Consider the following 71,907-nt stretch of genomic DNA (forward strand, 5'->3'; position numbering starts at 1 on the left):
GAGCCTGAGACAACTTCTAGCAGAAAGCTGGGTCTGGAGTCCTCAAGGAGCCACGCTGGAACACATTGAAGATTACATCGCCACCCTGTGGCTACAGGAAGCCTTTTCTAACCTTTACCCCTTCTCAGACCATTCATTTTTATCATCCTCTTACTCACCTTTGGGCCTTGTTTGTTTAATCTTTTCCAGAGATTCCTCCAAGACTGAATCCGAGCCTTTTCCTGAGACCAAGTCAAGACTGTTGTTTTGCTTGAGACCCTGACGGCTAAAATAAAAAATCAACACTACAGGCCTTAGACTTACTTCCTCCCGTACCACCAACCCCTGACCCTCATTTATCAGCACGAAGAAGCCCTGAACATTAAGGGCACCCACCTCTCTTTCTCTTTTTGTATATATTCCTTAGGGTCTGGAATGAAGGAAAGTTGCACGGCTGGAGGTAGCCTGGAGTTAAAACTCCCCTCCGCGTCCTTCCCACCATTCTATGCAAAACAAAGAACTCTCTCACCGGAAGAAAAACATGGACATTAGGTTGATTACACCCAGCTCCCAGCCGGTCCAGCCTCTGGCCCATCTCCAAAATTCCTTGCCCCAGCTGTTGAAGAGATAACTACTCTGAACAACCTTGGAGAAGAACAGGCCCCCTTAAGACAGTAACTTTCCACATACATGCCTATACATCTTTACTCTTTTCTTAGGTTAGTGCAGCAGCTGGCTAACCTGACTGCTGCCCCTTCTCGCCTCACTAAAGGTGATCTGTTCCTGTAAAGTGCCGGTCTCATTCTTTTTCTGAACCTCACCTTCTCTAACTCCCTTACCTTACAAGCAGTAAGTCTATTTCTCTTTCTTATCATTTATGTGCTCACTGGAGCATCACTTTTAATTTCCTACAAGAACTTTCCCTTTGCATTCATAACTTCAGTAACTGGTGTAAGAGGCCTAGCTTTCAGCCTGCCTCAAATTCTGATGCACCTTCCTCACTCAGCGTAACCATTTCTAGATGTTGATTTGAGCTGAGAGACTCTTCCTTTCACTTGAACACTTAGAGGCAAATTGTAAGTTTATCAACCGGCCTAATTTTCAATATTATTATGTCTCAGGGAAAGAGAGGCCTGAGGAGGACAGGAAGCAAGGCAGTTTGAACACATACATTTATCATCTAAGTTTGCCAACCTAGAGTCATGGATTAGTAGTAACATCAAAGATCACTGATCATAGATCAAGATAACAAGTATAATAATAATGAAAAAGTGAGAAATATTGCAAAAATTACTGTAATGAGTCACAGAGACAGGCAGTGAGCAAATGCTATTGGAAAAATGAATGGTGCCAACAGATCTGCGGAATGCCCGGTTGCCCACGAACTGTCAATTTGGTTTTTTTTGTAAAAACCCACAGTACAGAAGCAGACTCATAGACACAGAAAACAAACTTAATCGTTACCAAAGTAGGAGGTGTTAATTTGGAGTATGGAATTATCAGATGTACATTACCATATATAAAATAGATAAACAACAAGCACCTACTATATAGCACAGGGAACTATGTTCAATATCTTGTAATAAAGTATAATGGAAAAAAATTGAAAAAAAGAAAAAAAAACTCATGATATCTGTAAAGCACAATAAAGCAAGGCACAAGTAAAATGAGCGAAGTCTGTACTAGGAGCTGGGGGAGGGCAGATGTGGCTCGCAACATTTCTTCAGACAATAGTTTCAGAGGTGAGCAGCTACACTCAGGGAAAAAGGAGAGAAACTCATGACCAGCATGGACAGAAGCCAGGCACATGGTGACAGCTTTCGCTGGTTGGTTGAGCAAGGAGCAGGAGGGGATGTGAAACTTGTTGCAAAAGAAGCTGAAATGTCTTATGGCTCAGTCCATCTACAGTCTACCATGCCTACCTCAGATGCATTGAGAAACCACAGCCAAAGGACTCAGAGGTTTCTGTAGTAGATCCTTCCTGCTGTGGTACAGCTTCTTGGGGAGATTTCACCAAGACAAACTTCCGTAGGAAACCACAGATGAGGCAATGACTGGCATCCGGGCTCTACTGCCCCATACTGGATCTATAATGCTGATGAAGACGACATACTGCCAAGAGAGAAATTGACCCCCAAAATTCTAGATACATTCTTGAGATCAGCTCCACTGCCCTGAAAAATTTCCCTAGCCTTTATCTTAAGAGTGAGTAAAAACGGAAGTTATAGAGGTATAGATGGACTTCAAGATGTGCTATCCCCAAACATGGCACCTTGGTGTATAGAATACTCTAAGCGGAAAGACTCTGAGAAAACAGCTGAAACAGTGCGTTCCCTCCAACCTTCCCCCCTGCCCTTCTTCCCTGAAGCAGGTCATTGAACCCTCAGGTGAGTGGTTCCCTGGCTATACCCAGACTAAAAGAGCATCCTTACTTATCTCAGAAAACAAAGGGACCCTAAGAAACAGTTTGTGCTAAGTCTCTCCCAGTTACTAAACTTACTCTCTGACTTATCATATTCCTCCACAACCATCCAGTCTTCCTCTAACCCAGCACAGAACTCCTCAGGTCAAACTGTTGCTTCGTGTCTTCATTCCCTTATCAAGGCTCCCACATCATGTAAAACTTATGTGTATGCTTTTCTTCTGTTAATCTTTCTCTGTCAGCTTAAATTTCCCATTCAGCCAGGGACCCTAAGAAGTCAAGAAAACCTTTTTGCTCCCCCACTATAAATAAAAAGGGTAGCACATGCCCTGAATCAAAGTGGACATCTTTAAAAGTTGCTACTGCTCTAGTCTTCCCTTCAGGGATCACACACCATATTGAGAGTCCCTTGGACTGCAAGGAACTCAAACTAGTCAATGTTTAAACAGATCAACCCTAAATACTCATTGGGAAGACTGATGCTGAAGCTGAAGCTCCAATACTTTGGCAACCTGATGCGAAGAGCTGACTCATTGGAGAAGACCCTGATGCTGGGAAAGACTGAAGAAAAAAGGAGAAGGGGGCAGCAGAGCATGAGATGAATAGATAGCACCACTGACTCAATGAACATGAATTTGAGCAAAGCCTGGGCGATAGTGAAGGACAGAGGAGCCTGGCATGCTGCAGTCCATGGGGTCACAAAGAGTTGGATACAACTTAGTGACAGAACAACTGCACTAGTAATACCTCAGCTAGCCAATGGGCACAACTAGAAAGCCACATGGCCATGGCTGCAGAATCAAGGCATCCTCAAATTTGAAAGAGATGGCATCAGTCACAAGGAACGTGCTGCCCGATACAGAGCTCTGGGCATACTGAAAACATGAGATCCTTTGGTTGAGGCCCAAGCAGCTGCTGCGTTGTTCAAAACTAAACATAACGGTAAAGACTTGCCTTCTGGCATGGAGCCACACTCTCACTCTACACGCTGTCCCTTCCTTCCCTTGTATTCTGCAATTGGCCATTTTGAAGCAGTTATTGGGTTGGAGTGGGGCTTCCTGTTCCCAAGAGGGACCAAAGGCCATACACCCCCCTCTGAGTATTCTGGAGAACTTTGGTGAAGGGAGAGACTTGGACTTTTAAGGATCTGTTGGCGACATGCACCTCGACCGTTCTATCTGATCTCGAGGGGTGAGAGAGCACCCAGATCCAACTGATGGGGGTTAGGCCTGGAGAAGGGAAAAGGACCATAAAGTCGCCCTGTTAAGTCAATTCAATGTACACCTGACCCCTGAACAACATGGTTCTGAGCTGTATGGGTCCAATCATGCATACATTTTTTTCAAAATATCTACTGAAAACATTCTTTGGAGTTTTAACAACTTATTTGAAAAATTTGCAGATGAATCGTGTAACCTAGAAATATTGAAAAATTAAGAAAATAGCGGGTACATCCTGAATTCATAAAGTATGTGTAGATAACAGTCTCTTTTGGCATTTACTACCATAAAATATACACAAATCTATTATAAAAAGTTAAAATTTATCAAAACTTCAAGCACACGTTTATAATCCATGGCGCGGTTCACAGTCAAGAGAAATGTAAGCAATGGAAAAAGTCAGGAATACATTCTAACTGCATAAATTGAACCGTAGTCCATACCTACTACTGTAATCATTTCATAGCCAGCTCCTTTTGCACCTGCCATGAGCTCAAGACATGCAGGTATCCACTTAAACACCATGTGATAGTAATCATCTCTGTGTGAGCAGTTTGTTTTTCCAAAAAATTGTGTGTTGAAGTAATAAGCCATCTCCTGTGGTTCTCAAGTAGTTTTCATCATGCTTAGTGCAATATTGTAAACCTTGAATGACACCATGAACCAGACCAAACCACTAGTGATGCTGGAAGTGCTCCCAAGAAGCAGAGAAAAGCCACAGCATTACAACAAAAAATTGAACTGCTTGATATTTGCTATAGGTTGAGGTCTGCAGCTGTGGTTTCCCACCATTTCAAGACAAATGAACCCATCGTAAGGCCTATTGCTTTTGAAAAAAGCAAATTGGTGAAGCTGCCATTGCAGCTATACCAACAGGCCTGAAAACCTTGCACTTTTTGTGAAACGCTGTATCTAATTTTGAAAATGCAGCTGTAATGTAGATGCAGGATTGCTCTGAGAAAGGCATACCAAAAGCCTCTATATGATTCAAGGAAAAGCCAAGTCTTTCAACAACAACCTAAAGCAAAGGAAGGTGAAGAATCTGAAGCTGGGGAATGCAATGTCAGCAAAGAAAGGTCTGATAATTTTAAGAAAGAAGTTTGTTTGGCTTTTAAAATGTCAAGATGAGAGGAGAAGCAGCTTGCACCCACTAGGGGGCAGCAGATGCGTTCCAGATACCAGGCAGAAAAACCGCTGAGGAGAGGGATATCTGCCTGAAGAGGTTTTGAATACAGATAAAAGTGCCCTATTCTGCCGGAACCATGTGGAAAAAGACATTTACGAGTAAGTAAGAGAAGCAAGCACCGAGATTGAAGGCAGGGACGTCAGGACTGACTGACGGACGCTCCGTCGTGTCCGACTCTTTGCTTCCCCGTGGACTTTATAGTCCGTGGAATTCTCCAGGCCAGAATATCGGAGTGGGTAGACTTTCACTTCTCCAGGGGATCTTCCCCACCCGAGGATCATACCCACGTATCTTGCTCGTCTCCTGCCCTGGCGGTCGAATTCTTTACCACTAGCGCCCAGGTAATGGATATAACATACAAAATATGTGTTAATCAACTGTTTATGTTAACCGTAAGGCTTCCAGTCAACAGTAGACTATTAGTAGTTAAGTTTTGGAAGAGTCTAAAGTTATACTTGGATTCTTGCCTCAGAGGGGGGTTGGTGCCCCTAACCCCTACGTTGTTCAAGGGTCAACAGAACTGTCATTGTTGCTTCCATGACCCAATACATCACCGGGACAGTGTTTTGCATGCTTGTTCTAGGAATGCTGGATAAAGACCAAAGGGAATTCTCTGGTTCAGGGGCTGCCACGTGTAGAGAGATGACAGCAGAGTGTGCAGTGCATTCCCCAACCCATCTCCCTATCCTCTCCCAGGTGTCCGAAGAGAAACAGCAGAGAATCCCTGGAGGACAAAGAGAAGTTACGGCCTTGATTAAGACTAAGATGCGGCAGGTAGATTAGGACAGTAAAGCATCAATACAATGGCCCAGTCTGGCCAGTGGGAAAAACCAGCGCGGGGTGCAGGCTCACTGTGGATTACCGCCAGCGGAATGTATGTTGCTCCGGTGGCCCTGGCCATTTGAGACTTTGTGGCTGTAAACAAATGTACAGCACAGACTGATGGCACTGGGAGTGCTGTGTCACCGCCTAGGCCTTCTTTTCTGTCCCACTGGACTTGGAAGACACTCCTCCATGGGTCTCTTGCGCTCCTACACATCTTGCTGAGTGTGACAGGAAAGCAAGGCCCCGAGTGCTCTTTCCCTGGCATTTCTCAGGTTTGTGCTTACAGCAAATGACTCCAAGGCTGGTTTCCAGGCTTCTCTTAGGGAGCAGGTTGCCCAGGCTCAGGGTCCTTTCCTGTAAGGCAACTCAGTGCACAGGCAGGCATTTGTCAAGGATGATCTGCGTCACCTCTGCGGGAACTCAGGCTTAGGAAACTCACAGCCTTTTAAAACTCACAGCCGTTTTTAAAAAACGGAATCTTCCCTGTTGCTAGAAGAGAAAGAGACCTTTTCCTCCTTCCCTTTTCTTAGAACATTTCCTTGAGAAAACTGGTATTTATAAACCCTTCCTCTGCCCCTTGGGTACATATGTAAATCTGAAAAGGGTTCATAAGCCTTCTGTCAGCAAAACAACCCGGGAATAATTTTCTTTTGGGCCTAGGAGCCATCTCCTTGAACTATAAACACCAAAGCAGACAGTGCTCTGTCTCTCTGTCATCCTGGCACCTTAGCCTCAGGCCCTGGCTCTAAGCTGGAACACAGTTCAGTTCAGTTCAGTCCCTCAGTCCTGTCTGACTCCTTGTAACCCCATGGGCTGCACCACGCCAGGCTTCCCTGTCCATCACCAACTCCCAGGGCTTGCTCTAACTCATGTCTGTCGAGTCAGTGATGCCATGCAACCATCTCATCCTCTGTGTCCCTTTCGCCTACAGCCTTCAAACTTTCCCAGCAACAGGGTCTTTTCTAATGAGTCAGTTATTCACATCAGGTGGCCAAAGTATTGAAGCTTCAGCTGCAGCATCAGTCCTTCCAATGAATATTCAGGACTCATTTCCTTTAGGATTGACAGGTTGGATATCCTGGCAGTCCAAGGGACTCGCAAGAGTCTTCTCCAGCACCAAAATTCAAAAGCATCAATTCTCTGCCTCTCAGCTCTCTTTATGGTCCAACTCTCACATCCATACATGACTACTGGAAAAACCATAGCTTTGACTAGACGGACCTTTGTGGGCAAAGTAATGTCTCTGATTTTTATCACACTCTCTTGGATTGTCATAGCTTTTCTTTCAAGGAGCAAGCATCTTTGCATTTTGTGGCTGCAGTCACAATCTGCAGTGATTCTGGAGCCCAAGAAAATAAAGTCTCTCACTGTTTCCACTGTTTCCCCATCTATTTGCCATGAAGTGATGGGACAGGATGCCATCATCTTTGTTTTTTGAATGTTGAGTTTTAAGCCAGCTTTTTCACTCTCCTTTTCCACTTTCATCATGAGGCTCTTTAGTTTCTCTTTGGTTTCTGCCTTAAGGGTGGTGTAATTTGCTCATGTGAAGTTATTGATATTTCTCCCGACAATCTTGATTCCAGTTTGTGCTTCATGCAGCCAGGCATTTCCCATGAGGTACTCTGCATAGAAGTTAAATAAGCAGGGTGACAATATACAGGCTTGACGTATCCTTTCTCAATTTCGAACCAGTCTGTTCCTCCATGTCCAGTTCTAACTGTTGCTTCTTGACCTGCATACAGGCTTCTCAGGAGGCAGCTTAGGTGGTGTGGTATTCCCATCTCGTGAAGAATTTTCCATAGTTTGTTGAGATCCACAGAGTCGACGGCTTTAGCATAGTCAATAAGGCAGAAATGCATGTTTTTCTGGAATCCTCTTGCTTGTTTTATGATCCAACGGATGTTGGCAATTTGATCTCTGGTTCCTCTGCCTTTTCTAAAAGCAGCTTGAACATCTGGAAATTCTCGGCTCACGTACTGTTGAAGCCTAGCTTGGAGAATTTGGAGCATTAATTTGCTAGTGTTTGAGATGAGTACAATTGTGTGGTAGTTTGAGCATTCTTTGCCATTGCCTTTCTTTGGGATTGGAATGAAAACTGACCTTTGCCAGTCCTCTGGCCACTGCTGAGTTTTCCAGATTTGCTGGCATTTGAGCGCAGCACTTTCACAGCATCATCTTTTAGGATTTGAAATAGCTCAGCTGGAATTCCATCACCTCCACTAACTTTGTTCATAATGGTGCTTCCTAAGACCCACTTGACTTCAGGATATCTGACTTCAGGATATCTTGACTTCCAGGATATCTGACTCTAGGTGAGTGATCACACCATCGTGGTTATCTGGGTCATTAACATCTGTTTTGTGTAGTTCTTCTGTGTACTCTTGCCACCCCTTCTTAATATCTTCTGCTTCTGTTAGGTCCATGCCATTCCTGTCTTTATTGTGCGCAATTTTGCATGAAATGTACCCTTGGTATCTCTAATGTTCTTGAAGGCATCTCTAGTCTTTCCCTTTCTATTGTTTCCCTCTGTTTCTTTGCATTGATCACTTAGGAAGGCTTGCTTATCTTTCCTTGATACCTGCTTGTCATAAGAGACAGGAGAAGTCTGACTCTGCCTTCGGATAAAGACAATTAACTGGCACAGATGCCACTACCATGACCAGCTGAGCTTAGGATGAACTACAAGAGAATGTAGAGAAAATGGTGGTCTCAGGTCCTCTTGCAGGACCACTAGTTGTCGTTCTTCTTAAGAACATTCAGGTACTGGACTGTGTATGCTCAGTTAAGCAAAAGGTTGATTTCTTGCTACCTTTGCAGTCTGATTAGCAGATTGCGCATGATGCCAAGCACAGTCTGGTTTAATACTCAGTAATGAAATCATTCTGTCTCTATTCTCCATTTGTGGAGAAGATCTCCTGCGTTTTCAGGAGACTGTATTTTTAATTTTCCCAGTTTGCTGATGAGGCTGGGATGGCCTGAAATTTCCCGAACTGAGCAGACCAGTGAAGATGAATTATAAAATGCCTCCCCCTTAGCTCTTTGCTCTTTTCCAATACTACCTGCATGGATCTCACTGTCCAAATTCTAGATTTTTTTTTGAGTAAGCATGCATAATACAGGACCTAAAAATCCATCAGGGTCACCATCAGCTTTAATGGTGGGAAAGATGGGAAGCCCAGATGTTGCCTGCAGATCTCTCTTGAATGGCCACTAGAGCTCTAGATGACATTTGGAAGGGAATCCATTTGAAAGGAAAATGCAGGCTTATGTTGGCCTGAGGATGCTTCCATTAATTTGGATGAATTAACACATGCGGTGGTTTTTAGAAGAACCTCTTGCCCAGGTTTCCCTGGTGGCTCAGACGGTAAAGAATCTGCTAGCAATGCAGGATACCTGGGTTCAATCCCTGGGTCAGGAAGATCCCCTGGAGAAGGGAATGGCAACCCACTCCAGTATTCTTGCCTGGAGAATCCCACGGACAGAGGAGCCTGGCAGGCTACTGTCCATGGTGTTGCAAAGAGGTGGACACGACTGATCGACTAACACTTGCACTTTCATCCCCAGCAAAGGAATTACTTGTGTTTACAGGATGAGTATCATCCTAGGAAGAAGGTTAAACATTATTTGGGAAGATGTAGGAAAATGGAAGAGGAAATGGGAGAATTAAAGTCACTTTCTCTTTCTGCAAATCCTCCTCCTCCTTTCTCTGCTGTCTCCCCTCATTTTGGTCCCTTTCCATAGCATCTCTTTATCTTCACACCTCGATCAGACTTCTAGTGAAGGCAAAACTATGATCTTCAAGATGGGCAGTTAAATAGATTTCCCTGCAAAGAAGGCCAAGGAGACAGTAATGAATTATCGGCCCTATGTGAGGTGTGTGAGTCTCATGCCCCAGCTCTGACTCCATTTCGGGCTTAGCCTAGATCTCGGCCTTCAAGAGTATTTTCTTATCTACAAACTATATAGCTAGAAAAGCAGAGATGAGAAAGCAATACTGTTAAGGAGTAAGTGGGAACTTTAATAAAAGATGGTGTCCCCACCCCACCTCCCATGGTGGCTACAGGATGGGGATTTGTCACTTGGAAGACCAGCAAAAATGGTGCTAGGCTGAAAAATACAATATGGGAAAGGAAACCCAAGAGTCATCTAATTCTACATTTTTCCTGACTCAATGACAAGACAGTTAGCCTTCCCTAACCACTTTGCCAATGAAACTGATGCCATTAAGTGGCTACCCAGACTTGAAACAGTACAAATCTACATGCTGTTCAACTTCCCTACATTATTCACTGAGGGATTCTTTTTGTGGGCCCAGGAAAGACCCACAGAAGTTTGCACAAGTACCTGGCAGTGTGTTTTCAATTTACAGCCCCAAACATTGGGATGTGCCCTGGTAGCTGCACAGAATTCTGCAAGCAGCAGGCTGTGGTTGGTTGATGGAGCAGGCATGTCAGGACCGAAAAGCAACCCAGCATATCAGGGGGAAAGGTGGCCAAAAGACTCAGACTATATGCCACCTCCCACAACCATGGAAGAACTAATGACTTGAGGGACCCACTGAGAGGCCTGCAGATAGCCATACTTGAAGTCCTTCTACGAAAAGTGAGCTGGGAGAAATCACCCCACAACTTACCGGCCTGGATCCAGAGGCAGTTCAAAATCACCCACTAGTCCTAGCAACGTTTGCTTCAACCTAGAACAGACAATTGCATAAAACTTAGCAGCAGCTGCTCAATTTGGGGGCATGCTAGAGAAAAAGGAAGGAGAAAAGAAGCAGTTAAACATCACTGTGTTAGCCACTTGGTTACAGCTATTTTCTAAGGGAAGAACCCCTACTCTGGACAACACGTGAAGGGAGCCAAGTTAGGTGGGAAAACTGTATGTCATTATTACATTATGCCAAGACACTGGATGAGGGACTGGAGAAAGAGACTCCTGAGAATGCAGAACCTGCCGGAACAAGGGAATCAGGAAAGCCCAGGACGAAACCCTCAGCCAGGGAATACTAGGGAAAAGTCTCAAAGTCAACTGATTGAGGGAACCTTGGAGGTGGAACCCAGTGAACTACAGGTTTCAATAACTTTCCCTGAGGCTAATCTATGCTTGCCTTTTCTGGTAAATATTCATGCTGCAGAAGACTCTTGAGAGTCCCTTGGTCTACAAGGAGATCAAACCAGTGAATCCTGAAGGAAATCATCCCTGAATATTCATTGGAAGGACTGATGATGAAGCTGAAGCTTCCAAGGCATGATGTGGACAGGAGCAGGAGCAGGGTGGGCAAGATCAAGGGCAGGATGTGGGTGGGCTCAGAGGCAAAAGTGGGTGAATTGGGGGGCAGGGTTTGTGTGAGGAGCCACCAGGGAAGCCCACTTGGGTGGGATTGGGAGAAAGTGTGGCCTGGGTTCAGGGTGAAACCACCCTCCTCTTCATCTTTAGCACCTCACTTTCAATCTCTCCCCAGAGCCACAAGGCTCTTCTAAGATGTTTACAACCCACAGAGTAAGAGGTCCCAAGCCCTCAGTGGACCCCAAGGTGAGACTTTTCCTTCTCTATTTCATGACCTTCCATTTCTCCCCTTCTCCCTACCTGACCACCTTCTTCTTCTGGTTCTCCATGCTTGAAGTGCCTCCTATTCCTTCTTCCCTCTGCCTGACTGCTTTCATACCTACTGACCAATCTCGATGGGTCCCCTCCTCTCTTCCTGACCTCCCCTACACTCCCCCGCCCTACTGCTCAGGCATCTTCTAGTCTCACTTTTCTCTCTGCCTGGTTGCTGTTTCTTTATTGATAAGCTCCTTGCCTGACCACACCCCTCCAAACATTTCTCTTTCTGCCTGTCTCTCTCTTTCTGCCTGTCTAGCCTCCATTCCTCTCCTGCTCAGTAAAACCATCTCCTGTTCCTCCTGTCTCCTTGCGTGCCCAGCTACTTTCTTTTCCTAGCCCCTGCCCGACATTCCACCCCAACCATCCCTGAAAAGCCACCCTCAATTCTTCTCTTTTGAATTTCGGACTTCCCTTCATTTATGTTTTTGTTCTTGCTGCCTCACTTGTCCAGTCACCTTCTCCCTGCTTCTCATCTCCAAAATCCCTTCTTCTTTGCTTGATCAGCCCTCATCCCTCCACACTCCTGACCCCATTCCTCACCTCCTCTGTGTTTTACCAACCTCCATTCATCTACTGTGGTCCAGCTAGTAAAGAATCCGCCTGAAATGCGGAAGACCCGGGTTCAATCCCTGGTTTGGGAAGATCCCCTGGAGAAGACAAAGGCTACCCACTGCAGTATTCTGGCCTAGAGAATTCCATGGGTCCATGGGGTCGCAAAGAGTTGGACATGACTGGGCGGCTGTCACTCACATTCATCTACTTCTCCCTGTCAGACTTCCCCTCCATCCTTCCTCTCCTTCCTGTTTGATCTCTTTCTACTCTTCCATCCATCCTACCCATCACACCCTTTCCTACATCCCAGCTTAGCTTCTTCCTCCATCCTCCGTGCTTGATCATACCCGCTTTGCCCCCTTCTTCTTTACCTAGTAATCACTGAATTCCTCTCTTCCTTCCTGCTAGGTCACTTCCCGGCCCTCTCCTTCTGCCCGACTGCCCTCCAATCCCCCTCTTCCTCTCATTTACCTGCCTGATCACCCTCCATAGCCACCCCCCTCCATACCTCATCATTATTCTTTCTGCCCTCAGGCTCCAGATGATCAGGTGTGTGGTTGTCCACTAGTGCACAATGTCTTTGAGGTCACTGATGATTTCTGTCATCTCCCCAAATGCCTTTGCAACCTCCACTATTGCTGGGAGAAGCTGAGGCGTGCCGAGGTGGACCTAGAGCATGTTTGTGTGGTAGGTTACGAGGCTGAGTGTGGCTGAGGGGCAGCATGGGATCCTAGAAGCCCCTTCTTACACTTACCCCCCGCAGTTGCACGAGCTGGTTGAGCAGGAACACAAGGAGCGCACAGCCATGATGAATCGGACAGGGTTGCCGGCCCTGATGCTTCACCAAGCAATCCAGCATGATCCACTCACCACTGACCTTCACTCCAGAATAGACAGCTGAGCTCTGCTCAACTGAGGTCCTATGCCCGATACCTGGCCCAAGGGAGACACTACAAATTTCTCACACACCTGTTCCTATAACCATGTCTTTCTCAGGGCATCTCAAAGTTTCTCTGTGCTTCTCTGTTCCCCATTTAGTATCCTGTCTCTACGCCTCCTTAAGGTGGACTGGTCTTTAAAATTTCCCCATTTCAGTCCTTTCTCTTATCCCCCGTCTCTCTCTTTCCTGAATCTGGGCGGGGCCAAAGGGTCTGCCCTGTGCTCATCTCCCACTGGCCAGAGTTTTGTTTAGAAACTTGAGATTAGCAAGACATTTTAATATCTCCTGGTGGCCCCTAATCCAGTCTCTGTGCCCACAAACTCAATTCCACACCTCCGATGGTGGTGGGTCACAGTGCAGCTTTACTTGGGTGGCAGGCTCATTTGGAGTTGGCTGAGAAGTGCTGCACACTCAGCTCAGTTTGTCCTTTTCTGTCAAGGGAGAGGTGAGGCTACAAAGTGGGCACCAGTGACCCTGAGTCCCCCATCCCAGGCCATCAGTTCTGTCATTGTCACCTGATCAGTGCACTTTGACCAACTTCTGTATAATTCTTGGCATTCCCCAGGCCAGAGGTGCTGGAAAAATGTTGCAATGGAGGGAAAAGGTGATGATTCCGCTTTGGGACACTGAGGAGAGTTCAAGGTGTCAATGCGATCGTGCCCTTGCCCCTGCCCATCTTGTTCCACCCCTCACCATACCATGAGATCCCAGCCCTTCTGTCAGCCTTGGCCCCTGTCAGTAGAGTCCTGGTCTATGCACACCCCCACTCCCAGACCTCTGATCCTGTCTTGTTCTCCTCTTCCCACTACCCTGCTCTGGGTCTACTCTTTCCAGCTGACTCTGTCTACCTAATGCCTGTAGGGTTGCCAGAAGAGGATTGGGACCTCTGCCACATCTGCCTTTGCCAGGCCCTGCCAGGCCAGTGGAGGTGTGTCCAGTAACGCTGCCTGTGGGGACTGGTATGCCTCCAATGAGAGACTTCAACTACTCTTCCTGTTCTTTTTATATTCACTTGACCCTCAGAGATTTTTGGGGGGCAAGTAATTTTCACTATTGTTTCTTCTGCATGGACTCAGATATTTCATCTAAATATTTCGGGATGTTGCTCTAGACTTACACCTCGTATTCCACCATCACGAGTATATTAGTTATCTAATGCACTCCCTATCTGGTGCCATATCTCCTTTTTTTATTCCCAGTATTGTATTTTTTTCTTTCTTGATCATATTTTCCAGGAGCTAATCCCTTTAAATAATTATAAGATTAGATGTTAGTTTTATTTATACTCCCTAAGTTTATATTTATTTATGTAAACTTTCATTTGATTAATTGCCACCTTGATTGTTTGTTTTGTGTTTCATTTGTATGTGTTTGCTTCATTTTGTTCTTTCTTGAATTGAATTCCTAACTTTATTATTTTTTGTTTTCCAGTCTATTATAGTAGTAAAGGATTTGAAACTACACACGTTTTTCTAATGCAGCTGTACCTCATAAACTCTGGTCTGAAAAGTGCAACTTCAGAATTGATTTCTCACTCTGATTCTACCTTTTGAGGAATGTTTCTTAGTTTCTAACTGCTTAAGCAGTTTTGGCTATCTTTCCTTTCTATATTTGTAATTATGCTTTTACTGTGATGAGAGAATGTAGCATGTTGAATATGAATACTCAAAATATGACTCAAGATTTTCTTTGTGGCCCAGATTACTCAAGTGAGTTTTGTAAGACTTTTCATGGATGTAAGAAAACATATTTTCTGTTAGGTTCAGATTACTCATTAGGACTTTTCTATCTAGTTTGACAGTTACTGCTTCTTTACTCTGACTTTTGTCTTTTTGTCTGTTCCAACTCTTCTGTTATCAAAAGATAGAATAAATGTTGTAATATTTTAAGACAAATTTCTCTTTGTAGTTGTGTTTTTGGCAGGTAGAGGTGGGAAACCCTAAAGTTTTGCACAATCTTAGGCTCTTTTGCACAACACCACTATAGGTTTTCTCTGTTTTGCTTGTTGAGTCCTTTTGACCTTGAATTTACTTTGCCAAGCACATCATCACTGCTTCTTTTATTTTGCAGCCACTAACCTTGTGTGTGGGTTTCCCAGGTGACTCAGTGGTAAAGAATCCACCCGCAATGCAGGAGAGATGGGTTCTATCCCTGGGTCGGGAAGATCCCCTGGAGTAGGAAGTGGCGCTCCACTCCAGTATTCCTGCCTGAAAAATTCCATGGACAGAAGAGCCTGGGGGCTACAGTCCAGGACTTGCAACGAGTCAGACACGACTGAGCAACTGAGCATGCACAACCTTGTGTATCTTTGCCTAAACCTTATTTTTCTCACTGTTTAAGGTATGCTTCTTTTCAACTGTATGCATTTGTTGCTCTCATCGCACACTTGTGTCTTCGGCTTTAGTCCATTTAAATACGTGTAAGTACGATAATCTTGTCTTTTCTATTATACCATCCTTATTATCAATTTTACTGTTTCCTAAATGCAACGTTTTTCTTTCCTTCTTCCTAATACTTTGATGCTTCTGTTCATTTTTGTCCCTCCCCCTTACCGCATTAATGCTTTTTATGTTTACTAATTGTACAATTATATATTGGGTCACTTCTAACAGGCATGATTTATGTGTTCTCTATTATTTGATCAGAATATAATCAGCCTTTCCTTGTAGAGAAGGATATTTATCACCCGTATTTGCCTCAGGAAGATGAACAGTATTATTTTTGGGTTTTTCTAGCAATATTTATACTGATCTTTGGAAGACTGTATTTTTCTTAGGGTAAGTCAATTCTGCTTCAAGAAAACTTACTTAGTATTTGTACCTCAAGGTCCCAATCACTTTATTTACCATAATTTAACTCTAGTTACATGAATGTGCAAATGTTTTACCACAACAGTTGTTGCTAACCATTGTTTTGCTCTCTTATTTTGAGGTCTATCTTCTCATTCCGTATTCATTTATTTAGAATACTTCCTTTAGTGTTTTCATCAAATAGAGTAAACTGGTGGAAGAGTCTTCAAATTATTTAGTGTCTGAACCTGTTGTTCTTTTGCTTTAAGGAGTGTTTTCTTGGGAGTGGGTATAGGATCTCTGCACTAGAGTCCTTCTTTTTAAGTACACTTTTTATTTTTGTATTGGAGTGTAGCAGATTAACAATGTTGTGATAGTTTCAGGTGGCAAACAAAGGGACTCAGCCATACACATATAGGTATCCAAGAGTCCTTCTTTATTGATGGCCTATGAGAAGTGGCTTCTAAGATGGCTCCCAGTGATCCCAGACTCCTGGTAGTCAAGACTTTGTGTAATTCCCTCCATTTGTGTGACTCACTTCTAAGCAGTAGCATACCTTTAACACTAAGGAGATGCCACCTTCGTGATTTGCTTACAAGAGATTGTAGCTTGTGTCTTGCTAACAGACTCTCTTCCTTGTGGACTTAGTGAACCAACTTGCCGTGTTGGGGAGGCCTAGATAGCAGGGAACTCAGGATTGCCTTTGACGAATAGTATGAAACTGAGGCTCTCAGTCCAACAGCCCAGATGAACTGGATCCTGCAAAAAACCACATAAATGAGCTTGGAAAAACATCCTTCCCCAGGTGAGCCTTCGCATGAGGCCCCAAGCCCTGCTGAGACCTTGATGGCAGCCACACGAGAGACCCTGAAACAGACAATCGAGCTACGCCGTGCCTAGGATCTTGACCCACAGAAACTATGAGATAATCAGTATGTGTTGTTTTCGACAACTCAGTTTATGGGGATGTGGAGACAGACAGGTAGGGACTGGAGGGTCAGTGATTTTGTGAAAGATACTAGGTGGGTTTCTGAAATGAAAACCATAGCATCCATCAGGAAAGTTCAGTGTTTGGCTGCTCCATGAGGCAGTTTTCAAAACTACGTGGGTCATTAATTGGTAGTCTGGGGAGACAGATAATTGGAAACCTGCGTGGGATGGGGCACTGCTGCACTTGTGTTGGTTATTATTCAGTGTTGTCATAGTCATCACTGTGGATTAGTAATATGAGGAGCCTGGCCATTCAAGTGACTTTGAAGTGTCCTCTGGCAGTCCCTGTAGTGCATCCATGGGTGGATTCTGCTGGTCAGTGAGTGATTGGCAGCGAGAGGAATCAGGGGTATAGTGCCAGGGACGTGAGGTGAGCAGAGACCAACATTTTTGAGTTGGTCAGTCACAGGGGGACTTGGTGCACACCTGGTTTCCAGGGTCTAAGAAAGGAGGGAGGATGAGTTTGAGTTTTGGCCTCTGTCAGAAAAGGGAAATTCAAGCAGGTTGCTGTGGATGTGCACAGAAATATGCAGAAGCTCAGTTTATGCCCACAAGATGTCCTCCTTCAGCCGGAGCATCTTGAAGACGATGGATAATAGGAGTATTGTTTATTGGGAGCCGACCCGGTATGGGGTTCAGAATCACAGACTGACTTTGGAGTCGGCTGACCTTGGCTTCAGTATTTCCTGGTCTTTCTACTTGCTAGTAGTGTGACCTTGGGATAACTGACTTAGCCTCATTGTGCTTCAACAGCTTCTGCTGCCAAATGGTTTTAATGATCATCATTGTCATGTAGCTGGCAAGGTTACAGTGAAAATTAAATGAGGTACCTGATATTGATCAGCAGGGCCTCAGGGCAGAGCAAGTGTGTCACAGGAGGGGCAGATTCCAGACTTGCTGCCCCTGAGATGAATCACCATCCCACTGCTGAGCGTGAGTACCACGTGGCTGGTGTCCCACATCCAGAGCCCTGCCTGTTTCAGTGAAAAATGTGATGTAGTTGATGGAGGAAAGGTGGGATGAAGGGTGAGCCCCAGAGCCGGGGAGAGGGGGAGGTCCAGGGTGTCTGCAGGCAGCAATGTTCAGGTAGGGTGACCACCAGCCCCAGCCTGGGAGACATTGCCCCCTGATGTCCAGCACGCCCCACTGGCTCTGTGGCAAAGGCTCAGCTGATCACCACCCGAACTTCTGTTTTCCTGATCCTTGGGGATTTGCTAATTTCCCCTCTACCCTGATCTAGGGCAGAAAATTCCTTTTTTTTTTTTTTGGAACCTAGAGGATGGCCAGGTAGTAGGGTGAACACAGTCTCTAGGGCCCTTCTAGTTCTTCCTCTTCTTCTCAAAGATGAATAAAGTGGCCTGAGAAGGTACATGAGTTGCCCAGGTCCCTGGGGTTGTGACTGTAATGAACTGGAGCCAGGTCTCCTGACTGTGTCCTCCACCCTCCCCACACTCCAGCCAAGACCAGCTTTCCCACTAAAAGTTCCCCTTGAAATTTTGCAAACAGAGGAGAATGAGGGAGCCAGACATTGCCCCACAGCTCCCTTCTTCTGACACTCCCGAGTCTGCTGTCAACTTCGGGGACAGGCTGGTTGTCACAGGAGCTCAGTAAGACAGTATGTGTTATAAAACTGCATTACTTTAGTTTTGTTGATTATATGGATTTGAAATAGTTAAATGTATTTTATATTATTATATAGATTCATATATGTTTATAAATGTGTAAAAATGTATATTAATATATATGATTATATAAAAATAGTTTCATTTTTGTAACAGGAAGTGACACAATCTAAGTAGAAAGAAGAAAATTAAAATGACCTCTAACTCTATTATCACCTAACTATCAATTCTATTAACGTTTTGATGTTTATGGTTTCAGACATTTTTTCTGTGTATGTGCATGTGTGTCTGTTCCTGAGTGTTTAATATATTAGTAATATATGCACACTTAGTTTATATGAAAATTAGAATTGTTTGTTTACCTTCATTTTTTGCTCTTTACACTAACTTAAACATTTCTCCATGTCGGCAAATATTTTTGTATGCAAATTTAACAGTTGCATAATATTGAGTTTTTGCATGTATCATCATTTTTATAACCAATATACTGTCAATCTAGGAATCATTTTAGGAATCAGTGACCTAAAATAGACTGGAATGGGTGAATTTAACTCAGATGACCGTTATATCTAACACTGTGGGCAAGAATCCCTTAGAAGAAATCGAGTAGCCCTCACAGTCAGTGAAAGAGTCTGATGTGCAAGAGTCTGATACTTGGGTGCAATCTCAAAAATGACAGAATAATCTCTGCTCGTTTCAAGGCAAACCATTCAGTAGCACAGTAAACCAAGTCTATGCCCCAACCAGTAGTGCTGAAGAAGCGGAAGTTGAACAGTTCTATGAAGACCTACAAAACTTTCTAGAACTAACACGCAAAACAGATGTCCTTTTCATTATAGGCAATTGGAATGCAAAAGCAGGAAGTCAAGAGATACCTGGAGTAACAGGCAAATTTGGCCTGGAAGGACAAAACAAAGCAGGGCAAAGGCTAACAGGGTTTTGCCAAGAAAACGCACTGCTCATAGCAACACCCTCTTCCAACAACACAAGAGAAGACTCTACACATGGACATCACCAGATGGTCAATACCAAAATCAGGTTGATTATATTCTCTGCAGCCAAAGATGGAGAAGCTCTATATGGTCAGCAAACACAAGACCGGGAGCTGACTGTGGCTCAGATCATGAACTCCTTATTGCCAAATTCTGACTTTAACTGAAGAAAGTAGGGAAAACCGCTAGACCATTCAGGTATGACCTAAATCAAATCCCTTACGATTATGAGTGGAAGTGACAAATAGACTCAAGGGATTAGATCCAAAGGACACAGTGCCTGAAGAATTATGGACAGAGGTTCATTGTACAGGAGGCACTGATCCAGAGCATCCCCAAGTAAAAAAAATGCAAAAAGGCAAAATGGTAGTCTGAGGAGGCCTTACAAATAGCTGAGAAAAGAAAAGAAGCTAAAGGTAAAGGAGGAAAGGAAAGATATACCCATTTGAATGCAGAGTTCCAAAGACTAGCAAGGAGAGATAAGAAAGCCTTCTTCAGTGATCGATGCAAAGAAATAGAGGAAAACAACACAATGGGAAAGACTAGAGATCTCTTCAGGAAAATTAGAAACACCAAGGGAACATTTCATGCCAAGATGGGCACAATAAAGGACAGAAATGTTATGGACTCAACAGAAGCAGGAGATATTAAGAAGAGGTGGCAAGAATACAGAGAACTATACAAAAAAGATCTTCATGAACCAGATAACCATGATGGTCTGATCACTCACCTAGAGCCAGACAACCTGGAGTGTGAACTCAAGTGGGCCTTAGGAAGCACCACTATGAACAAAGCTAGTGGAGGTGATGGAATTCCAGTAGAACTATTTCAAATCCTAAAAGATGATGCTCTGAAAGTGCTGTGCTCAAATGCTAGCAGATTTGGAAAACTCAGCAGTGGCCACAGGACTGGCAAAGGTAAGTTTTCATTCCAATCCCAAAGAAAGGCAATGCCGAAGAATGTTCAAACTACTGCACAATTGCAATCACCTCACACGCTACCGAAGTAATGGTCAAAATTCTCCAAGCCAGGCTTCTTCAACTGTACGTGGACCGTGAACTTCCAGATGTTCAAGCTGCTTTTAGAAAAGGCAGACGAACCAGAGATCAAATTGCAACATCCGTTGAATCATCGAAAAAGCAAGAGAGTTCCAGAAAAACATCCACTTCTGCTTTATTGACTATGCTAAAGCCTTTGACTGTGTGCATCACAACAAATTGGAAAATTCTTCAAGAGATGGGAATAGCAGACCACCTGACCTGCTTCCTGAGAAATCTGTATGCAGGTCAAGAAGCAACAGTTAGAACTGGACGTGGTAGAACAGACTGGTTCCAAACCGGGAAAGGAGTACGTCGAGGTTGTATACTGTCACCCAGCTTGTTTAACCTCTATGCAGAGTACATCATGGGAAATGCCTGGCTGGATGAAGCACAAACTGGAATCAAGATTGCCGGGAGAAATATCAATAACTTCACAGGTGCAAATTTCAGCACCCTTAAGGCAGAAACCAAAGAGAAACTAAAGAGCCTCGTGATGAAAGTGGAAAAGGAGAGTGAAAAAGCTGGCTTAAAACTCAACATTCAAAAACCGAAGATGATGGCACCCGGTCCCATCACTTCATGGCAAATAGATGGGGAAACAATGGAAACAGTGAGAGACTTTATTTTCTTGGGCTCCAAATCACTGCAGATGGTGACTGAAGCCATGAAATTCAAAGACACTTGCTTCTTGGAAGAAAAGCTATGACAATCCAAGAGAGCATGAAAAACATCAGAGACATTACTTTGCCCACAAAGGTCCGTCTAGTCAAAGCTATGGTTTTTCCAGTAGTCATGTGTGGATGTGAGAGTTGGACCATAAAGAGAGCTGACGGGCAGAGAATTGATGCGTTTGAACTTTGGTGTTGGAGAAGACTCTTGCGAGTCCCTTGGACTGCCAGGAGATCCAACCAGTCAATCTGAAAGGAAATGAGTCCTGAATATTATTGGAAGGACTGATGATGCAGCTGAAGCTCCAATACTTTGGCCACCTGTTGTGAGTAACTGACTCATTAGAAAAGACCCCGTTGCTGGGAAAGATGGAAGGCTGTAGGAGAAGGGGACAACAGAGTATGAGATGGTTGGATGGCATCACCAACTCGATGGGCATGGGTTTTAGCATGCTACGGCAGTTGGTGATGGAAAGGGAAGCCTGGCGTGCTGCAGTCCCTGGGGTCGCAAAATTTGGACACAACTGAGCGAATGAACTGTACTGATACTGTTAGTAAACATGCATGAAGGATAGTTTGGGTTTTGACAATTAATACCACTGTAGTTACATTTATGCACTTAAATCTTTCTTCATATACGTGACTGATTTCTAGAAATTGAAGTCTTGGATCAGGGTGTAAGGAAAAATATTTAACGACTTAGGAGGGGATAGTCGGTACACTTAGTCCCAGTGAGAAACCTGCCTTTTCTAAGTGTCACACAATCATATCAGTTACAGATACACAGCTTGTGGCCATAGAAATATGGTGCTCCTTGGGTCTCCCACAGGGTGCGACCCCCAGCTGAAGTGTGGGTGTTTTCAGACGGGTGGATCTGATCTCTACAACACTTATGACTTCACAGACCAAGCTCCTTCCCAAAAAAGCAGGAAGTAACCAAGTTTTTAATGAGCTATCATTAATTCATGTATTTGTTTTTTTGCATCCATTGCTTTCCCAGTGTCTTTAGGGGGCCTTTAAGAATCCCTGAAGCATAGCCAAAGCAATCTTGAGAAAGAAGAATGGAACTGGAGGAATCAACCTGCCTGACTTCAGGCTCTACTACAAAGCCACAGTCATCAAGACAGTATGGTACTGGCACAAAGATAGAAATATAGATCAATGGAACAAAACAGAAAGCCCAGAGATAAACCCACACACCTATGGACACCTTATCTTCAACAAAGGAGGCAAGAATATACAATGGAGAAAAGACAATCTCTTTACCAAGTGGTGCTGGGAAAACTGGTCAACCACTTGTAAAAGAATGAAACTAGAACACTTCCTAACACCATACACAAAAATAAACTCAAAATGGATCAAAGATCTAAACGTAAGACCAGAAACTATACAACTCCTAGAGGAAAACATAGGCAAAACACTCTCCGACATAAATCACAGCAGGATCCTCCATGACCCACCTCCCAGAATATTGGAAATAAAAGCAAAACTAAACAAATGGGACCTAATTAAAATTAAAAGCTTTTGCACAACAAAGGAAACTATAAGCAAGGTGAAAAGACAGCCTTCAGAATGGGAGAAAATAATAGCAAACGAAGCAACAGACAAACAATTAGTCTCAAAAATATACAAGCAACTCCTGCAGCTGAATTCCAGAAAAATAAACGACCCAATCAAAAAATGGGCCAAAGAACTAAACAGACATTTCTCCAAAGAAGACATACAGATGGCTAACAAACACATGAAAAGATGCTCAACATCACTCGTTATCAGAGAAATGCAAATCAAAACCACAATGAGGTACCATTTCACACCAGTCAGAATGGCTGCTATCCAAAAGTCTACAAGCAATAAATGCTGGAGAGGGTGTGGAGAAAAGGGAACCCTCTTACACTGTTGGTGGGAATGCAAACTAGTACAGCCCCTATGGAGAACAGTGTGGAGATTCCTTAAAAAACTGGGAATAGAACTGCCATATGACCCAGCAATCCCACTGCTGGGCATACACACTGAGGAAACCAGAATTGAAAGAGACGCGTGTACCCCAATGTTCGTCGCAGCACTGTTTACAATAGCCAGGACATGGAAGCAACCTAGATGTCCATCAGCAGACGACTGGATAAGGAAGCTGTGGTACATATACACAATGGAATATTACTCAGCCATTAAAAAAATACATTTGAATCGGTTCTATTGAGATGGATGAAACTGGAGCCCATTATACAGAGTGAAGTAAGCCAGAAAGAAAAACACCAATACAGTATACTAATGCATATATATGGAATTTGAAAAATGGTAATGATAACCCTATATGCGAGACAGAATAAGAGAACACAGATGCATAGAACAGTCTTATGGACTCTGAGGGAGAAGGTGAGGGTGGGACGTTCTGGGAGAATAGCATGGAAACATGTATAATATCATATGTGAAACAGAACCCCATTCCATGTTTGCTGCATGAGACAAATACTCAGGGCTGGGGCAATGGGATGGCCCAGAGGGATGGGGTGGGGAGGGAGGTGGGAGGGGGGTCCAGGACGGGGAACACATGTAAACCCATGGCTGATTCATGTCAATGTATGGCAAAAACTACTACAATACTGTAAAGTAATTAGCCCCCAACTAAAATAAATAAATTTATTTGAAAAAAAAAAAGAATCCCTGAAGCAAAATGTCCAGCTATGACTCTATAAATTTAGGTCAGAGGAGATATAGAGAGAATGAACAAAGTCAGCACCAAGATCTATCTTGAGTGTAGACAGTTGTGCCTGATAGTCCTGCAAAGTAAATAAAATTGAGCTATAAGTTTCTTTCTTACCTTCCTATTAGATGCAGCTGGAAAAGAAATGCAGTCATTTGCAAGATTTACATTGGTCACAGGTAGAAAATATGCCAATTCTTCCAGGGTAAATGTTTCCTGATAATTGAATTTCAAAAACAAGTTTGATCTCCTTATGGAGTGTAGATGAGTTAACCTTGTACTTTATCATCTAAATCAGGGCACTTTAGAATGGGGAAGGGGCATTGTTAATAATTATGGTGGGGGACTTCCTTCCTGGCAGTCCAGTAATTAGGACTCTGTGGTCTCACTGCTGAGGATCTGGGTTCAATCCCTGGTCAGGGAACTAAGACCTCACAAGCTGTGCAATGCAGCCATTAAGAATAGTAATAGTGGTTATACCAAACAACAGGTGTAAACTGGAAAAGGGGTCGGCCTAAGGAAAAAGAGTGTTATCGACAGTAATCTTGTCGTTAAGTGTATTGTAGTAGGGTCTGCCACATGTTTAAGGGGTTGTTCTTATGAACTAACTATGGGCTCACGTAAGTTATTATTCCAGTGTACTTACATTCACAATCTCTATACTTATTCAATCTGTTCTTATTGATGAAAGCAACATGACACAAAGGTGTATCTTAGTTTCCCTTATATTTATCTGGTCATTGTATTGTCACAGTTTTTGTTTAAAATGAATGCTGCTGCTGCTGCTGCGAAGTTGCTTCAGTCATGTCTGACTCTGTGTGACCCCATAGATGGCAACCCACCAGGCTCCACCGTCTCTAGGATTCTCCAGGCAAGAGTACTGAAGTGGGTCGCCATTGCCTTCTCCGTTAAAATGAATAATCATTTTAATTAAAAAGAAACAATGAATAATTCCTCTTGAATTCATCCAGTTTCTCATTGTGAAATGAAGCTTTTACGGTAATCTACTCTATGATTTCAGTCTCAGGTGTCTTTATTAAAAGGAGAAAAAGAAGGTAAAATTCAAACTTAGAACAGTTAGCCAAATATAGAGGAGCTACATGCAAGTGATCCAGGTTGGACACAGGGAAAGCAGATGAGGATGAGGATGATGATGATAGAGAACACTCCTATTGCTCTCTGTTTATGCTATGTACTTATAGTTTTTAGGACATGCCAGGCACTGTCCTATGTGACACAGAAGTAGGTACACACATATAAACTCATTTAATTCTCTCAGAAACCATATGAGCTGGATACTATTATACATTATTTAAAAAGGAAACTAAAGGCCAGAACAAGTAAATACTTTTCTCAAGATGGCATGGGTCATATGCAGGAGAGATTAAAACAATGCAGCACGTCTCCACTTACATAGTCTATCTGGTACCCATTTGGGGGCTTCCCTGGTGGCTCAGATGATAAAGAATCCACCTGTTAGTGCAGGAGACACAAGAGACACGGGTTCCATCCCTGGGTCGGAAGATCCCCTGGAGAAGGGAATGGAAACCCACTCCAGCATTGCTGCCTGGGAAATCCCATGGACAGAGGAGCCAGGTGGGCTACAGTCCACGGGGTCGCAAAGAGTCGGACACGACTGAGTGACTAAACATGCACCTACATAGTACCCATTTAGTTCTTCCAGCAGCTCAGCTTTACCCTAAGTAACGTACCAACTCAGCTGGAAGGGAAAATCACTGATGCTTTGTACAGAAGATGAAATACAATAGGTTTTAATATTAAATAGAATGAATAAGTTATGCTATTATCCCATTATACTAAATTTTGAAATATTGAGCCTGATCAGATCATGAAATCCAGTCTGTTTTCCTCTTTTAGTTAGGCTAAAATAGTGAAATCTAGAACTTTGTCTTATCCCTGCCAAGCTTCACTATTCTTTCACTCCTATGCTGTACTCTTTTTATCCACAAGCCTCATTTCATTTATTCTAGAGATCTTATGCATCCCGATTCACAGGCATGGATTGAGACTTCTTCCAACTTTCTACTTCATTTAGTATATATGTACAAAATTCACTAGAGCCAATAATATTTAGTTACAGCTAACACTATTCAATGTAAAATGTTGATGCCTGTGCTGAAAATAATTATCTTTAACATTCTGAGCCCATAGACTTCCTTATCAGCACATAAATAGAGTCATCAGTCTGGAAACATAGCTATGAATGTGAGTTTGTATTCTGCCAGTTGCCAAAGTGAAAGTCGCTCAGTCGTGTCCAACTCTTTGCAACTCCATGGACTGAACAGTCCCATGGAATTTTCCAGGCTTGAATACTGGAGTGGGTTGCCTTTCCCTTCTCCAGGGGATCTTCCAAACCAAGGGATCGAACCCAGGTCTCCCACATTGCAGACAGACTCTTTACCAGCTGAGCCACAAGGGAAGCCCAGAAATACTGGAGTGGGTAGCCTATCCGTTCTTCAGAGGATCTTCCTGACCCAGGAATCAAGCCGGTGTCCCCTGTGTTGCAGGCGGATTCCTTAACAACCAAGCTATGAGGGAAGCCGCGAGTCATGAACGTGTCCTCAAAACATCCAGCTTATTCCCCACTCCAATAATTATTCACATACACGTCTTCCATTCATTTGGCTCTTTCTGCTCTTTGTGCCAGTTCAAAATACATATGTGATTCATAGACCAGTTAAGAGCACTATGCTCTGAAAATTAGTCCACAGTCTCACCACAACTTTAGGGAGACATAATTTTCTCTGAATGTTAAAAGCAGACTTTATCTATGCTGCCCGCCTTGATGCTTTTTGAGGGAGAGCTGTCTCCTTCACTAGAGTGATTAATGCACAAGGCTGAATTCTTTTTTGTTTTCAAGCCATTTCCCCCTTCCTACTAACGAACTCTTTTTGACACACTTTAAAAATAAAAACCCACTGAAACATCTCCAAAACACTATTAATGTCAGTACTTGAACTGTTTGCTCCATTTTTCCACTAGAAAATTTAAGGATAAAATATTATTAATTGTTTAAAGTTTCCTCATAGGTATAGGATGGAATACAATCATGTACCACACAATCGAAAAACATTATCTTTAAAGATATATTTCTGGAAAGAAAGCAAAAAAATGATTAACATGGGTAGTCCCCGGGGAAGAGAACCGGAGCGTAGAGGTGAGAGTGAGATGTTTTAGTGTCTACTCTTTCACACATCTGAATTTCAAAGTTTGTGAATGTGTCATCTCTACAAACAAACAAACTCTGACATCAGATTGTATACTCTTGCTCATCACCCTATACCTCATCCTCAGCTGCTAACTTTGTGGTGTTTCAATTTCTCTTATAATCTGCTACTTTGAATGTTAATTGGATTTCTTATACATGTGGGGTTCCATTCCGTGAAGTGCTTGTTCTTATTGTTCTATCCATTTGTAACTGTAGATATTTTGCATTTTCCTTCTTGATGAGTACCTTCTTTTCTTTATCCAAACTTTTTCCTTCCAATTAAATTAAAAATTAAATAGAGGGGGGAAAGTTTTCATTTGCTCTGAGTTCTATGGGATGGTGGGGGTGAGAAAAGGAAAAAAATATATTAGATACTGGAGTGATTAAGGGCCCAATTTTATGGAACAGGTGAAGCCTGTATCTAAATAGAGCCCTAAATAATCAATAGCCCAGGCACAGAGAGAAATTTCCTATGTAGGAAGCATTAAGAAAACTGGAGTTAAACATGAGTTGTGGAAGATATACAGATACAAGTTTGAGTTAGAAATAAGGGGCCTGCTGTCATTAAGAGCAAAGTTTCATTATCATGTGCTACATAATAGGGAGTAACTGCAATTTTATTTCATAAGGCTAGCACAAGATAAATGTCATGGTTTAGGTAATGATATCTGTCAGTAGCACTTAAAATAAACTTGTCAAAAAATGGAATTAGTTATCCCACTAAGAACAGAATGATTCAACCAGGATACAATATGGACTTGTGTTGTGGTGACAGAGATGGGACTTAAAAGGGGGGGGCATTTAAATAACACTTTCAAAAAGAGAAAAAAAGAGGAATTGCAGAGTGAAGAATATTGGAGAACAATATCTGATTTGGGCAATGATGATTCCAGTTAATAATATATTTAGAGTGAAAGAACTGCACAGTGAGGAATGTCACTCCACATAGGTAAATTTTGGTACTAAGGTACAGACATAATGCAAGGACTAAGGGTATCACTATATGAGTCAGTAGAACAGGAAAATAAAACGTGTTCAGAATGGATGGAAGATTCCATTAAGCAAGGGAGGAGCAGAGGACAGGAGACAGCGCCTTTCAGTTAAAGGGAATGGAAGGAAAAAAGTTTGTAAAAAGAAAACAAGGTACTCATCAACAAGGAAAACGCAAAATATCTACAGTTACAAATGGATAGAACAATAAGAACAAGCACTTCACAGAATGGAACCCCACATGGATAACAAATCCAATTAACATTCAAAGTAGCAGATTATAAGAGAAATTGAAACACCACAAAGTTAGCAGCTGAGGATGAGGTATAGGGTGATGAGCAAGAGTATACAATCTGATGTCAGAGTTGACATATATAAAACAAAATGAGGTTGGTTTTAGATGACATTGAGAAGCTGGAGAGGAAATGGAAAGGGATTGGCAGGAGCAAGGGCAGGAATTGGTTCTTTTGAAAGGAAGCAGAGCCATGAAATCCGAACACATAAGGACAAAAACTATGGTGGGGAGGGGGGCAGGACAAAAGAAGCACCAAGTAGTAGGGAAGGAAAAAAATAACTAGGAAAGCAAGGTGCCTGAGATGGTAGCGTGGCATGTGATCTAGAGTACAGGGGTAGGGGGAGAAGGGCAGATAGCTCTCCTGCCAAAAAGCCAAGCAAAGAAGACAATGGATATTCCCAAGGGTCATACTAGGACATGGCATTTAAGTATTAAAGGGGCTTCTGTCAACTCTGCCTAAGCAACCCTAAAAGTTTAGAGACTTTATTTTTTTACAGAAACAGTTTACAGTTTTTAGTGAATCTGTAAACCAAAAAGCTCTCGTTTCCAAGTAAAAACAAGTTCCAGATCATGTAGATGTTTATAGTGACTAGTTTACCTAAACATATATCCATGTTCAGTTGTAAGATGTTAACTAAAATTCTGTGACAAATATGCTTTTTCTTAAATACCAAGAACATTAGAGAATTAATGCAGTCCTAAGGGTAATCTAGTGGTCACTAAGTTTTTCTTAAGCCTTCACTTAAGATGCTGTTATTTCTAGCACAGGTAAGCAGGCACAGTCTTTCATATGATCAAACACTGGAATCTTGGATTGCTACCATAACAGCTGGCTTGCAAACAAGTAGCCAACCATTTAAAGAATGTTTTAAGTGAACAACTTGCAAACCCCAGGGTTGGATAAACCCTCAGAATGCATTTACAGCCATAGCAACTGTGCTTAAAGACTGTACGGGTTGTTCTTCTGAAATGAGATCTCTCAAAGCAGTCGAGTTCAAAATAAACGATTTTAATTAAAACTGGCATAGGCACAATTTTCCCACCAATTTGTGTGTGTCAAGCATTTAGTGAACTTTTCCACTTGAAAAAGTGATATAGAAAACCAGATACCATGTTTCACTAATTACAGAGCCTTCAGGAGACACCACATCTCTGCTGACCAAAGCGTTTATAGGGAAATTAATTTCCTGCTCCAATCTCCTGCTCTGCGTCTTCTGTTCCTTGATTCATGCTTGAGAAGTTTTCACTTTACTTTTGGTTTTGTCACTTGGCTTGCCTGTCCGGGTTTGGGCCTGCTGACCCTGCCCACTTGAAGAGGCAGCCTGCTGTGCTGCTTTCTGCTTTAACACTATCCAATCAAATGCATAGTCATGTTGGTAATTCAGGGTCCTGAAAAGAGTGCGGAATAGCCGCCTCAGGTACGTATAATCTGGGGCTTCCTCAAAGGACAGCCCACGACAGTGCTTTAAGTACATGGCAAATGCTACAGGAAATCCGTCACATAAGACTTCAGCAGGCGTGGTCGTCTTAATTTTGCTAATCATTTTACATTTTTGCTTCATTGTTGGAGCCTTTAGTCCCTGCCATGGCAGGCTGCCTCTACAAAAATACATCAAAAGATATCCTAACGATTCCATGTCATCTCGGCGACTTTGTTCACCCCCAAGATGTGTGTTGAGGCTGACAAAGTCGGGCGTTCCAGTCAGATGTTTACCGTCTCTATAGGGTATGTGTTGCCCTGTCCTGCTGTCTCTGTACTTCTTGGCCAAACCAAAATCAATAAGGAACAACCTATTCCACTGCTGCCCAGTCCCGATTACAAAATTTTCTGGTTTAATATCTCTATGTATCATATTCATCGTATGGACATATTCGAGTCTACTTATCATCTGATTAGCTAGCATCAGTATAGTTTTCATTGTGAACCTTCTTGAACAGAAATTGAAGAGGTCTTCGAGGCTGGGTCCCAGAAGATCCATCACTAGCACATTGTATACTGTTTCCTGACCACACCACCGTATCTGGGGGATGCCAACCCCACCCTCAAGGATGCTGTAGAGTTCCTTTTCATGTATCAAGAGCGGCTGCCTCACCTTCCGTGATTCTAATTTTACAGCCACTTCTTCGTGGTTGGTGAGGTCAATTGCCAAATAAACGTCCCCGAAAGAGCCAGAGCCGATGTGCCGTACCAGTTTATATCTCCCTCCGACAATGAAATCAGCCTTGTATCCGCTGCTGCTCGCCATCCTGAGAGACAAAGATGGCGTTAGGGTTAAGCCCCAGCACCTCTAAGGGGACGATGGACGCCCGTAGGGCTCGTCCACGGAGCAAGGCTGTGAAGGCAGGCTAGGAACAGAAAACGCTGGCTGTTTCTCAGCGTTACAGGGCCCAGAATTGGCCAAGGGGAACCTGACCACCGCTACTGTCAGGTTTCTTTTCACCAGCCCTCAGATTGTTAAGGGGGTTCTCACCTTTAGCAGGCTGAGCCACTTGTTTCTGGCGGCGGCCGCGGCCTCGCTTTCGCGGCGAATTCGGGGGCTGGGGAGCCGTGAAGTTACGGTGGCGATACCGCTGCCACCACGGCCGCCGGCTCCGGTCAGGCCAGGCGAGATCCCTCGTCACCCTGCCGACGCTGCCATCTTGGTACAACGGCTGCAGCCAACACAAACTGCCCCGAGTTCCAGGAGGGCGCTTCGTGGCGCAGAGAACTCTGGGAAAGGGATCACGGGCGCTCTTAGAACCTTCAAGCCAGATTCTCTTCAGAGCCTTTCAAAGGCATCAGCCTCTCCTAGAAAAACAGATCTACTCCACGTCCCCCATCTCCTCAGCTCACACATCTGAGCAGCTGTGATGTGGGGTTTCCTCCTGCAATGTCCATGGGCCCTCTCCTTGCTCCAGCTTGAAGATGACCTCTGGTTTGGGAACTTGGTTCCCTGTGAACAGGACACGATACAGGATTGGGTCCGGGTCATTGGGTTTCAGGGCCTTTCAACCACACTTCTATCTGCTCTTCAGGAAAGGGATCCCATTTCCCTGGGAATAGAGTAATATTCAAAGAAGTGCAAAAGGACGGAAGTACCTCGGGCAAATCAAGGATGACACCATTACACACTTCGGATGCCCCAGAGCATTCAGCAGCTGAGAATGGAAGCAGCCTCTCTGAGGCCCCTGGCAGGTGCACAGGGCAGCTGTGCTTACTTACCCACCGCGCACAGGTGGCTGTAGGTCTCCAGTGTCACATCCCGGTACAGGCACCTCTGTACAGGGGCCAAGTGCTGCCACTCCTCCCTGCTGAAGCCCACAGTGACGTCCTCGAATGACCCCTGTTACAATACAGTCCCATTCAAGGTGACATGGTCAGCACTGGGGGTTGGATGGAAGAGATCTAGGAAGTTAGTTGTCTTGAATGATTTTCGCCATGATATGCTATGCTTATTAAATACCTAGTTATACCTAACACTGTGCAGGGTAAAAATAGCTAAAGCTATTAATTTCTCGTATTCAACATGTGTTAAATTCAATCAGTAAAGAATTATTCAGAAATTAAGATTAAATTAGCTTTTCTAAATCTTCTAGTTCTTTTAGGAAATACCTAGAATTCATTTTTTAAACAGGTAGGTACCAGACACGCTAGGTTCCTTGGCCAGTGCTGTGTGCTAATTCGCTTCAGTCGGGTCCGACTCTTTGTAACCCCATGAACTGTAGCCCGCCAGGCTCCTCTGTCCGTGAGATTCTCCAGGCAAGAAAACTGGAGTGGGTTGCCCTTTCCTTCTCTGGGGGTTCTTCGTGACCCGGGGATGGAACCCGAGTCTCCAGCATCGGCAGGAGCCTTCCTGCCATCCCAGCGTCACCTGGGAAGCCTATCTGAGACCTCAGCAAAAACACAGTTATTCCTATTTCTCCCACCAGTTTCTTTGAGGCAACCTAGCCTTTTCCATCAAGCACCTACAAATTTTTCCAGCCTCTACCCGCTGCCCAATTCCAAAGCCACTGCCATGTCTTTTTAGGTGTTTCTTTTTTTTTTTTTTTCTTTTAGGCACTTTTTATTTTCAAAAAAAAAAAATTGTCGTTTATATATATAAACAATTTCATTCTCTCAAAAAATTCTACAACTATACAGCTGTTTGCTCCATTATTTGCATAGGAAATGACCACAATACAAAAATAAGAGGGAAAAAGAAGCCAAACAGCAACCAATTTATGCTTTTCCTGTAAGTATGTTTCCACGTATAAACATTTTGAAGCCTCTTACAAAATATTTACACCATTTGTCATCTACGTACACGTTTTTAAGAGAAACTTTTCTAACAAACAAAACTATAATTTATCAAGTTATGAAAATTTTCTAAAAAAATTTACTATATTACCACAAAATAAATAAAGATAAACAATATTTTAAAAACAAAATTAAATTTTCATTTCAATTAAGACCCCTTTTGGCATTTTGCTTATTTATTCTGCCCTTTGGTTAACAGCATCAGTGTCACATTACTATTTTATATTGCATATATGTAGCACTTACTTCCTTAAGTTTTCAACATGTCATTTATAATTAAAGGCAGACACTGAGTCAGTGTTAACAATAGATTAACTAAACTGCACTGTAATTTAGGTAAAATTACTGTGTCTCACTGTATATTACATGCAAAGTCCACATAAATTGGCATTTAAACCAATTGTACTGCACAAGCAAACATCTCAGTATATGAAAACTGCATCATAAATTCAACGTTTCCGTATATGAAAACTGCATCATAAATTCAACATTCCCAAGTGAAAACTACATATGTCCTTCTTTTTCAAAAATGATACTGTTTAGCTTATTGTAAGATGTTTTAACTTTTGAATATTCTATCTTTAAGCTCTTGAGTTCACAATTTATATAAAATGTAGCTTGTATTTAAAATAAACAATCCGATTTTAATCAGTGCATGAAATCTGCTTTTGAAGTTCATTTGAGTCATTTATTTCTACCTACCACAGAAATGAATTTGGTAAGGTTTTACGAGGTATCTTACCACAAGTTCTAACTGTAAATGTATTCATGGTTATTTTCAAAAGAATTATTTATGATTTTTTCCCCAAAAGAATCTTAGAAAACGTGTGATAAACTATAAAGCTGATTTGCATATTTACAAAATTTTGAATAGCAAATATAGGCAACTCATATAAAAAACAAAACAAAACAACACATTTGTTCAATGGCTATTTGTGAATTGCCAGGTATGCTGCGTACCTCTAGAGAATTATCTTAGTATTTAAAAAAAACTCCTCTGATGTCAAGCAAAATCTTGACACACAATCCAGCTGTCTTCTTGTGCCCAATGGACTCGTTTGCTAAACACTGTCACATTAAATGGTGGTGCTTTGGGAAGAACACTGCAAACATACCCTACACGCCCAGCCCACGCTGAGATGGGGCTACCTGTCTGAGATGACAGCATCTGCCTGGGTCAGGCCAGCATATAGCAAGCATTCCCGATTCGGACAAGGACCAAACACTTTGGTATTAACACAATGTATTCCCTGTTTTCTCAAATATACAAAATATACATTTCCAGTTTTGTGTTTTCATTTTCTTTTATATATATATAGAATTAATTGTGTAGTTTAAAATTTTGCCAAGTGAGCTGTGTGGGGCAGGCGGCGGAGGATGCACGGGCGGCGGCGCTGGCAGCTCAGTTCTGGTGCCTCTTCATGTGCAGCGCCAGGTGGTCGGAGCGCGAGAAGCTGCGGTTGCACACGCCGCACTGGAAGGGCTTGGCCCCGGTGTGCTTGCGGTAGTGGCGGGTCAGCTCGTCCGAGCGCGCGAACCTCCAGTCGCAGCCTTCCCAGGTGCACTTGTAAGGCTTCTCACCAGTATGAGTCCTCAGGTGAGCTTTTAAATGAGAAGACTTTGTATAAACTTTTGTGCAGCCCGGGTAATCGCAGTAGTGGATGCGCCGTTTCTCCAAATCGGGGTTACTCCTTCTATTGTATCTGACAGGCTGCATGTTTTGCGAAGTAACTGGCAGGGTGGCAGGTAAATTTGGATTATGAATTGCCAGTTTAGAAGCAATAGTAGCAGCATAGGATGGAGGTGGGGTTAAATTCTGGAGCATCTCTGCTTGTCTATCTGGACTTCCAGGCTCTGAGCTTGGTGGTGACGGGGGGAAGTAAGTGGCCTGCTGGGGAAGAAACTGACTTGGCATGGTGTATGTGCAAGGGGGCATGCTCTGGAACTGCTTCATGGCGGTCGGCGGGACAGCGGACGCGTGAGTGTTAAGGCCTGCCATGGCGGCCGACATTGAGACGTGAAGAGTGTCCATTACTGCTGTCTGGTTGGTAGAACTGGGCATATCTAGATCCGGTGTATTCAGGAGCTGGTACAGATGGCCCTGCTGGGGAGGGACAGAAAGATGAAGGTCTGGTGTAGGAAGTTCTTGTTTGATGAAAATATTGTTCACCTCTGGAGCTGCGGTCTGGTGGGAGCTGAATATGCTGGTGAACTCGGGGAGGGCCTGGGTTGGGGCCGGAGGAGGGGCTGTCGTCTCACTCTGGTGGCTGAAAATGGTAACAGGTTCTGTCTTGATGTGTGTTACGCACGGTCTCTGGGATTTGTAGAGGCCAGTTCTCAGGTGAGTGATGTCAGGGAGGAAGACGTTCATGTTGATACTGTAAGGTAACCCTTCACTGTCAGTGAAGAACTGGTCTACGACTGAGGCACTGTCTCGTCTATACTTTTTATGTTCTGGAATTATAGAAACTGGAGGAAGCTGAGGTGTCAGGTACTTCTCCATTTCACATCTTGTCTGGACCAGCTCCTCGGCCGGCAGCCGCGGGCCCGCGGCGGGCGGCGGCGCGGGCTGCGGCGGCGCGGGCTGCGCCTGCGGGTGGTGGTGCGGGTGCTTCAGCTCGTCGCCGGCGAAGAGCGCCGCGTCGCGGGCCGGGTTCGCGGCGCCCAGCACGGGCTTGAGCTGCGCGAACACGGGCTCATCCTGCGGGGCCGGCGGCTGGGGCACGGGTCCCAGGCGGGCGCTCATGGTCAGCACCCGCGTAGCCATGGGCACTCGGGGGTGGGGGGGCGGTTCCGGGCGAGGGGCGCGAGTCGAGCGCGCTTCCCACGTCGCCCACGCTGCTCGGGGCGGCGAGCTTGGCTCCAGACGGACCCCTCAGCTCACAAGCAGGCGCGGTTTTCAAAGGCGCGCACGAAAAACCAAACTCTTCCGCTCCGCCACGCGTAAACGCCGACGTCCACCCGGCGACCACTTTCTCCCGTCCCGCCCCACCGCGCTCCCTAGCTCCCCGGAGTCCGCTCCCGCCACTGCCTGTCTCCGAGAGCGAGCTGCTAGCGCGCGTACCTGCCCCGCGACTCGGTGTTTCTTATAATAGCACTCCACTCCCAAGTACAGAAAGCTGTAGTTTCCTAGGACTGTCGTAACAAAGTACCACAAACCGTGTGGCTCAGAACAACAAGAATCTCTTGTCTTGCAGTTCTGGGGGCCAGAAGTCTAAAATCAAGGTGTCAGCCAGGTCATACTCTTGTTGAAGGTGCTAGGGAGGGTTGTGTTCCATGCCTCTCTCCTGGTTTCTGGTGGCCTCAGGCATGTCTTGTCCTATAGAGGCATCACTCCAATCACACGGTCATCTATTCCTTGTGTGCCTCCACAAGGTCTCTCTTGTGTGTTTGTGTGTCTTTGTGTCTACACTTCCCTTTTTTGTAAGAATGCCAGGCATATTGGATTGGGGCCCACCTAATGACCTCATTCTAGCTTGATTACTTCTGGAAAGACCTGATAGGTTACTGCTGTGAGCCGTGTGCTACGCCAGGATTCGTGGCCTCGGGAGGAGAGGAATTCGATCCAGGGCAGAGATGAGGCTTGGCCACTGGAATTTTTTGTGTAGCAGAATTTTATTAAAGTATAAGAGAGACAGAGAAAGCTTCTGACATGGACATCAGAAAAGGGCAGAAAGAATGCCCCCTTGCTAGTTTTTTAGCAAAGTGTTTTATGTCTGTTAGCAAGCTTATTAATCAGATAAGAGAGACACCTCAAGGCTGAGGGAGTTTCACCAGGCCCCTCTCCCACAATAAGCATTTTTGAGATAGGAGGGCCCAAGGTGTGTCATCCCCCAGCCATAAAACAACTGACATGAATACTGGTTTGTTGAGCCATTATCAGCCCAAGGGTTGAGTAAAGAAAAACAAGTTAGTCGTAGGCAGAACCATTTTCAAGGAAGGCAGATTCCAAATCAAATACATGGTTTCATTAACATAGCTTAAGAAAAACTTTTCCATAGGAAACATATTGGTTAGCTCAATTCTGAACCAGGTGTCGTCAACACAGAATTAAAAGCAGAGAAGGAAAACTAATGTCTGCCACTTGCAGTTTATTTTCTCCTGCCGCTCTGGGACTTCTGTGCTTCCTACCTGTTACCCTCTCAGACCCTATTTCTACTTAGGTCACATTCAGAAATAGTGGGGGTTAGGACATCCACATATTTTCTTGGATGGACACAATTTTACTCATAACAGGGTCCTCATACATTCACAGGGTAGATGCACATACCCAGTGAGAGGAGGTGGCTGTAGTTTTCAGCATCATGTCCTGGTACAGGATCCTGTGAGCAGAGTCCAGGTGCTGCCACTCCTCTCTGCTGAAGTCCGCGGTCATGTCCTCAAAGGACACTGACACCTGTAAACACAGCCCCATTGGGGGTGACCAGGTCAGTGCAGGGGGATCAGGGGAAGATAAGAAATTGCTTTTAGTGAGTTTTATCATAATACCTCATGGGCTATGATTTTTCTATTGTCACTCTGCTTATTTGACTTATATGCAGAATACGTCATGAGAAATGCTGGGCTGAAGGAAGCACAAGCTGGAATCAAGATTGCCGGGAGAAATATCAATAACCTCAGATACGCAGATGACACCACCCTTATGGCAGAAAGTGAAGAAGAACTAAAGAGCCTCTTGATGAAAGTGAAAGAGGAGAGTGAAAAAGTTGGTTTAAACTCAACATTCAGAAAACTAAGATCATGGCATCCGGTCCCATCACTTGATGGCAAATAGATGGGGAAACAGTGGAAACGGTGACATGCTTAATTATTTTGGGCTCCAAAATCACTGCAGATGGTGACTGCAGCCGTGAAATTAAAAGATGCTTACTCCTTGGAAGAAAAGTTCTGACCAACCTAGACAGCATAGACATCACTTTGTCCACAAAGGTCCGTCTAGTCAAGGCTAAGGTTTTTCCGGTGGTCATGGATGGATGTGAGAGTTGGACTATCAAGAACACTGAGTGCCAAAGAATTGATGCTTTTGAACTGTGGTGCTGGAGAAGACTCTTGAGAGTCCCTTAGACTGCAAGGAGATCCAACCCATCCATCCTACAGGAGATCAGTCCTGGGTGTTCTTTGGAAGGACTGATGTTGAAGCTGAAATTCCAATACTTTGGCCACCTGATGCGAAGAGCTGACTCATTTGAAAAGACCCTGATGCTGGGAAGGATTGAGGGCAGGAGGAGAAGGGGACGACAGAGGATGAGATGGTTGGATGGCATCACTGACTCAATGGACATGGGTTTGGGTAGACTCCGGCAGTTGGTGATGGACAGGGAGGCCTGGCGTGCTGCGGTTCACAGGGTCACAAAGAGTCGGACACAACTGAGTGACTGAATTGAACTGAACACATAATGTATAGAATAAAAATATCTAGTCATAAATTTCTGCCATCTATTGTACGTAGCAGTCTTTCATTTAAAAAATAATAATTTTCATTAGTTATCTATTTTGTACATAGTATACACAGTATACCTGATTCAGTATGCTATACAGCAGAAACCAACACAGCAGTGCAAAGCAACTATACTCCAATAATAAATAAATAAATAATGTGATTGAAAGGGGAAAAATAATGTTGTCCAGGATTTGAAGTTTATTCTATTGTGTTGCTCACGTTAAAGGGGAAGTTGTGTTTTATTCTGTTTTGAAGGAGGCATGTACACTGTATAAAAATTTATTTACTGATTTATCATTGGCTGTGGTGGGGTCTTTGTTCCTGTGCATGGGCTTTCTCTAGTTGTGGCAAGCGGGGGCTACCATCCAGGTGCAATGTGAGCGCGTCTCATTGCAGTGGCCTCTCTTGTTGCAGAGCACAGGCTCTGGAGTACACGGGCTTCAGCGGCTGGTGTGCATGGGCTCTGAGGTGGGCTCCTGGGTTCTAAAGTGCAGCCTCAGTAGTTTTAGTGCACAGGGTCACTTGAACGGGAGGCCTTTCTCTTGACAAGTGGACTCTTAACTGTTGGACCAGAGGAAAGCCCAGCATCAACCCTTTTTTCTCAATTTACATAGCTCCCACTACTGCTGCTTTCATTTAGTCTTCAAAAATACAGGCATTTTCTCTTGATGCCTTTTTTCTGAGTCAATTTTCACTTAATTCCCTAGTTGTCAGAAAATGTTCAGTTCAGTTCAGTCGCTCAGTCGTGCCCAACTCTTTTGTGACCCCATGGACTGCAGCACACCAGGCTTCCCTGTCCATCACCAGCTCCTGAAATTTGCTCAAAGTCATGTCCATCGAGTCGGTGATGCAATCTAACCATCTCATCCTCTGTCAGCCCCTTCTCCTTCTGCCCTCAATCTTTCCCAGCATTAGGGTCTTTCCCAGTGAGTCAGTTCTTTGCAGCAGGTGGTGAAAGTATTGGAGTTTCAGCTTCAGCATCAGTCCTTCCAATGAATAGTCAGGACTGATTTCCTTTCGGATGGACTGGTTGGATCTCCTTGCAGTCCAAGGGACCTCAAGAGTCTTCTCCAACACCACGGTTCTAAAGCATCATTTCTTCGGTGCTCTGCTTTCTTTATAGTCCCAACTCTCACATCCGTCCATGACTACTGGAAAAACCATAGCTTTGACTAGATGGACCTTTGTAGGCAAAGTAATGTCTCTGCTTTTCAGTATGTTGTCTAGGTTTGTCATAGCTTTTCTTCCAAAGAGCAAGTGTCTTTTAATTTCATGGCTTCAGTCACCATCTGCAGTGATTTTGGAGCACAATAAAATAAAGCCTCTCACTGTTTCCATTGTTTCCCCATCTATTTGCCTTGACGTAATGGGACTGGATGCCATGGTTTTAGCTTTCTGAATGTTGAGTTTTAAGCCAGCTTTTTCACTCCCCTCTTTCACTTTTATCAAGAGGCTCTTAGTTCTTCACTTTCTGCCATAAGGCTAGTGTCATCTGCCTATCTGAGGTTATTGATATTTCTCCCAGCATTGTCGGTTCCAGCTTGTGCTTCATCCAGTCCAGCATTTCTCATGATGTACTCTGCATATAAGTTAAAGAAGCAGGGTGATATTATACAGCCTTGTCGTAGTCCTTTCGCGATTTGGGACCAGTCTGTTGTTCCATGTCCAGTTCTAACTGTTGCTGCTTGACCTGCATACAGATGTCTCAGGAGGCACGTTAGGTGGTCTGGTATCCCAGTCTCTTGAAGAATTTTCCGCCGTTCGTTGTGATCCACACAGTCAAAGGCTTTGATGTTGTCAATAAAGCAGAAGTAGATATTTTTCTGGAACTCTCTTGCTTTCTCAATGATCCAATGGTTGTTGACAAGTTGATCTCTGGTTCCTCTGCCTTTTCTAAAACCAGCTTGAACATCTCGAAGTTCACGGCTCACGTACAGTTGAAGCCTGACTTGGAGAATTTTGAGCATTACTTTGCTAGTGCGTGAGATGAGTACAATTGTGCGGCAGTTTGAACACTCTTTGGCTTTGCCTTTCTTTGGGAAAGGAATGACATCTGACCTTTTCCAGTCTTGTGGCGATTGCTGAGTTTTCCAAATGTGCTGGCATACTGAGTGAAGCACTTTCACAGCATCATCTTTTAGGATTTGAAATAGCTCAACCAGAAGTCCATCATCTCCACTAGCTTTGTTCGTGATGATGCTTCCGAAGGCCCACTTGACTTCACTTTCCAGGATGTCTGACTCTAGGTAAGTGATCACACCATCGTGGTTATCTGGGTCACTAAGTCTTTTTCGTATAGTTCTTCTGTGTATTCTTGCCACTTCTTCTTAATAGCTTTTGCTTTCGTTAGGTCCCTAATATTTTTGTCCTTTATTGTGCTCAGCTTTGCATGAAATGTTCCCTTGGTAGCTCTAATTTTCTTGAAGAGATCTCTAGTCTCTCCCATGCTATTGCTTTCCTCTAGTTCTTTGCATTGATCACTGAGGAAGGCTTTCTTATCTCTCTTTGCTATTCTTTGCAATTGTGGATTCAAATGGGTATATCTTTCCTTTTCTCCTTTGCCTTTGGCATCTCTTCTTTTCTCAGCTATTTGTAAGGCCTCCTCAGATAACCGTGTTGCCCTTTTTACATTTCTTTTCCTTGGGAATGGTCTTGATCACTGCCTCCTGTACAATGTCATGAACCTCCATCCATAGTGTTTCAGGCACTCTGTCTATCAGATCTAATCCTTTGAATCTGTTTGTCACTTCCACTGTATAATCATAAGGAATTTGATTTAGGTCATAACCGAATGGTCTAGTGGTTTTCCCTACTTTCTTCAATTTAAGTCTGAATTTGGCAATCAGCAGTTTTGATCTCAGTCACAGTCAGCTCCCAGTCTTATCTTTGCTGACCGTGTAGAGCTTCTCCATCCTTGGCTGCAAAGAATATAATCAATCTAATTTCTGTATTGACCATCTGGTGATATCCATGTGGAGTCATCTCTTCTTTTGTTGGAAGAGGGTGTTTGCTATGACAAGTGTGTTCTCTTGGCAAAACTCTATGAGCCTTTGCCCTGCTTCATTTTGTGCTCCAAAGCCAAATTTGCCTGTTACTCCAGGTATCTCTTGACTTCCTACTTTTGCATTCCAGTTCCCTATGATGAAAAGGACATCTTTCTTGGGTGTTAGTTCTAGAAGGTCTTGTAGGTCTTCATAGAACTGTTCAACTTCAGCTTCTTCAGCATTACTGGTTGGTGACTAGACTTGGATTACTGTGATATTGAACGGTTGGCCTTTGAAACAAACAGAGATCATTCTGTTGCTTTTGAGGTTGCACCCAAGTGCTGCATTTCGGACACTTTTGTTGACTATGAAGCCTATGAACAGTTGGAAAACGTACTCTGTCCTATATCAACCCATGGTCTATCTAGAAGAAAGTTTCAGGTGTCCCAAGAAAAGAATGCATATTCAGCCAAGGATGGGTGCCGTGTTCTCTAATATATGTCAAGTTGATTGAGTGTTCTTGAAATTTTATAACGCTTTACTCATTTGTCTTCTACCTGTTCAATCAATTATTTGTCATCTTTTTGGTGAAAACTGAAATGGAGATGTTAGAAATTTATACTTCTACGCAAAGGAACTAGAATACACAAAGCAGGGACTAGCATGGAGGATTTCTATTATGTACTGTTAAGACTTACCCTAAATCTACAATAATTCAGACAGTGTGTTACGGATGCAAGTAAGTACAGACACATATATTAATGAAACAGAATAGAGGTTCAGAAACAGATTTGCACACATATAGACAACCAATTTATGAAAAAAGTGACAAAGTACTTCAATGGGGAAAAGCAAAGCCTTTTTATTTATTTATTTTTTGGGTTTTTTTTTAATAAATTTATTTATTTTAGTTGGAGGCTAATTACTTTACAATATTGTAGTAGTTTTTGCCATACATTGACATGAATCAGCCATGGGTTTACATGTGTTCCCCATCCTGAACCCCCCTCCCACCTCCCTCCCCATCCCCTCCCTCTGGGTCATTCCATTGCCCCAGCCCTGAGCATTTGTCTCATGCATCGAACATGGAGTGGAGTTCTGTTTCACATATGATAATATGCATGTTTCCATGCTATTGTCCTAGAACGTCCCACCCTCACCTTCTCCCTCAGAGTCCATAAGACTGTTCTATGCATCTGTGTCTCTTATTCTGTCTCACATATAGGGTTATCGTTACCATCTTTCAAATTCCATATATATGCAATAGTATACTGTATTGGTTTTTTTCTATCTGGCTTACTTCACTCTGTATAATGGGCTCCAGTTTCATCCATCTCAATAGAACCGATTCAAATGTATTTTTTTAATGGCTGAGTAATATTCCATTGTGTATATGTACCACAGCTTCCTTATCCAGTCGTCTGCTGATGGACATCTAGGTTGCTTCCATGTCCTGGCTATTGTAAACAGTGCTGCGATGAACATTGGGGTACACGCGTCTCTTTCAATTCTGGTTTCCTCAGTGTGTATGCCCAGCAGTGGGATTGCTGGGTCATATGGCAGTTCTATTCCCAGTTTTTTAAGGAATCTCCACACTATTCTCCATAGTGGCTGTACTAATTTGCATTCCCACCAACAGTGTAAGAGGGTTCCCTTTTCTCCACACCCTCTCCAGCATTTATTGCTTGTAGACTTTTGGATAGCAGCCATTCTGACTGGTGTGAAATGGTACCTCATTGTGGTTTTGATTTGCATTTCTCTAATAATGAGTGATGTTGAGCATCTTTTCATGTGTTTGTTAGCCATCTGTATGTCTTATTTGGAGAAATGTCTGTTTAGTTCTTTGGCCCATTTTTTGATTGGGTTGTTTATTTTTCTGGAATTCAGCTGCAGGAGTTGCTTGTATATTTTTGAGACTAATTGTTTGTCTGTTGCTTCGTTTGCTATTATTTTCTCCCATTCTGAAGGCTGTCTTTTCACCTTGCTTATAGTTTCCTTTGTTGTGCAAAAGCTTTTAATTTTAATTAGGTCCCATTTGTTTAGTTTTGCTTTTATTTCCAATATTCTGGGAGGTGGGTCATGGAGGATCCTGCTGTGATTTATGTCGGAGAGTGTTTTGCCTATGTTTTCCTCTAGGAGTTTTATAGTTTCTGGTCTTACGTTTAGATCTTTAATCCATTTTGAGTTTATTTTTGTGTATGGTGTTAGGAAGTGTTCTAGTTTCATTCTTTTACAAGTGGTTGACCAGTTTTCCCAGCACCACTTGGTAAAGAGATTGTCTTTTCTCCATTGCATATTCTTGCCTCCTTTGTCGAAGATAAGGTGTCCATAGGTGCGTGGGTTTATCTCTGGGCTTTCTATTTTGTTCCATTGATCTATATTTCTATCTTTGTGCCAGTACCATACTGTCTTGATGACTGTGGCTTTGTAGTAGAGCCTGAAGTCAGGCAGGTTGATTCCTCCAGTTCCATTCTTCTTTCTCAAGATTGCTTTGGCTATTCGAGGTTTCTTATATTTCCATACAAATTGTGAAATGATTTGCTCTAGTTCTGTGGAAAGCCTTTTTAAAAAACTCTGCTGGAACAAGTAGATAAACACTTTGGAAGAGAACACAAACTGTGATCCACACTGCACACCATACACAAAAATTAACTTCAGTGTTCACACCACACACACAAACACACAGACACACAAACTAACTCTGTGAGGTGATGAGTGTGCTGATGAACTTGATTGTGCTATGAAAAAGGACATACAGATCAACGGGACAGATGAGAAAATCTAGAAATAAACCCACACATTGATGGTCAATTGCTTTATGCCAAAGGAGCCAAGAAAATGAAAAGGGAAGGTCAGTCTCTTCAATTACTGGTCCGGGAAAACTGAACAGCCACATGCAATAGAATGAAACTGGAGCACTCTCTTACAGCACACATCAAAGTGAACTCAAAATGGTTAAAGACTTGACCATAAGACCTGAAACCATACAACTTGTGTTGAAATCATAGGTGGTAAGCTCCTTGACATAACGCATGGAGATAAATTCTTGGACTTGACACCAAAATCAAAGGCAACAAAAACAAAAATAAACAAGTGGGAATATACCAAACTGAAAATTTTATGCATAGCAAGTGAAACCTTCCACAAAATGACAAGGCAGCATACTGAATGGGAAAAATTATTTGCAAATTGTATGTCTTATAAGCGGTTAATATCCAAAATATGTGGGGCTTCCCTGATGGTTCAGATGATAAAAGAATCTGCCCACAATGCAGGACACCCTGCTTAGATCCCTGGGTCGGGAAGATCCCCTGGAGAAGGAAATGGATTTAAGGAAATAGAATTCAAATCCATAGATGTAAAATCTGTGGATTGGGTTGACAACACTTCAACACAGCAAGAGAGATAACCAGACATTATGTGCCATCTGGAGGGATGAATTAACAAGCGTTCAGTACCACTTCTGAAGTACTTGTGCCTAAAAATCGAATCTGTATCGATCAAGCCTCTAAAATTATCAGTCCATATTAACATAGGGACATGGGAACTATGAACTAACACCACAAGAATGCAATTAGAAAATTCCAAAAGGTGGAACATAGTTCAGGGCAAATGGCCCAGTTGCTTCCACAAGAATGTAACCGGAGTAGAGCCCATTACCTCAGTTCCAGATTAAAAGGGACTTCAGAGATTATTGAGGGAGAATTCTCCACAAATCTCAATTTCTGTATATCTTTCAAGCAGACCCAAGATTGCCTTTTTTCCAAACTATATTTTCAAAGATATTTATATAGCGAACAGCCTTAGAAGATAGAGTCACCCTCTCTCGAGCAAAGGGCAGGTTATACTAGAAATTATGCCCAAGACATTTCTTCCTCAAGGCAAGATTCAGGGAGGCTTACCACCCTTTATGAAAGACTCCATCGATGCCCATAAGCTAGGGGTGCTTCTCCTATGATGCAACCTAGCGCACATGCAGGTAGCATCTGGCCTCTGCATTACCCTGTGGGAACTGAAGTCTGGGGAACTGGTGAGAATGTTCATTCTCTGGCCACCACTAACGCTATGAGTATGCAAATCGTTTGACCCTGACCCAGGAGTCTCATGTCTGCTCTCAGCAGCCATAACACCGTGGCCAGCTAACTTGTTAGCTTGCATGTAGGATAAAATCTTAGATCTTGTACAGTTCTTGGAAGTTTTGGTGATTAGGATGTGCTGTGCACAGATATGTGGCTTTCTGGAAAAGGAAATAGAAGGGACTCATGAACATCCCTGCCCCAGAGATGTCCACCTCCTAGTCTCTGGAGCATGTGGATATGTTATACTACACGGCAAAGGGGGAATTAAGGCTGCAGATGGAATTAAGGTTGCCAATCAACTGCCCTTAAAACAAGGATACTATTTTGGCCTTTCTGGGTGGGGCCAGTGTAAAGAGTCCTTAGAAGTGTAGGAGTGAGGTAGACGAGAAGGCTAGAGTAATGTATGAGAATATCCAACCCGCTGTTGCTGGTGTTAAGGATGACGTGAACCATATCAAGGAATATGTGTGACCTCGAAAAGCTAGAAAGAGCAAAGCAATTGATTCTCCCCTTGAGCCTTCAGGAAAGAATCCATCTGGGTTTCCCTGGTTCGTCAGTCAGGAATCGGCTTGCCAATGCAGGAGACGAGGTTCGATCCCTTATCTGGGAATATCCCACCTGCTACGGATCAACTAAGTCCATGTACCGCAACTACTGAGCCGACGCTCTAGAGCCTGGGAACCGCAAATACTGAGCCCATGTGCTGCAACTACAGAAGCCCACACACCTAGAGCCTGTGCTCTGCAACAAAAGAAGCCTCCGCAATAAGTCCTCACACAGCAACAAAGAGTCGCCCCCGCTCACTGCTACTAGAGAAAAGCCCACGCACCAACGAAGATCCAGCACAGAAAAAATTAACAAAAATAATAACAAAGAACAAAACGAACCCATACCTGCCAACATCCTGACCTTGGCCCAGTGGGAGCCAGTTAAGATTTCAGAACAACAAGATTAAAAATTTCTCTTGTTTTAAGCCACTGAGTTTATGGCAGTTTGTTACAGGAATGATAGAAAAGTGACAGAGGCAAATTAAGGAGATTTGAGAGAAGTCCCTGGAATCAGTAGTGGGAAAATGTTGATCAAATTGTATGGTCAATAAATGGTCCTCCACTTTACTGCCAGTCAGTGAGGAGGAATTGGAGAAGTTATTGCACATGAAGTACCATGTAGTAGGTTTAGACAGCTGCCTCAATAGTGTTACGTATGGTTGGTCTTAATTCTTCTAGGTGGGGGGCTTCCTCACCAAACTGTGATCAGTCTCAAGTGTAACTTATAGTACACACTCTCAAGCCTCTAATTGTAACAACTTGTACAGGCATACCTCAGAGATATTGTGGGTATTCCAGACCACCACAATGAAGTGAGTATCACAATAAAGTGAGACACAAATTTTTGGTTTCCCAGTGCATATTCCAAAAGTTACCTTTAAATCATACTGTAGTCTTTAAGTGTTCAACAGCATTGTATCTTAAAAAGCAATGTAAGTTAATTAATTAAGAAATATTTTATTCTTAAAGGGCTTCTCAGGTGGCACAGTGGTAAAGAATCTGCCTGCCAGCAGAGGAGATGCAAGAGACAGTGGGTCAATCCCTGGGTCAGGAAGACCCCCTGGAGTAGGAAATGGCAACCCATTCCAGTATTCTTGCCTGGAAAATCCCTTGGACAGAGGAGCCTTGAGGGCTACAGTTCATGGTGTTGCAAAGAGTCAAACACTACTGAGCACAGAACAGCACTGAGGCCTAAAAGATGCTAACCATCATCTGAGTCTTCGGTGACTCGCAGTCATTTTGCTAACGGAGAGTCTTGCCTTGATGTTGATGGGTACCACCTCCACCTTGACTAAGATGGTGGTTGCTGGGGTGACTGTGGCATTTCTTAAAATAAGACAGAAATGAAATTTGCCTCACTATCTCTTCCTTTCACGAACAGCTTCTCTGCAGCATCTGATGCTATTTGATATAGCATTTTACCCACAGCAGAACTTTTATCAAAATGTGAGTCAATCCTTTCAAATTCTGTTTTATCAACTAAGTTGATGTCATATACAGCAATCTTCATGGCATCTTCACCTGTAGTCGAGTTTATTTCAAAAAACTTTTTTTTTTTTTTTTGCTCACACGTAAGAAGCAGCTGTTCATCTATTCAAGCTTCACGATGAGATTGCAGCACTTAAGTCACATCTTCAGGCTCTACTTCAAATTCTAATTCTCTTGCTATTTCTGACATCGGCAGTTACTTCCTTCAGTGAAGTCCTGAAACCCTCAATATCATCCATGAGAGTTGAACCCACTTCTTCCAAACTCCTGTTAATGTCAATATTTTGACATCCTCCCATGAGTCATGAATGTTCTTAATGGCATCTAGAATGGTGAAACCTTTTCAGAATATTTTCAATTGCCCTTGCCCAGATCTATATGAGGAATCACTACCTATGGCAGCTAAAGCATTATGAAATGTATTTCTTAAATAATAAGGCATAAGCTGAAATTACTCCTTGATCCATGAGTTGTAGAATGAATAGGGTGGTAGCAGGTATGAGAACAATATTCATCTCATTGTACATCTCCATTAGAGCTTTTGGGTGACTGGTCCATTGCCAGAGAGCAGTAATATTTTGAAAGCAATCTTTTTATTTTTCTGAGCAATATGTCTCAAGAACAGGCTTAAAATATTCAGTAAACCATGCAGTAAACAGATGTGCTGTCATCCAGGCTTTGTTGTTCCACTGACAGAGGATAGGTAGAGTGAAAGTGAAAATGTGAGTCTGTCAGTCATGTCTGACTCTGTGGCCACATGGACTGTAGCTCACCAGGCTCCTCTGTCCACGGAATTCTCCCAGGCAAGAAGACTGGAGTAGGTTGCCATTCCCTTCTCCAGGAGATCTTCCCTACCCAGGCATCGAACCCAGGTCTCCTTCACTCTAGCCAGATTCTTTACTGTCTGAGCCACCAGGGAAGCCCACTTCCAAAGGACAGGTAGAATACATTTAGCCTAATTCTTAGGAGCGCTAGGATTTTCAGAATGCTCAGTGAACATTGGCTTCTTTCTTAAAGTTACCAGCTGCATTAGCCCCTAAAAGAGAGCCAGCTTGTTCTTAGAAACTTTCAAGTCAGGCCTTGCATTCTCGCTGACTATGAAAAGTCCTAGATGACATCTTCTTCTGATATAAAGCTGTTTGACTACACTGGAAATTTGTTGTTTGGTGTAGCCACTTTTATTAGTTATTGTAACTAGATCTTCTGGATAAGTTGCTGCAGCTTCTACGTTAGCACTTGCGACTTCAACTTGCACTTTTATGTTCCAGAGACAGCTTTCATTAACCCTCATGATCCAGCCTCTGCTAGATTCAGACTTTTCCTTTGCAGCTTCATTCAACTCTCTCAGGCTTCACAAAGGAGAAGAGTTACAGCTTTGCTCTGAGTAAAGCTTTGGCTAAGGGCATGTTGTGGCTGGTTTGATCTTCTGTGCAAAGGTGAAAACCTTCTCTCCATATCAGCAGTGAAGGAAAGTTGCATGGCTCGAGGTAGGCTGGAGTTAAAACTCCCCTCCAGGTCCTCCCCACCATTCTAGGCAAAAGAAAGAACTCTCTCACTCAAAGAAAAAATAGACATTAGGTTGATTACACCCAGCTCCAAGCTGGCCCAGCTTCTGGCCGATCTCCAGAACTCCTCGCCCCAGCCATTTAAGAGATAACTACTCCCAGCAACCTTGGAGAAGAACAGGCCCCCTTAAGACAGTAGCTTTCTACATACATGCCTATATATACTTACTCTTTTCTTAGATAAGTGCAGCAGCTCGCTAACCTGACTGCTGCCCCTTCTCACCTCATTAAAGGTGATCTGTTCCTGTAGAGTGTCAGTCTCATTCTTTTTCGGAACCTCGCCTACTCTAACTCCGTACCTTACATTTTTGATGCTGACACCCAGGAGGTTGAGGTTCCTTCTCCTTCTCCACGGCCAGCTCTTCGGAGCGTGGAAGACTGTCGAGCTCACTTTCCTGCCCGAGCTTTCAAGACCTCCTCGAGAGGACGCCTTGTGCCTTCGTGAGCGGTACAAGTCCTGTGTAAGGGCTTTATTGGTTTTCCACGTACCCTGAGGAATACTGCGCCCCGCTTCCTGTTTTCTCTACACTCTCTTTTTCTCGAGACCGATCAACTCCAGGAGAGAGGCCTTTTGCCATTCAACTGCTTTACATGCAACACTGCATTCAAGCCGGCCCCTAAATTACGGTAAGATCCAATCCGGACGGTTTTTCTAGAGGCGCCCTAAAACTTAGTCCTCTCTGGGTCCCAGGGACCCTCGGCCTAGGGCCACTCTGTAGGCGACAGTAGGGGACGCTCCACCTCGACACAGAGCTCTCTTCTCATAACTCCTATTGCAACTATGGGTGACAACTCGAGCTCCCAATAGGAGCCTCTGCTTGCCTTTCAATTATGGGATCTGGCCAATCTGTCCTAAAGGATTCCCCTCTGGCCTGTGTTCTCAAAAATCTCAAGCCACTCTCTCTCACTGAACTCAAAGCTAACCGCTTGAAACAACTCTGTATACAGATCTGGCCTCAATACCAATTAGACAACCAAGACTGCTGGCCTGAGTTCGGGACTTTTGCTTTCAATATTTTATCAGATCTCACTAACTTCCTCAAACGGAATGGCAAAGGGTCAGGGGTCCCATATGCCCAAGCCTTTTGAGCCCTTCGGAGCAGGCCACCCTTATGCAAGAACTGCTCCACCCCCAAGGTCCTTCTATGCACCTTGCCTCCCAAACAAAAGGGCTCTTCTTCTTCAACTAACCACTGGTCATGACCTTCCACACCCCCAGAATTTGACCCAGCGGACGAGCCCCCTCCCTATCTGCCACCCCGCCAACCCTCTCCTTCCCCCTCATCCAATTCACCTACTGACCCCAAAACATCTCCTGACTCCCCCTCAAACCCGCCACCCCATCTCCCTGATCATCCCTCCCTTCTTCCCTCCCCTCCTGCCACACGGTCACATACCCAACATATGTTTCCCCTGAGAGAGGTGGCAGGACCAGAGGGCCCCACACGAGTGCACATGCCATTTTCATTGTCAGATATGAGCCAGATAGAAGATAAGTTAGGATCATTTTATGAAAATCCTACCAGATACAGAAAACAATTCCTGAGACTCTCCCAGGCCTATAACCTCACATGGAGTGACATATATTATATCCTAAATGCCACTCTCACCCCAGATGAAAAAGACCGTATCTGGCAAGCAGCAAAAGCCCACGCCGATCACTTACATAACCAAGACCGGGATAGCCCAGTTGCTGATGAGGCGGTGCCTCAAACAGATCCCCACTGGACTTACCAGCCCAATGACCCAGGTATCAAGAGACTCAATCATACGATTACTTGCCTTCTAGAAGGAATGCAGAAAAATACTCATATCCATGTCAGTTATGATAAAGTCAGAGAAATCACCCAAGGGGCACACATAAATCCACCGTTATTCTTAGCACGCCTCATAGAGGCAATCCAAAAGTATTCCAACCTAGATATCACCAGCCCTGCTGGGTTACTCTACCTTCATGTTCAATTCATCAGCCAGTCCGCCCCTGACATTAGACACAAGCTTCGACAACTAGAGAAGGGCCCTGTGATCCCCCAAAGAGACCTTCTAGAAGTAGCCTTCAAGGTGTTCAATAATAGAGAGGAGGAAGCTAAGAGAGAAAAAGACCATGAGAGAAAAGCTAAATATGCCCTTTTGGCGGCAGCAATTAAGGGAAGAGATCAGCCCGGCCCAAGTCATCCCAGACTGGGACTTAAGACCCCCCGCCCCGGACCCTGCTTCTGATGCAACCAGTCGGGACACTGGGCAAAGGCATGCCCAAACCCGTGACCCCACCCCCCTCCACAAAAGCACGCCCAACCTGTGGTCAGTGGAGACACTAAAAGGTGGACTGTCTCCAGGGACGCCCTGACACCCCTGGAGAGGTCCCCACCTCCCAGACCTGGAGAATGGAATGTCCACAGGGATGCCCTGGTGCCCCTGGGGAGATCCCCACTTCTCCCCAGAGCCCCAGCCCAACACTATGAGAGTTGTTCCAATGACGGGGCCTAGATTGCAGCCCCCCAGCCCATGTCCCGGACATGAGCTCGGAACTTAGGGTAGACGGGGTTGTGGCCAGAAAAAAGACCTCCTTTATAGTAGACACTGGAGCCGCTTTCTCTCTCTTAACTTCCTACTCTGGCCCAACTGAAGACTCAGAACTCACAATCAAGGGGGTCTCTGGAGTTCCCTTAAGGCCAAAAAATCAGCCCTCCATTACTCTGTCAATTTGGAAAATTGACCCTCATACACTCATTCCTCATAATGCTTAAGTGCCCAATGGCACTCCTAGGGAGAGATCTATTATCCAAATTGGGAGTCTTTATTACCATAACCCCCCTCGATACAGTCTCTATATTCTGCATGCAGATGGCACCTGGACCATCCCTATCCCTCACCCCTGACCTTCCCTTGGATCTACCTGCCTTAGACCCCCAAGTCTTGGATGCTGATCATCCATCCATAGCCAAACATCATCCCCCAGTCCACATTACCCTAAAAGACCCCTCGACTATAATCACCCAACAACAGTACTCTCTCACCCCAGAGGCCCACAAGGGACTTAAGCCTCTCATAGGCCATCTTCTTCAGGCCTCTATCTTAATTCCTACCCATTCACCACACAACACCCCTATTCTGGCAGTAAGAAAGGGACCAAACTCTTGGAGACTGGTCCAGGACCTGAGAAAAATCAATGAGGCTATTACGCCAACATTCCCAGTAGTCCCTAACCCTTACACCCTTCTGTCTGCCATACCCCCAACTGCAACCCACTTCACAGTACTAGATCTCAAAGACGCCTTTTTCACCATCCCCCTCCATCGCCTCTCCCAACCCCTTTTCGCCTTCACCTGGCAAGACCCTGAGACTCACATGTCCCAACAACTAACATGGACAGTTCTCACCCAGAGGTTCAGAGACAGCCCCCACTTTTGGGGAAAGGCTTTACAAAAGGAGCCACACTCGACCTAGCCCCAAGTCATCTCCTCCAGTATGTAGATAACCTCCTCCTTTGTAGCCCAACCCAAAAACTCTGTCTCCAACATACTGCCAAGCTCCTTGAGGCCCTGGGGTCCTGGGGTTATCGGGTGTCCCAATCCAAGGCCCAAGTAGTACAGACAAACATCACCTACTTGGGGCTCTCCATATCCCACCAACAAAAAACTATTCCCCCAGATAGAATCTAGGCCTTAATTAACTTTTCACTTCCAAAAACAAAAAGAGAACTAACTCCTGTCTATCCTTGGCCTCCTAAACTTTTTCCGTATCTGGATCCCTAATTTCTCCCTCATAGCAAAGCCGCTCTATGAGGCTACTAAAGGATGTCCAGATGAGCCCCTCTTTAACACCACCTCTCTGGCCGATCCTATTCGCCAGCTCACCCAGAACCTCTTCCGAGTGCCAACTCTCTACCTGCCAGATCACACCAGACCATTCTTTCTCTTTGCCCATTCCAACCAAGGGCAGGCCCTAGGACTTCTATGTCAGCAGGCCAGAGACACCTGGGCTCCCATAGCCTATCTGTCAAAACAGCTTGACATGGTGGCCAAGGGGTGGCCTCCCTGCATACCGGCCATGGCTGCTATCGCAGCCCTCGTACGTGAAGCAAATAAACTCTCTTGACATGCCCCTTTAACAGTCTGTTCTCCACACACCTTCCGAGACTTACTATCACATCGGGCATTCCTCTCCCTTCCCCCTTCCAGGGTGCAAGTCCTACATGCCTTTCTCCTCGACCCTCGGCTCTCATTCTCCCCCTGCTCTCCCCTTAACCCCGTCAGCTTATTACCCACGTCCTCTACAACAGACCCTCTCCTACATAGCTGCAGCCTAACAGTAGATCTTACCCAAAACCCCTTTCAACATTTAACAGATCAGCCCATCTTAGACCCAGACACCTCACACTGGTTCGTTGATGGCGGCTCTCAAAAATCCCCACCCTTCGCAGCGGGATATGCCACCATCCAGAGGGACCTTTGCCACAATTACGAGACCCAGACAACTGAAGCTTCACCTCTGCCACCTCACACCACCTCCCAACAGGCAGAACTGATAGCTCTCACCAGAGCTTTGACTCTGACTAAATATCTAAGGGTTAACATCCACACAGACTCCAAATATGCCTGTAACCTACTTCACTCAAACATCCTAATATGGAGAGAGAGAGGTTTCCTAACCCAAAAGGGATTCCCCCATTATTAATTCAGACCTGATCCACAAACTTCTAGAAGCAGCACTCTTACCAAACAAAACCGCCATCCTCCCCTGTAGGGGACATCAAAAGAAAAGTCTCATATCAGCCTACAACAAAGCTGCAGACCAGAAGGCAAAAGAAATAGCCCTGTCCCATCCCTCCCTCCAGTCCCCTGTCATCTTAGCTCTGACTCCATCCGACCCTCCCACCACCAGAAAAATCCTCTCTTATCTACACTCACTCTTTCATCCCTCATCCAAGACACTCCAACAGTTCCTCCGTAACCACTTCCCCACATCCACTGCTGACCAACAATATTTAGATAACCTTAACCGCTCCTGTCAACCATGTCAACGTATTAATCCCAATTCCAACCTTAAACCCACCTCCTTTCCAATCCATCAAATGCGAGGCAGCCTCCCAGCACAGGTTTGGCAGATAGACTTGACTCATATGCCCCCGGTTTGGAGATTCAGATACCTCCTGGCCCTTGTGGACACCTTTTCAGGATGGGTAGAAGCATTTCTCACGACAAACAAAAGAGCCCACACCGTGGCCCAAATCCTCCTCACAGAAATTATCCCCAGGTTTGGCCTGCCTTCATCCCTACAGTCTGATAAGGGCCCAGAATTTACGTCCAAGGTCACCCAACAACTTGTCTAATTCTTACAGATACCCTGGAAATTTCACATTCCATATCATCCCCAGTCCTCAGGAAAGGTAGAGAGGATGAATAGAATAATCAAAGAAACTTGTACTAAATTAACCCTCGAGGTACATCTGGATTGGACTAAACTTTTGCCAACTGTTCTCCACAAAATGTGGGCTTTGCCCAGAAAGCCCTTGTGGCTGAGCCCCTTTGAGGTGATGTACGGAAGGCCCATGCTCCCTCCTGGACTCCCCCGTGAACCTCTTCCCATACCAAGCTTCCTACACTCCCCTCTGCTGGCGGAACTCCGCAATGCCCTCTCGAAATTCGTCAACCACAACCTGCTTGCCCCTGACCCCCAAGCCCCCTTGCCCCCTTTACAAATTGGGGACATGGTCTATCTGTCAGATAATCCCCAGGGTGACCTAAACCCAAAGTGGCAGGGACCATTCAAAATCATCCTGCTTACCCCAACCGCAGCTAAACTCGAGAAGGTCACCTCCTGGGTACACCTCTCCTGCCTAAAACGGGTCACTTCTCATCCTGCGCTACCTGGACACTCTTCAACCTACAGCTGTTCTTGACCCAACAGCTCCAACCCTGATATAACAGAAACATGCCTAGGCAACAGCCTGTACTTAACTCTTATCACATTATTGAAATAGACAACCCACTTTGCCTGAGATGTCAGCCTTAGACAGGTTAGTACAACATCAAGCCAAAAAAAAAAAAAAAAAAGAGGGCAAAAAGACCTTTTAATCTTAAAGCAGAAAACTGTGAGATCTCTGTCTGTCTGGATATATATGTATGTCTCAGTGTATGTCTTTGTCTCTGGATAACATTGCTGAGGTTAATTTATAAATGAGCTAAACAACAGTTCATGGTTTCTGAAAGAAAGTAAGATGCATGTGTTCAGTAAAAAGGTAAAAGAAATGGAATTAAGAGAAAAAGGAAGTATGGCCTATAGATGGCTGTTCTATGAATGGATGAATACAGAAAGGGTAAAAAAGGTTTGTGGAAAGTGAAACCCAAAAGTTCTATGTGTGGTACATTTTATTAAGAGAAAAAGAGGTATGGCTTACAGATGGCTGTTCTATGAATGGGCAAATAAAGTGATGAATACAGAAAGTGTAAAAAAGGTTTGTGGCAAGTAGAAGAGAGTTTTGTGCATGACACAAGTTTCTTAAGACATTAAACTGCCTTTGCAAACAAACAAACAAACAAACACATGTTTCTATCCCATTACCCACTGGAGTCACCGCCTGGGAACACCTCCCTCACCTCAAATCTGATCCTGCACTGCCCTCCTTAACTGACCCCTATCAGGTCTCTCTCACAGGCCCACCTCCTAAAAAATTACCCGACGACAACCTCTGTCGACCATCTAAGAAGACACCGAATGACCTGGACACTCTTTAACCTACAGCTGTTCCTGACCCAACTACTACAAGACCTCTAGACCAGCGCCCCAACAGGAACCTCCTTCGAAGACCTGACCATGCTGGGGTCTCAACTGTGGCTTCAGGGAACCTTCTACAACCTGACTCCAGACGAAACTGATTTCTTTACTCTCATTCGCTACATCATTCTACATCCTAATGAACACTGTTCCTCCTCAGATTCAAACCACCACCAACTTGGGACCTTCTGGCCCTCGCCCTGGCTGGCCTCTTCCTGTCTCTCTAACTATAACTTCACTCTTAATCTTAGCCCTTGCTATAGGCCTAATAAGTATCTCCCCTCAGGACTGGTCGCTTATCCTTCGTCTTTCCATTGGCATCGCCTATGTCATTAGCTGTGTTCTACTCCTAGGGTACTATTTCCTCTGTACTGCCTAACTAACAGGACCATGACTCCTCTGTTCCCTATCCTTGCTGTACTCCCCAGTCTTCTGGCTAGTCCCTGCCCCTGTTCAGACATTTATTCCCATGTTCATTCCTCATGTTATAATATGGCTCCAAGACCATGTACCATGAACCTCGGGTGGGGGGGAGGGGAGTCCAAACCCCTACTCACTGTTAAAGTACAAAAGAGAGGAGGTTTCGTGAGCACCTGTCAAAAGCCAAATGGAAAAAACATATGTTTCTATCCCATTATCCACTGGGGATACTTAGATAGGGGCGGGATACTAGATCAAAATCAGAAAAAAAAAAACAACAACAAACAAGAACAAGTTATAAAGAAATTAATTTCCCAGTTACAGGCGACCCCCGAGACGTATAAATGCCTAGACCTCCTTTCCCAATTACGGCCTCTCCTAAAACCTCCCTCTGATAACCAACACCTTACCCGCCTTTTCAACTCTTCTTTCCAATTCTTCCAGTACACACAACACACATCCCAGTGTTGGATATGCATGTCACTGTCTCCCTCACCACACGCAGCAATTCCCTTACCCTCAACCTGGCTGTCACAGGACAACTATACCTCCCCTTCCCAACAAAAAAAAACCACACAACTTATTGGGCCAGTCTCTGACAATGTCCTACTGTCTGCCTCTTCAAACCTAACCTGTATCAACTACTCTAGTCCCAACTACACTGGTCTTACAAACTCCACTCCCTCCTTCTGTTCCACTTGGGTTCTCTGGGACAGCACGAATAATTGCACCAACACGGGAATCTTCATTCTCTGTGGGACCTATGCATATTCATGTCTCCCCCTTGACCCCCCTGGACCTTGCATCTTGGTCTTCCTGACCCCGGGTCTAACATTCCTCAAAGAAGAAGAGGTAGAACAAATAGTCTACCCCCAAGAGAAACTTTCCCACAGAAAAAGACGAGCTGTCATAGCCCCCCTCCTGATTGGGACTGGCATAGCAGCAGCCCTAGGCACTGGGAGTGGGGGCATCTCGACCTCAGTCCACTTTTACTACAAGCTGTCCCAAGGACTTAATGAGGATATGGAGCAAGTAGCAGAGTCCTTCGTTTCAGTCCAAAGACAAATTAACTCATTAGCTTCTGTGGCCCTACAAAATAGGCGAGCCCTGGACCTTCTCACCGCAGAAAAGGGAGGGACCTGCCTTTTTCTAGGGGAAGACTGCTGCTCTTTTGTTAATGAAACGGGCATAGTCCAGGGCAGAGTCAAAGAACTTAGAGACAGAATTGAACGCTGCAAAAAAAGAGTTACAAAACCTTTACACTCCCCAAAACCTGTTCCAACAGGCCCTCCCTTGGTTACTCCCTTTCTTGGGACCATTGGTACTTATCATTTTATTCCTCTTATTTGGACCCTGTCCCTTCAATCTCTTTCAAAGGTTTCTGCAAGAATGGATTCGGGCCATCTCTCGAGACCAAGTCAAGACGGTTCTTTTGCTTGAAACTCTGATGGCGAGAATAGAAAATCAGCACTACGGGCCTTAGACTTCCTTCCTCCCAGACTACAAACCCCTGACCCTCATTTATCAGCACGAAGAAGCCCTGAACATTAACGGCGCCCACATCTCTTTCTCTTTTTAAATATATTCCTTAACGTCTAGAATGAAGGAAAGTTGCATGGCTCAAGGTAGCCTGGAGTTAAAACTCCCCTCCAGGTCCTCCCCACCATTCTAGGCAAAACAAAGAACTCTCTCACCCGAAGAAAAAATAGACATTAGGTTGATTATGCCCAGCTCCAAGCCAGCCCAGCCTCTGGCCGATCTCCAGAACTCCTTGCCCCAGCCATTTAAGAGATAACTGCTCCCAGCAACCTTGGAGAAGAACAGGCCCCCTTAAGACAGTAGCTTTCTACATACATGCCTATATATACTTTCTCTTTTCTTCGATAAGTGCAGCAGCTCGCTAATCTCACTGCTGCCCCTTCTCACTTCATTGAAGGTGATCTGTTCCTGTAGAGTGCCAGTCTCATTCTTTTTCTGAACCTCGCCTACTCTAACTCCGTACCTTACAAAAGGGATACTGGAAAGGGAAGTTATGAAGCCAGAGAAGATGCAGGCTGGACCATGTAGGACTTTTCAGGCCACTGGAAGCCTGAGGCTTCAACTCTGACTGAGAGGGAGCCCGTTGGAGGGTTTGGAACTGAGTAATTATAGGACGTGACAGGTTTTAAAGCAACCCAGCAGCTTCAGCAGTCCATGTATGGGGTCAAAGTAGCTGAATGACTCCAAGTTTGCTGGCTGAGGAAGGGAGAATCAGACGAGAGTCCCATCCCCCGGGTGGACTGACTTCACCATTCTGGGCCAGTTTGGGGAGCACTGTCTGGAAAGGGCTGTCCCCAGTGCCCCTTCTCCAGCTTTTGCCCTTTCCTCCATCTGCCCGTTGTAAACACTCCCCTCCCTCTTTGGCGATTTGCCCACAAAAACTCTGATTTGTCTCCTTTTCTACCATATGGCTTGGCAGTTATTTACCTAAGAGCCAATCCCTTAGCAAGAAAATTCAGTAATAAAACTGTGGTACCTCAATTCAATAATAGTGAAGACTTTGCTATTGCAAGTGAAGAAAGGAACAAATCAATACAAAATAGCCGCCTTGGTTTACGCCAAAGGGAGAACTTCTGGGTCTGTGTAACTACAAGGTACAGAGGTAGTTTCTGTCTTCAGGCAAGGCTGGATCCAGCATTTGGTTCCCTGAGATCTGCCTTCTCGCTCCAGCTCCCCCTCTGTCCCTTGCCAGCCTGCCTCCCCTACAGCTCCCAAAGTGTCACTGGTTGGATGATATCACCCCGGCTGGACGAAAGCAGTGCTCCGATTGGCCATGTTGAGCCATATGCCCACTCCTGGAATCGGAGGTGAAGTCAACTCTATCACAATCGTAATGGGTGAGAGAAAAGGAAAGTGGTGATTTCCCAGGGTGACAGGAGGATACCAGAACCAAGAGAAGGAAAATGGACGCCGGGTGACAAAACCCATAGACGTCCTCGATGCTGGTATAGACTTTTCCTCAAATTCAAAATCAATTTCTATTTTTTTAAAGTGAGATAGGGAAGATTCTTCATTAATGTGAGCATCGGCCCTGCTACTGACTGTCCCATTAGCTCCCGTCCCCTGACTCTGGGGGTCCACATCCACTTCATGGGGGTGTCCTCTTCCCAATGCTCCCTCACAGACCTTTGCTGAATTAAAATTTCTAAGTAAGCGCTTTTTTCCAATGGGGAAATGGAACAGACCTTTATGTTCCAAAGCAACATCATTTCAAAAGTCATGATTCTTTATGAAGATAGTTAAACAACGCGGAAATCTAAACACTGAAATGATTTTCCCTAGTGTCCAGTGATAACACTGACAGTTGAGGGGGTGGCGCTTATTCTGCGTGGTTATTCTCTGCACTGCCCTGCATGTTCATAGGGTCAGAAAGTCCTGAAAGACAGGGATATGCCAGACCCAGAATTCTGCAATTTGCTTTGATCTCTTTCCATATTAGTTCCCAGCTATCTGGTTTGCTCTCTGATTGCCATATGTTACTCTAGCAGGATGGAATTACCATGATTTACTCAATGTTTCCCCCTGGATTTACATTCTACTAGTTTTTCACAATGAGAACCAATGCAGTAATTAATACTGTGGCCAATTCTGCCTTGCTCACATATACAAGAATTTTTCTACGATAGATTCCCAAAACTGGGTCAAAGGATATGAACATCTTAAAATGTATTAAAAAGTGCCAATCAAATGTCCAGATATTCATGTTAATGTATGGCAAAACCAATACAATATTGTAAAGGAAAAAAAAGAAAGAAAGAAAGAAATGTCCAGACAGATTTTACTATCACTCTGATACTGTATAGGACTCCTTGTTTTGGCTTTCTGGCGGTCCAGTGGTTAAGAATCTGCCTGCACATGGGTTCGATCCCTGGGCCAGGAAGATCCCACATGCCCGGCGCACCTAAGCCCGTGTGCCACATCTACTGAGCTCACTCAGATCTAGAGTCTATGCTCCTCGACAAGAGAAGCCTCTGCAATGGGAAGCCTGAGCACAGCAATTTGAGGGTAGCCCCTGCTGGCTACAAGCACAGACAACCTGCACACAGTTAACAAGAGGTGGCACAGGCAAAAATAAACAAATAACGTTCATAAATAAAATTTTTAAAAAGAGTCCTTGTTTCCAGCTATGGCCTTCTCGGACATTGACGATTTCAGTTAATTAAATTCATCCTACACTAAGATCTGCTCTGGTCCTACAGAGCCAATCTTAAAAAGTAAGACCCAAAAGGATCCAACTGGGTCCAAGCATCTTAACAAGATTTCAGAATAAAGCTCAAGAATGAGTTTAGGAATAGAAAAAAGTCGAGCATGCAAGGGACATTCGATAATGCTTGGCATCCGATCTAAAATTACCAGGAGGCAAAGAAGCAGGAAACTCCAATCCATTATAACAGAAGTCAGTGTGTTGTTGTTCAGTCACTCAGTTGAGTCTAATTCTTTGCAACCCCACGGACTGCTTCTCTCTAGGCTTCCCTGTCTTTCACCATCTCCCAGAACTTGCTCAAACTCATGTCCGTGGAGTCGTGATGCCATCCAACCATCTCGTCTTCTGTCATTCCCTTCTCCCCCTGCCTTTAATCTCTCCCAGCATCAGGGTCTTTGGCAATGAGTCAGATCTTCGCATCAGGTGGCCAAAGTGATGGAGATTTCATTTTAACAGAAATCAGTTCAAATGCATCAATGGGAAAGGAAAGAGATAAATGTGTATTTATTTACAGACAAAATGATGGTCTATTTAGGAAGGTCAATGGGATCTACAAAAGAGCTATTACAATTAATTAGTGAGTTTGGTATGGTTTCAGGATACAAGGATACTCTTGAGAGTGCCTTGGACTGCAAGACCAAACCAGTCAAACCTAAAGGAAATCAGTCCTGAATTTGCATTGGAAGGACTGATGCTGAAGCTGAAGCTTCAACACTTTGGCCAGCAGGTGCGAAAAGCTGACTCACTGGAAGAGACCCTGATGTTGGGAGAGACTGAAGGCCAAAGGAGAATGGGAGGACAGAGGAATACATGGTTTGACAGCATTACCCCCTCAATGGAAATGAACTTGAGCAAACTCCAGGAGACAGTGGGGACACAGAGCCTGGTTTGCTACAGTCCATGGGGTTGCAAAGAGTTGGACACTAGTTAGAGACTGAACAACAACAACAATGTTCTGGTATTATATCTTAATATATAAATGTAACTATAAAACTGAGAAAATATTCCAAAATCAATACTGAATGGCAGTACACAACTTTCTTATTCTCCCACTTCTTACATTGTCTTCTCTTATGTTGTACTCCTTGAATGTCTGGATCTCAGAACCTCCCCTTCAACCGGAGGATGATCCCAGTATTAGGAAGTGAACAAGCTAAAATTAACGTCAGACACAGCACAGTGTCTGACGTTAATTTTAGCTTGATGCTTTTGAACTGTGGTGTTGGAGAAGACTCTTGAGAGTCCCTTGGACTGCAAGGAGATCCAACCCGTCCATCCTAAAGGAGATCAGTCCTGGGTGTTCACTGGAAGGACTGATGTTGAAGCTGAAACTCCAATACTTTGGCCACCTCATGCGAAGAGTTGACTCATTGGAAAAGACCCTAATGCTGGGAAGGATCGGGGGCAGGAGGAGCAGGGGACGACAGAGGATGAGATGGTTGGATGGCATCACCGACTCGGTGGACATGGGTTTGGGTAAACTCCGGGAGTTGGTGATGGACAGGGAGGCCTGGCGTGCTGCGGTTCATGGGGTCGCAAAGAGTCGGACACGACTGAGCGACTGAACTGAACTGAACTGAACAGCACAGTAGCTCAGTTTTATTTTCTGCAGTTAACAATCACCAAACAAACTATGTGGACCCTGAGCCCCCAAACAGCATCACAGGCACAAGATGAAGCCCCATCAAACTACTGCAGAAACCAATGCCCTTGGGAAGGACACTTGAGGCTAGGGCACGTAGGCTAGGTTTAAGGCCCTCGTCTGTGCTGAGACTGAGCAAAAAGGCGGGGGGCACAAAGTGCTGCAAGGTCCACATCACCAGGGAAAGCTGCTCCAGACAGAAGGCGACAGCCGTCTGGAGCAGGGCATGGTCTTCAGCAGTCAATCGGCTAAAAGGGAGGGAAAATGAAATTCAAGCTCCCGCCGAGAAGGAGGAAGAGGAGCATGTCCTCCCTTTGTCCCCGCACACCGACAAGCCCAGAGCACACTTCTCCTCTAGGCTTAACCCTCCATTATGGCTCCTCCTGGGCTGAGACTGGTCACCACCCACCACCCCTCCACCGCCCCGGGCCCCTTTAGAACTAACAGAACCAACATGCGCCCATTAACGTAGAGCTCCCTCCGAACCGGCCATCGCATTTGAGTACATCGAGTCAGGAGGTGGCGGGCGTTGTCCGCCTGCGCGTGCGATGAGAAAGGCACTGTGAGGCTGCTGGTGGAGATACAGTTAAGGTACCATCCACATTTCTCATTTTGCCTGTACGTCAGGCTCCCTGCTCACGGAGACCCGCCTTCTCCCACAAGGCTGCCGCCGGACACCCTGGCCATCACTGCCTGGCCCTCTGGACCTCTTCAGGTTGCTTTTCCTCACCATCATGCCCTGGCAGCCAGACCACCCCTGACCCATACCCTCCAGCCCCCCAGAGTACCCTCCTCCTACACTTTAGGCCCCGCCCCCTGCAACCCCCCAAACCACCCCTAGCCCACACCCCGACCCCCCCGGCCGCCTGGCCCACCGGGGCTCCTGGAATAGGATAGAACTGGAAGTCTCAGTTACTCAGAACTCCGGCTCCGGGTGCAGCGTCTCCACCACACCCTGGTGCGTGGGGTGCCCCCGGGATCTGCATAATTGCACAGGCTGCACCATCTGGCTCTCCTGCAGTGCTGGGGCCTCTGGGATCATTCAGGTCGCTGGAGCCAACAGGAACTCCTTGACTGATGGCATCACCAGGGCCATCTGGGTCACCAGGGCCATCGCGGCCACCAGCACCACCCGGCACACCTTGGACGCCACGTGCTGTGCCTGCTGCAGAGGCCGCGGCACCTGTGTCTTCACAGGCTGCCCTCGTGGCTCCTCCACCGTGTGCCTCGGACTCCATCTTGAACCCCTCTCCCCTTCCCTCCGCGGCGGGAAACACTGAACCGTCCCTACAGATCCCAGCCCTGTAGTGCAACCTGCAACTCAGCATCGGCAGAGCGCCTGAGGAAACACATCTTGGTCTTGCCTCACGATTGGTTCCCACCAACCATTGGTTCCCGTGATGACTGCAGGCTCTCGGGCACCGGGAACCCCTTGCTTAAACTTCACGTCTTCGTGCGCCATGTTGCCCAAATGCGCGTGCGCAGACACACACCCATGTGGTCTGGGCCCTCTTAAGTCAGCCCTGCCTCAGGCCCAGAAACCTGGTAAACGGCTCAGCCGTGAGGCCTCTGGGTGGCGCTCCACCCTTTAGTGTGGGGGCAGCTCCTCAGTGCACATGCTCAAACAGACCCTGTCCTACTCCTCAGGGCACGTGACTGTTTCCACTCCAAGCCTGCAAACCCCAAGTGAGCCCTGGTCCCTGTGCACCCTAAAGTCTGTGCTGCTGCCAGCTTGGCGTCGCTCACAGGTGACCATCCTGCTGAGCGCAGGTCCTTGTCATTGACTCCCAGAAGCGAGTTGGGCACCCCTGGGTCAGTGCTGGTCTGTCCCTCTGGTATCTCGCACATAGCTCACGTGTGTGTATGTGTTTCTGTGTGCATGAGCGCATGAGCAGGTGCATGCACATGGGCGTGTGTATGGGTGTGCTTGTAAGAGAGAGCATGTGCACAGATTTATGCACATAGGCGTGTGAATGTGCATATCTGTGTGTGTGCCCAAGAGAGTGCCCTTACACAGGTGCCTGCCCATCAGGTGTGTGCGTGGGTGTGTTTCAGAGAGAGAGCACACGCACAGATTCATGACATAAGCATGTGCATGTGTCTGTGTGTGGAGGTGCTTGGGCATGGGCATGTATGTGTGGTCAGAGAGAGCGTGTGTTCAGGGGCATGCACATGGGTGTGTGTGTGTGTGTGTGTGTGCGTCAAAGAGGCCACGGTTGGGATGCATTCACATGGGCATATGTCTCTGTGTGTATGCTTGCAAGGTGCCTTCACGTGGGAGTGGGGTGACCCGGCGCTGGAGGCATGGTACGAGGGATGCGGAGCATGCTGTGCCTGCCCACCTGGGGAGGAAAGCGGGGGGGACTGCTGTTAGACTCACTGGGAATGGCATGGGGCTGGGCCGCCTGGGGCTCCAGGCACACAGACTACAGGGACTCCAGGCTGGGGACTTACATCAGGCCCCCCAGAAGCACCGGTGGGACTGGCTGGACTCAAGGGCTGAGGGAAGGGCAATACCCCCTAGGACACCCCCAGTCTCTTGGCCCTCTGCTGGCACAACTCTCATGGGCTTTCCCTTCCCAGGGACAAAGTCTTGCGGCTCTCTGGAGGGCTGGAGGTGCCAGGGGCCCTCAACTGGGAGGTGACCCTGTGTCTGTTGGCCTGCTGGGTGCTGGTCTACTTCTGTGTCTGGAAGGGGGTCTAGTCAACAGACACGGTACAGCCGGGGGTGATGACGGGGCTAGGGCACCACTGCCTGGGAGGTGGTGTGCGTCTTGCAGGGACCACTGATGATTATATTTTCCTCCATTATCATGTTAGCTGTAGGAGTTTTGTAGATTACCTTGATCAGATTAAGAAAGTCTGTTTGTAATCCTAGTTTGATGACAGTTTTTATCATAGTGGTTGTTGAATATTGTCAAAAGCTTTTATGGCATCTATGGAAATGATCATATGGTTTTTCTCCTGTGTTTTCTTAATATGATGAATGACACTGGTTGATGATTTTTTAATGCATAACCACTCTTTCATTCTTGGGGTAGATCTCATTTGGCCATAATGCTTTCTATATTGCTGGATTAAATTTGCTAACATTTCATTTTTTGTGCTTAACTTAATGAGGATAGTGGTCTGTGGTTTTCTTTTCTTGCAACATTTTCATCTGGTTTTGGTATTTTGTAAGGCTGGCCTCATAAAATGATTTGAGAAAGGTTTTCCCTCCTCTACTTTCTGAAAGAATTTGTATAGGATTGGGGATATTTCTCCGTTAGGTAATTCATAGCATTCACTAGTTAAGTCACATGGGCCTGGAGTTTCCTGTTCCATATGTTTGTTAGATTTAGGGATATTTAGGTTTTCCACTTTCATCTTGAGTTAGTTTTGGGAATTTGTATCATTCAAGGAATTTCTTAATTTCATCTAAATTGGCAAATTTATTCACAAACATTGTTCCTAATGTGCTGTGCTTACTTGCTCAGTCCTGTCCAACTCTTTGCGACCTCATGGATTGTAGCCTGCCAGGCTCCTCTGTCCACAGGGATTCTCCAGGCAAGAATAGTGGAGTGGGTTCTCATGCCCTTCTCCAGGGAATCTTCCCCACCCAGGGATTGGACCCAGGTCTCCTGCATTGCAGGTGGATTCTTTACCAGCTGAGCTACTATGGAAGCCCTTAAACCACCTAGTCTGTGGTATTTTATTATTATTATTATTGTATCATGCCAGGCTAAGCTGCCAAATGGACTTCCCAGGTGGCTCACTGGTAAAATAAAGTATCTCCCTGCCAAGCAGGAGATGGGACTTGGATCCCTGGGTTAGGAAGATCTCCTGAAGAAGGAAATGGCAACCCACTCCATTATCCTTGCCTGGAAAACCCCATGGACATACACAGAGGAGCCTGGTGGGCTACAGTTCATGGGCTTGCAAAAGAGTTGGGCACAAGTTAGAGACTAAACAACAAGCTGACAAATACAGGGTAGGAAATAAGAAAACGGACACTTTCATACCCAATTGTTTGGAGTCAAATCGAAGCAACCTTTTTGGAGGGCAATTTGGTAACATATATAAAACATTTTAAAATGAGATTACTTTTTGACCCAACAATCCTACTTCTTAAATCAGAAGTATTGAACATAATGTGTTGGTGGTAGTGGTGTCGTTACGCAGGCATGTCTGACTCTTGTGACCCTGTGGACTGTAGCCCACCAGGCTCCTCTGTCCATGGGATTTCCTAGGCAAGAATACTGGAGTGGGTTGCCGTTTCCTTCTCCACGTAATGTGTTAACACGAAACAAATGTACCAGAATATCCATTTCAGCATTCTTTATAATACTGAAAAATTGCAAACAGCCTACCGGCCTATATACAAGAGATTGGTTCAAATAAGTATGGATTACACATTCTGGAGAATGCTAAATGGCTCTTAAAAGTACTGTGGATGGCACAGGCTTTACCATATCCACTATCAGTTCGGTTCAGTTGCTCAGTCGTGTCCGACTGTTTGCGACCCCATGAACCGCCGCACGCCAGGCCTCCCTGTCCATCACCAACTCCCTGAGTCCACCCAAACCCATGTCCATCGAGTTGGTGATGCCATCCAGCCACCTCATCCTCTGTCGTCCCCCTCTCCTCCTGCCCTCAATCTTTCCCAGCATCAGGGTCCTTTCCAATGAGTCAGCTCTTCGCATCAGGTGGCCAAAGTACTGGAGTTTCAGCTTCAACATCAGTCCTTCCAATGAACATCCAGGACTGATCTCCTTTAGGATGGACGGGCTGGATCTCCTTGCAGTCCAAGGGACTCTCAAGAGTCCTCTCCAACACCACAGTTCAAAAGCATCAATTCTTTGGCACTCAGCTTTCTTTATACTCCAACTCTCACATCCATACATGACCACCGGAAAACCCATAGCCTTTACTAGACGGACCTTTGTTGGCAAAGTAATGTCTCTGCTTTTTAATATGCTATCTAGGTTGGTCATAACCTCCCTTCCAAGGAGTAAGCGTCTTTTAATTTCATGGCTGCAGTCACCATCTGCAGTGATTTTTGAGCCCAGAAAAATAAAGTCAGCCACAGTTTCCACTGTTTCCCCATCTATCTGCCATGAAGTGATGGGACCGGATGCCATGATCTTAGTTTTCTGAATGTTGAGCTTTAAGCCAACTTTTTCACTCTCCATTTTCACTTTCCTCAAGAGACTCTTTAGTTCTTCTTCACTTTCTGCCATAAGGGTGGTATCATCTGCATATCTGAGGTTATTGATATTTTTCCAGGCAATCTTGATTCCAGCTTGTGCTTCCTCCAGCCCAGCGTTTCTCATGATGTACTCTGCATATAAGTTAAATAAGCAGGGTGACAATATAGGGCCTTGACGTACTCCTTTTCCTATTTGGAACCAGTCTGTTGTTCCATGTCCAGTTCTAACGGTTGCTTCCTGACCTGCATACAGGTTCCTCAAGAGGCAGGTCAGGTGGTCTGGTATTCCCATCTCTTTCAGAATTGTCCACAGTTTATTGTGATCCACACGGTCAAAGGCTTTGGCGTAGCCCCCTTTTGGGTCAATTCTGGGCGCCCTGTCTGGAAAGGGATGGTTTTCTTCCTTGTCCCCTTCCTTCAGCTTCCCCTTGCAGTTTCCCTTCCCTCCCCTCCTTTGACTCATCTGTCTCGTTTTCAACCACAATGTGAGTTGATCAGCAAGGAACTAATCCCTTAGTAAGAAAATAGGCCAATTTCTCCCTTGAAGTAATAAAGAAGGGCCAAGTCTTCAGATGACATTCGTTAAGTAAGAAAGAGAATTATGATTCTTCAATTGACTAACCCTCAAGACTTTGCTATTGCAAGTGAAAAAATGGACAAATCAATAAAAAATACTCACCTTCATTTAAGCCACAGGGGGAACCTCTGGGTCTGTTTAACTACAAGGTACAGAGGTAGTTTCTGTCTTCAGGCATGGCTGGACGCAGCATTTTGTTCCCTGAGATTTGCCTTCTTGCTCCAACTCCCCCTCTGTCATTTGCCAGTCTGCATCCCCTACAGCCCACAGACTGTCACTGGTTGGATGATATCACTACGGCTGGAGGAAAGCAGTGGTCCAATTGGGCAGGCCTGAGCCACAAGTCTATCCCTGGAATCAGAGTTAAAGTCAACTCTGTCCTAATCATAATGGCCTAGAGAAAAGGAAAGGGGCAACTTTCCAGAGTGACAGCATATCAGTACCAAGAGAAGGAAAGTGGTTGCTGGGTTACAAAACCCATACATGTCCTCGACAGCGGTACAGACTTTTCATCAACTTCGAAATTATTTTCTAATGTTTTAAAGGAACCAGACTGGGAAAGATTATTTCCTTATCTAATAGAACGTGTATGCTCAGTCTCTCAGTCATGTTAGACTCTTTGCGAGCCCGTAGACTATAGACCGCCAGGCTCCTCTGTCCACGGAATTTTCCAGGAAAGAATACTGGAGTGGGTTGCCATTTCCTTCTCCAAGGGATCTTCTGGACCCAGGGATTGAAACTGCATCTCTTGCATCTCCTGCATTAGCAGGCTGATTCTTTACCACTGTGCCACCTGGGAAGCCGATTAATGTAATAGAGCAAAGTAGTATTTTTCCAAGTAAAGAAAATACTTATGTCAGGGACTTCCCCAGTGGTCCAGTGGCTGAGACTCCACACTCCCAATGCAGGGGGCCCAGGTTCAATTCCTGGTGAGCCGACTAGATCCCACATGCGGCAACTATTAAATAAAAGCTTACGTGCTGCAACTGAGACCCACACACGTTAAAGAGGTGTCACAAGTAATACCCACAGTCACATGGTGGGAGCATACTGTTAAGAACAGGAACGTATCATATCCTTACACAGATTCTCAACTTCTTCTGATTTCTTATTGTTTTGTGTTCAGTCACTCAGTTGTGTTCTACTCTGCAACACTATGGATTGTAGCCCACCAAGATCCTCTGACCACGGGATTTCCCAGGCAAGAATACTGGAGTGGGTTGCCCTTTCCTACTCCAGGGGATCATCCTGAATCATGGATGGAACCCAAGTCTTCTGCATTGGCACATGGGTTCTTCACCGCTGAGCCACCAAGGGATGGGCTTACTCCTATTTACTGAATCTTTACTCAGTGAAGGTGCACATTTAGTTTCTTTCAATTTTAACCCTGTGCCACTTCCCAGGTGGCACAGTGGTAAACCCAACTGCCAACGCAGGGGCCACAGACTCGATCCCTAGGTCAGGAAGATCCCCTGGAGAAGAAATGGCAACCCACTTAAGTATTCTTACCTGGAAAATTCCATGGATAGAGGAGCCTGGCAGGCTATAATCCATGGGGTTACGGAGAGTCGAACACAGCTGAGTGACTGAGGACACCTTATCTGCAAATAACCAGATCACACATGTAGAAAGTACAATGTAATTCACAGAACTACTAAAACTATCAGCAAATCTGGTGAGATTGTAGGAAACACTATAGACATTGGAGGGAGCTAAATCCTTCCCCAAAGACTTAACTAATTGTCCCTAAACTTTTCTACATTGCTCTAAAACAAGGTCAGTAGGCCATAAAGTTACAGATCTAGTGTTTCTGAGTTGTTTGATCTTCTGCAAGCTAAGCTTTTTACTTTGGGAGGAATCAGACCTATTGATAAAATGTGGTGGGCAAACAAGAATTCTGGTGGGAGGGCACACTTTTGAGTAGCAGCCACCGACTGTAGACCAACACCCTAAAAAATAAATAGAAATGTGAATTTGTAGCTCATACTTCTACCCCTTGGAATGTATCTAGAGGAGATAACCAGTCAGGCAAAGACTTACACAGAAGATTTCCACTGAATCATTAATAGGGAAAAATGGAAACATATTAAATATCTAACACTTACATTATAGTACTTCTTTTATGCATCCAAGTACATGCTTTGAAGAAATTTTAGAAAGAGAAAAATGCTTATATGTTAAATAAAAATAATTCCAGGAAAAAATTAATCCGGAGCATGCAACAATTACGTTATTGTTATATATGAAGTGACAGTCTCTCAGTCGTGTCTGCCACTGTGACCTCATGAACTATACCATCCATAGAATTCTCCAGTCCAGAATCCTAGAGTGCATAGCCTTTCCCTACTCAGGGGATCTTCCCAACCCAGGGATCGAACCCGGGTCTCCCGCATTGCAAGTGGATTCTTTACCAGCTGAGCCATATAAATGCCACTATGCTTGCTAAGTCACTTCAGTCGTGTCCGACCCTCTGCGACCCCGTGGACCATGGCCCGCCAGGCTCCCCTGTTCATGGGATTCTCCAGGCAAGAACACTGCAGTGGGTTGCCATTTCCTTCTCCAAAATGCCAGTATAAAACTAAGAAAGTATTCCAACATACAGGCAGCAGTTAATGCTGAAAAACAAGGCATAATACATTTAATTTTTTTCCATTTCCTAAATTGTCTTCAATTACACTCTACTCCTAGACTATCTGAAGCCCAGAACCTTCCCTTGAAACCAAGGACAAAGGCAAGAAACTGTGGAGGCGCAGTATTTGAAAATATATTCAGACACAGAATGATAGTTGAGCTTTATTTTATGCTACAAGAAATATTGAAACACCCTCCTCTTCCTCCAGCCAGAGGAAAACAACAAGGCCAAGAGTGCCCAAAGGCCAAGAAAAACAAACAATTAGGCCCTCATAATAAATCAGCAACCAGTGTAGGAATCAATGCCCTGGGGAAGGATGCACTGCCTAGGTTAATCTTAGGTGCTCTTACTTGGCCTAGGATCAGGGATAACCAGGGGCACAAAGTACCCTGTCATTGGTTGGTTGATCCCAACCAACAGGAAAAGCTGCTTGAGACAAGAGATGATGGAAATTCGGAAGTGGCCACCATTTTTAGCAGTCAGCCAGCTAAAAAGGGAGGGAAAAAGAAAATCAAATTAAATGTGGGAACTGTTCCTCTAATTCTCTCTGCCTCCTCAGCTGGTGACAGGCTCCCTGCACATGTCTACATCCCTAGACTTCGCCTTTCAGGGGTTTCCAATTGACTATTAGAATGACCCCAGACACCTGCCACCCGCCCAGGCCCCTTGGCAGACTGACATTGCTAGGATGCTGCCGTTCACTGTGAGCTCCTTCCCTACTGCCCTGTGGTAGGGCTGGACGCGTGGGCTCAGGGACTGGCGGGCCATCTCTGCCTCCATGGGTGACGGGAAGAGCACTACGATGGAGCTGGTGGCGGCGAGGTTAAGGGACCATCTCACATCAACCTTGCCTGTGCCTCAGGCCTACTCTTCATTCAGAGGCCTGTTTCCTTCTGGCCGTTCTCACTTGTCTCCATCGCCACACCAATCTGCTCCCAGCCCTTCCAGTCCCTCAGGCCATCTCCACCCACCATCTCTCCCTGCCACCCCTGACCCATACCCCCGAGGCCAGACCCTCCAGCCGTCTTCTTGGTCTCCCTCCCCACAGCCCTTCCTATCCCCAGGCTGACCGCCTTCTCTCCATTCCACTGTCTACAGTAGGCCGATTCCTCCCTGGTCCAACCCCTCACCTCTCTTCAAATAGGATACAAATTGAGAAGTTGGCTTCTAGGCCCTCTGGCCACGGGCAGCACATGCCCACCAAGTCCCGATGCAGCATGTCCACCAGGCCACGGCCCGGTGTGTTCTCTTGGCCCTGGGGTGGCATACCACCGGGCCCTGGCACCACATGCCCACCTGGTCCTGGGTCGGTGTGGCCACCCGGCCCTGGCATGGCTTGTCCACCTGGCCAAGGCGCAGCGTGTCCACCGGGCCCTGCCAAGGCCTGTCCGCCCAAGCCTGGCAAGGCGTTTCTGCCAGGTCCCGGAGCTTGAGGTACATGAGCTGGTTCTGGGGCACCAGCCGCGGCTGCACCCGCCTCTCCCACGCCTCTGAGGCCCTGGTTCCCTTCGGGGCCATTTGGGTCACCAGGTTTATCCGGGCCTCCATGGCCTCTAGCACCTCCTGCCATGCCACCTCTGCCGGCACCTGGGTCTGCAACCTCCAGGACCACTCATGCTGCAGTTCAGCCCACCACGGCCAGCCGGACCGTCTGAGGGGCTGCGGCACCCAAAGGAAACCACGCTCCTGGGTGGGTGACGTTACTATGGGTGCCGAGGACGCCTATGCAATCAGGCCCTGACATCAGTCCCTGGATGTCCCTCCTAGGTGGTTATGAGCACGTGAGTTTCCCACCAAACGTGGAAACACCAAGTGAGCCCCTTCCCCTTACACCTCTGCTGCCATGTTCACACGTGACCAGCCTACTGACTTCAACTTCTGGAAGGGAGTCGAGCACCAGGGCCAGGCCCGGTCGGTCCCATTCGTCTCCCACACGTAGATCAAGTCTGCGATCTTGTCCGTGCATGTGGGCATGTGCAGGTGCATGCACATGGGGGTGCGCTG

At 45.1% G+C, this 71,907-nt stretch overlaps 1 protein-coding gene, 2 long non-coding RNA genes and 2 pseudogenes across 5 annotated transcripts in view; 1 reads left to right on the forward strand and 4 right to left on the reverse strand.

The window, feature by feature from the left end:
• Positions 1–551, reverse strand: part of LOC145535533 (uncharacterized) — an 11,875-nt gene extending 11,324 nt beyond the window's left edge. Inside the window, exons 1-2 of the long non-coding RNA XR_014075452.1 lie at positions 376–551; positions 159–265 (exon numbers count right to left, since the gene is read on the reverse strand). This is a non-coding gene — a long non-coding RNA (uncharacterized LOC145535533). The remainder of the gene's footprint in view (positions 1–158; positions 266–375) is intronic.
• A 5,104-nt stretch (positions 552–5,655) lies between these two features.
• Positions 5,656–32,319, reverse strand: LOC145535699 (zinc finger protein 510-like; annotated as a pseudogene).
• Positions 29,033–30,726, reverse strand: LOC145535531 (casein kinase I pseudogene; annotated as a pseudogene). The gene is made up of 2 exons (XR_014075450.1): positions 30,516–30,726; positions 29,033–30,291 (listed from the first exon to the last, which is right to left on the reverse strand). The product of XR_014075450.1 is annotated as a casein kinase I pseudogene (transcript).
• Positions 32,320–33,138: 819 nt separating the features above from the next.
• LOC145535529 (Krueppel-like factor 5) lies at positions 33,139–35,177 on the reverse strand. 2 transcript variants are annotated; one of them, XM_081563985.1, is made up of 2 exons: positions 34,971–35,111; positions 33,139–34,889 (listed from the first exon to the last, which is right to left on the reverse strand). In XM_081563985.1, the coding sequence occupies exons 1-2, from the start codon at positions 35,085–35,087 to the stop codon at positions 33,723–33,725; spliced, it is 1,284 nt and encodes a 427-aa protein (XP_081420111.1). In that variant the 5' UTR covers positions 35,088–35,111; the 3' UTR covers positions 33,139–33,722. The 2 variants fall into 2 exon arrangements, with proteins under 2 accessions (XP_081420111.1, XP_081420110.1); XM_081563984.1 differs by having other exon boundaries at positions 33,139–35,177.
• An 11,746-nt stretch (positions 35,178–46,923) lies between these two features.
• On the forward strand, positions 46,924–58,141 carry LOC145535535 (uncharacterized). Its single transcript, XR_014075454.1, has 2 exons — positions 46,924–49,051; positions 55,082–58,141. It is a non-coding gene; the product is annotated as an uncharacterized LOC145535535 (long non-coding RNA).
• The last annotated feature ends 13,766 nt before the right edge of the window (positions 58,142–71,907 follow it).

Source organism: Giraffa tippelskirchi, chromosome X (assembly GCF_054371585.1).
Source record: "Giraffa tippelskirchi isolate mGirTip1 chromosome X, T2T-mGirTip1v1.2.pri, whole genome shotgun sequence".
Taxonomy (NCBI): Eukaryota; Metazoa; Chordata; class Mammalia; order Artiodactyla; family Giraffidae; genus Giraffa; species Giraffa tippelskirchi.

What these genes read in the sequence shown, in the direction of transcription:
- LOC145535529 (XM_081563984.1), bottom strand. Translation starts at nt 35,087, where the DNA reads ATGGCTACGCGGGTGCTGACCATGAGCGCCCGCCTGGGACCCGTGCCC.